General features: G+C 30.8%; 4 protein-coding genes, 1 long non-coding RNA gene and 2 pseudogenes across 9 annotated transcripts; 5 read left to right on the top strand and 2 right to left on the bottom strand.

The window, feature by feature from the left end:
• Positions 1-3,171: 3,171 nt before the first annotated feature.
• On the bottom strand, positions 3,172-5,188 carry LOC150028020 (uncharacterized). The gene is made up of 4 exons (XM_090301010.1): positions 4,673-5,188; positions 4,361-4,586; positions 4,099-4,271; positions 3,172-3,315 (listed from the first exon to the last, which is right to left on the bottom strand). Exons 1-4 carry the CDS (start codon positions 5,186-5,188, stop codon positions 3,172-3,174), a joined length of 1,059 nt encoding a protein of 352 aa, XP_090157136.1.
• A 2,986-nt stretch (positions 5,189-8,174) lies between these two features.
• LOC137838713 (uncharacterized) lies at positions 8,175-9,340 on the top strand. Its single transcript, XR_016520596.1, has 3 exons — positions 8,175-8,613; positions 8,682-8,806; positions 8,886-9,340. It is a non-coding gene; the product is annotated as an uncharacterized LOC137838713 (long non-coding RNA).
• A 6,747-nt stretch (positions 9,341-16,087) lies between these two features.
• Positions 16,088-22,668, top strand: LOC137836483 (cyanogenic beta-glucosidase). Of its 2 annotated transcripts, XM_090301658.1 has the most exons (14): positions 16,088-16,124; positions 19,868-20,004; positions 20,086-20,155; positions 20,267-20,325; positions 20,432-20,507; positions 20,614-20,691; positions 20,799-20,886; positions 21,002-21,257; positions 21,385-21,500; positions 21,634-21,845; positions 21,944-21,975; positions 22,062-22,164; positions 22,284-22,395; positions 22,474-22,668. In XM_090301658.1, the coding sequence occupies exons 1-14, from the start codon at positions 16,088-16,090 to the stop codon at positions 22,643-22,645; spliced, it is 1,548 nt and encodes a 515-aa protein (XP_090157784.1). In that variant the 3' UTR covers positions 22,646-22,668. The 2 variants fall into 2 exon arrangements, with proteins under 2 accessions (XP_090157784.1, XP_068501274.2); XM_068645173.2 differs by lacking the exon at positions 16,088-16,124 and having other exon boundaries at positions 19,834-20,004; positions 20,799-20,876; positions 21,004-21,257.
• A 15,648-nt stretch (positions 22,669-38,316) lies between these two features.
• Positions 38,317-41,917, top strand: LOC137838712 (uncharacterized; annotated as a pseudogene).
• A 3,397-nt stretch (positions 41,918-45,314) lies between these two features.
• On the bottom strand, positions 45,315-46,700 carry LOC137838711 (uncharacterized). Its single transcript, XM_068647941.1, has one exon. The coding sequence runs from the start codon at positions 46,698-46,700 to the stop codon at positions 45,315-45,317; it is 1,386 nt and encodes a 461-aa protein (XP_068504042.1).
• A 5,984-nt stretch (positions 46,701-52,684) lies between these two features.
• Positions 52,685-55,151, top strand: LOC137837551 (uncharacterized). 4 transcript variants are annotated; one of them, XR_016520352.1, is made up of 6 exons: positions 52,686-52,909; positions 53,002-53,204; positions 53,351-53,703; positions 54,070-54,165; positions 54,253-54,321; positions 54,666-55,151. XR_016520352.1 is itself a non-coding variant. In XM_090301144.1 (6 exons), exons 1-4 carry the CDS (start codon positions 52,835-52,837, stop codon positions 54,137-54,139), a joined length of 531 nt encoding a protein of 176 aa, XP_090157270.1. In that variant the 5' UTR covers positions 52,688-52,834; the 3' UTR covers positions 54,140-54,165; positions 54,253-54,321; positions 54,666-55,151. The 4 variants fall into 4 exon arrangements, 1 of the variants encoding a protein (XP_090157270.1); XR_016520353.1 differs by having other exon boundaries at positions 52,688-52,909; positions 53,558-53,703; XM_090301144.1 differs by having other exon boundaries at positions 52,688-52,909; positions 53,521-53,703.
• A 3,986-nt stretch (positions 55,152-59,137) lies between these two features.
• LOC150028019 (uncharacterized) lies at positions 59,138-59,762 on the top strand (annotated as a pseudogene).
• The last annotated feature ends 12,327 nt before the right edge of the window (positions 59,763-72,089 follow it).

Genomic DNA, 72,089 nt, shown 5'->3' with positions numbered 1-72,089 from the left:
GGCAAGGAACGCATGAAGGTCCACATGTCATCTCCTTAATGGAGAAGATTCCCACCAATGCCAAAAGGACATTTGTCTTCATGGGAACGAAGAGGATTCTCTCCAATTAGAGGAGGACACTTGTCAACCTCTAATTTGAGAGGATTTGCTCCAATTAGAGAAAGTTACTTGTCCTTTTATGAGTGGAGAGTTTTTAGGGTTAAAGTTTGCACCTTGGCTGCCCATAACACTATAAAGACAAGTGTTAGCCCCCTTGTAAATTGGCATTGAATAGACTATTGAATTCCTGCCAAAGTTTCAACCTCAACTAGTCTCTTATGCTCTGTTTGGATTGAGGTGGGGATTTGTGGGGAGGGGAGGGAATGGATTAGAGAAGATTATAGGGGATGTGTGAGGTTGTTTGGATTGAGGGATGATAGAGTGGATTTGTGAGGATTGTTTATTTAAATTTGTGAGTGATGTGATAGTTAGGAGATAATTTAGAAATTATTTTAAAGGTGTAAAACATAAATTTACAAATTTATCCTTGTCATTAAAAAATATTTTAACAATGAGTTATAGTATTTTATTTTTTTTGTAAGTTTGAGTTAATTATTTTTTGTAATATATAATATTCATAATTACTCTTATTTTGTAATAAAAAAATAATTTTGTGTTAAATTCAAATAAATTTATTAAATATATTAAAATTTATCAAAATAATATTTACTATTATATATATTTTTTATTTTATATAATTATATGAGTTTTGTTGATATTATCATTTTATTTTATTATTTTTATTATTTATAATTAGATGTTGTTATTAATAGTATAATTAAATATATTTGAAATTATTAAATATATTTATGTAATATTTAAATTTGTATATTGTATATTGTAAGTATATAATTATAATAGTAATAAAATCAATAATATTATTAATATTTTGAATAATTATATATTTTTAAAATAATGTACAATTTAAACATACTAGCACGATAAAACTCACATATTTTCATAAATATTATGAAATATTGACTAACATGAAAAAATGATATTTTATTTTTGATGTATAATTTTTTCTTTCAATTTTTATCGAATAAAATAAAAATAAAATAAAATAACAACTTTCGCTTATCATTAATAAACATTAGATGAACATGAAATAGTCGGTGATTACAATAAATAAATGAAGTCATTAAATTAGAATCCTAAATGATGTTGTGTGATGGGAATTTTAAAAAATTACAAACATAATAATGTCCAATAACGCTTTAAATTTAACTGACAGACAAAATAAATTCAACATAAAAAATAATAATAACAAAATAAAAATACAATTAATGTTCTTCATTGAGTTGAAGCTGGTGAAGTGTATCTTTGATTCGATCCAAATGTGTGTGGACAGTGTTGATATTTTCTTGTATATTTTGAATTCCCACCCAAATTTGTGTTAACATCGCCGAATCATGAGGGATTTCGAGTTGAGGATGACTGCGTGCAACATGTTCTTGAGGTAATGGAATGTCTTTGTGTTCTTGTTCATGTTCGTCGTCAAGCCTTTCAAGTTGCCACACGCCATTGACCTCAAAGATATTCATTTTCTTCATGGTTTTTTTCCCGAAGAAGTTATTCCACCCTAACGTGATTAATGACTCTCCCATCAAGTTCATGCCATATAGCAACATGAGGTGTGTGATTAAACAGCCATATGGAAGAGGCATATCATTGTCACGACATTTTATCATATGTTGCATGATATAATGAGGCCAATTAATCATTACATTAACTTTTAGGCACCATAACATGAAAACATCTTCATGAACCAACTGCGAGAAGTTGTTCCCCCGAGGACACAACATGTGCACCCATGTGTAATGAAGTAGTTTGTCATTCATAGTCAAACTACCTACATTTCTTATATTTTGACCGTGCACCTTTTCTCTTGTCATGGTTAATAGGTTTTGTTGACGATCAAAATGCATGTCCTCAAGGATGGTACCAGGGGTTAACAAGAGACCATCATATTTCAGATTCACCACATTCATCCAATCCCTATGTCTAATTATAATCTTGTGTGTGCCGATCTGAGTAGCAAGGTAACCTTGTGTTGTTAGATGGAGATTTGAATAAAAAACACTAACCATATCCTCATAATATGGTAGTCTTATACTAAGAAAGTGATGCAATCCTTGGAAGTTCAAATATTCTTGAAACTGAAAACTAGATGTGGCAAAAAATGGGAAATCTAAGACTTTTGGAGGTATGACTAGTCTTCCATGAAATTTTTCCTCAAATGCAACCATCTAACGTTTTGTTTGGAAATAACGGGAATAATCTAAAACACCCTCCCTCCTTTGTAGTGGGATCATAGGAACTTCATCATCATTTCGTCCGCTTTTACCCTTACCCTTAGGCATTTTTTGTCTCTTCGTTGATGAAGATGCTATCGATAGAGAAACTAAAACCTAAGATGAAAATGTTATGAAATAATGACAAAATAATAGTATATTAGAAAATATCCTCACACATAAATTTCAAATGAAAAACAGTTCAACAATAATAATATTAGAAGTCAAATAAGAAGTACAAGGTTTGTCTTGAATTAAAAGTAGATGCAATTAAATTACAAATTGAACAACATAAAAATATAATTAAACATAATTTATTGACGTTGAGTCATGATGTTAAACAATTTTTCCATTCTTCACTCTTTCGGCATATCAAATACTCACATCGCAATGGCTGGATTTTCATAGAGAAAGTCGTAACATTAGTTCATGTCTGCTTCATCCTGAATATTTAGATCAAATAGAATGGACCAAATATCTGAAGGCGAGTATTGATACGAACTCTTACCATGATCATTTTGTACGTGTTCACCATAATAGTCATTCCGTTGTTTGATTTCCGCAGCGATTTCTTGTGATGAAGTGGCTTGTACACGAGCAATGGCTAATACCTCATCAACGACATTGTTACCACGGTTCATGGAAGCGACACAATTTTGCAGGTTCATATTCAACATATTGAACTAATTCTCAATTACATCCACCATGGTCCCTTTTCTCTTTGATCCCCTAGATGGCGATGTCCCACCGGATGGTTGAGAGGGTGCAAATGGAGTATTACATGGACTGTCAATTGATTGAACATGCGCTACAGGTATGTAGTTCATGTTATGATCGCCTAGCTCCACACGTGCACCTCTCTAGATGTCAATCGGGTTGTCCTTTGACCACTTCCAGTGGCCCTGTCGTTTGACCACAACTCCTCCATAAGATCGTATTGCCGAATGGCTTTGGCACACCAGTTATTAGCATATGGTTTCACCTACAAAAAGTAAGGTGTTATTATAATAACAAATTATGGGATATTGTCATCTTTAATTATGGGGTATTGCCATCTTTAATTACTTTACCTGAATCAAGTTTTCCCAGACTTCATCCTCAACCTCAAAACATTTTGTGGCTCCGTTCCAACCAAAACCACTAAGACCACTAAATAGTTTCTAGACCTCCCTCCACCTGTCCTTCAAACATTTTTGTTAGTTCTTGACATTATTTTTCGTAATGGTAGGGAGTCCGGCTTCGTGTAATGCAAGTACAATGTTATTATATCCTTGATTCGTCCAACTACCATCGATTCTCAACCCTCGTCGTGTGTCATCTACCATGGCATTAAGCAGAATAAAACCCATATTCGTGGTCCACTTTGTTGTCTATGTCAACCTAGTGGATGAACTTAGCCGAACACTTTTACTGCAATCCATTTAAACAAGCACTATAAAAGTTAGGACCAAATAGAGTAAACATAATATAAAACAATATTTATTACAATATCAATTGTTTACATAAACTTGCCACATTTCGTTCTCTATAGTGTCCCTAATGTGTGAACCTAGTCTATGATCATCATTACGAACTTGAGAAGCTGAAACTTGTATATCTTGTTGCAACAATTCACGATCCACTTGTTATATAAAAGAGTCATCATTGTCCACCCCGCGAAGAAAGTTATGCAAAATACAACAAGTTAAAATAATATTTGTCATAGTATGCAAATCGTAATGTGGTTCGATCCCACTAGCTATAATTGGGAAAAAAATTTCATGACACCAAATGTCCTTTCAATTACATTTCTAAGTGACGAATGACAATGATTAAACAATTCTCTCACATCCTGTGGTCTTCTTTGATAATACTCTTTCAAGTGGTATCTAACCCCACAATAAGGTGTTAATATTTGTAGTTTTAACATAAAACCTGCATCGCCAAGATAGTATTTTCCTACAAATATTCCTAGGAAACATCCATTAGTTATGTATATTATGACCTTCGTATCTATTGTTATGAATTCTCAAACACCTTAAACTTACCTTCCGGAATAACCAAAGGATCCTCTCCTATGAAAGCCTTCTTCAATATCCTCGAATCTGAGGTTATTCTTTCCCACCTGGCTAGAACATACGTGAATTTCATATCCAAATCACAAGTTGCGAATACGTTTTGAGTTGACCAATCTTTTCTTCCTCGAAAACGAGGTGCATCAGCACGTGGGACCTTCACACGTACATGAATGCCATCAATGGCCCCTAAACAATCCTAATGGTAACCAAAATTTCAAGTCTTAAAAATACAAATACAAAAGACATTATGACAATTGTAAAGGAAATTTGTAATAAACAAACCTTAAAGTATGGGAAAAATCGGTTGTTCTGTAAGATTTGGGGTTGGACATCAATACCATCTGCTTGTTTTATGAACTGTCCTTCCAACATCAAAATTGCAGTTAATACATTGTGAAGGTGACAAGAAACTATTTCTCCAGACCGATGGAAAAAAAATGAAACACTTCGATTCTTGATGTTATGTCTAATAATATGAAGAAATTTAGCAACTTGTTCTTCAACTGTTGAACGATATGCATCCTTAACAACTTCGGTTGCCCTAATCTGTTCACATAATTGAATGAATGTTTTTGGTCTCATGCGAATAATGTCACGAGAACGTTTGGTGTGCACCAAATACTCCATTAATTCTTGTCTGTGACGCTTTTTTCTTGGTTCAAACTCAGTAATAGAGTTCGTTGTATCACTTAACATACGCAACAAATTCAAACCAAAAGCAATGATGCAAAGGATCATCACTGATGCAAGTTGAGTATTTCTTTTCAATTGTTCTTGTATTTTTGAAAGTAGATTCATGTTCGCATGACCAAGATCATTATAAATTACAATTGTATCCTCAAATTCTTGCATGTCTTCGTCGTCCCAAAGTAGTTTCTAATTGTTCTTGTTATCCATGTAATCTTGACCTTGTCATTGACAACCATAAAATAGTTTATGGATACACGTGAAATAGTTTATGTTACAAATAACTCTAACCACTTTAAGTTGAAGTTACTGGAATAGCATTAGGATTAGGCTAAGGATTATGATTATGGTTATTTGACGATACTAGTAGGGATAAGATGTACTTTAATCCTTATAATTAAATCTATACATAATTAATACCATTATTACTAAACAATTTATTTTATAACTAATTCTAAATTAATTTAAAATCATAATGATGTGAATTTAATTATAATACATAGTAACACTGCGTATTTAACAAAATTAAAATCAAATTAAAAACTTAGTTATAGTTCTAAATAAATTTATAAGAATTCAAAACAGTAAACACATAATAATAAAAAATATAAAAATAGTAAACACATAATAATAATAAATTATAAAAACAGTAAACACATAATAAAAAAAATTTAAAAAAGTAAACATATAATAATAAAAAAATATAAAAACAGTAAACACAACAAACACATAATAAAAAAATATAAATATATTTGTAAAAATTAAAAACAGTAAATACATAAAATAAATAATTAAACAGTAAAGACAAAATAATAAAAAATATAAAAATATTAAACAAATAATAAAAAATGTAAAAAAAGTAAACACATAATATAAAAAATATAAATACATTTATAAAAATAAAAAAATTGTAAAAACATAATAAAAAAATTTAAATACATTTATAAAAGTTAAAAACAGTAAACACATAATAAAAAAATAAAAAAAATTAAATACATTTATAAAAATTAAAAACAACTGTCACGTAAAAAAAGTAAACAAAACAGTACAAACTTAAGAAAAAAAAAATTAAATACAATTAAAAAACAAATAAAAGTCTAAATATATTTATGAAAATTAAAAACAGTACTTACGTAAAAAAAATAAACAACACAGTAAAAATCTAAAAAAGAATGCAAATACAATTATTAAGATAAAAAACAGTAAACATATAAAAAAAAATTAAACAGTATCTTGTTAATAAAAATAAATAAAAACAATAAAGATATTATAACAAAGTATATATATATATATATAAATATTTATAAAAATTAAAAACAATAAAAATATAGAATAAAAAACTAAACAGTAGATACAAAATAATAAAAAATATAAAAACAGTAAACAAATAAGAAGAACATATAAATAAATTTATAAAAAATAAAAACAATAAACACATCAAGAAATTTAAATTCATTTATAACAATTAAAAATGATAAACACATAAAAAATAAACAAGTAAATACCTAAAAAAATTTGTAAACACCAATTATTAAAATTAAAAATAATAAACAAAAAAAAACACATAATAACAAATAATAATAATAAATTTAAAAACATTAAACACATAATAATATAAAAAATAAAAACAGTCAAATCATAAAATAAAAAACTACTCAATAAACATAATAATAAAAATGGTAAAACCAATAAACACATAATAATAATAATAATAATAAAGAAAAATAAATACATTCAGAAAAATCAAAAACCATAAACACAATACTAAAGAAAATAACTACATTCATTAAAAACCGTAAACAAAAATAAACTAAACAATAAACATATATAAAAGAATATAAATATATGTATTAAATATAAAAATAGTAAATATATAGAAAAAAAAATGTAAATACATTTTTAAAAATTAAAAAAGCACATAATAAAAAAAAACTCTAAATTTATTTAGAAAACAAAAATTGAAAACTTACTTGAAGGGTAAAGAAAGAAGAAGCACCAAAAAGAAGAAGAAGAAACCGTGTGATGAATAGAAGCAAAGAAGCACATCCAAGATGATTCAAGAGACCCAAGATTTAATATGGAAAAATAAAAAAAACATAATAGAATCAAACATTTTTCTCACATAAAGGAGAATCTATTATCCTTCTACCTTTAAAAGCCACATAATCGGTTCTCCTAAATCACTTCTATTGAAAATCGATTTTGCATCATTTGAAAATGTAAAATCGATTATGCACCATGTACAAAAATAGGAAAATCGATTCTGGAAAATTCGAAAAAATGAAGACAAATCAGTGCGCTCTCCTTCCTCAAATCAATGAGTTTTCTCTTGCTCAAACCACTTCTCTCTCGTTCGTTCTGGGCACAAGAGCATAACAAACATAACTATCAAACATAATTTCATTTATGACAAACACAAGTTCTCTTTCACATTCACGAGGTCTACAGTTTTTTTGTCAAAATAAGTTTTTGGTCAAGATTCTTCTGCAATTGATAACACCGAACAATGTAATAAAGAAGAAAAGTCATTGGCTCATGCAGAACTGCACCAGTGTAACACAACGTAAACTCATTCACATGTGCCGAGAGTGTTTAAAGGGTACGAAAGTAAAATGTTATTTGTGTCCTCTTTGCCACATCTAATCCTCCCAAATCTTCTCAATTTTGTGAAGAGGAAAAAAACTTTCCACCTTGCTCTCTCATCCGCACCCACACCTTCAAATACACGAATCCAAACCGGAACTCTACCCGCTCGCCCCTCCCTTTTCCTTGATCACACCCGGAAACAAACAGTGTCTTAGCTCACTCTTTACTAGTCTTATTTCTAAATGTTTTAGCAAAGAATCTCTTAGGAATTGGTCTAACCTCTCTTAAGCTTCACTATCATTCTCAATACACTAAAAAAAAATTGTATATAATAGCAATTATAATATGACGATTATTAAAAACATGTCCAATTAACTATATAATACGATAACTTCGTAAATGCCTTAATTTTCCTTAGAAATGTGGCATATAGAACAACCATTATTTTTATTAAAATAAAAATTTTCCCGCGTTTTGTTCACTATGTAACTTTCTTCTTTCCCTAAAGTTTTTTTTTATTTCCCTTTTTTGAAAATATACAACCTTCCCCCATTACGTATTGTCTTCTGATGACCGCTTCTCACCGCAACCCTGCCCTTCACATCCGTTCAAAGTCTCATCTCAAACCCTTCTTCTTACTCTCACCGAAAACCCCTCTTCTCGTTGGCATTCTCACTCTTATTGTTTCAGTTCTCTCAGACTTTTAGTTTCCCGTACTCCTCCCCTAAAGCCACTTGTTGACTTTCGTTTCCCAAACCCTCCCATCTCCCAATCGGAAGAGAAACAACTAAAAGGGGAAAGGACTTTGATTTATGAGAGTACAGTTTTTCGGCTTGGCGCGTTGTCATCGAAAGTAATGGAAGATGCCAGGAAACCCCTGAAGACTGGCAACCTGTTATGTAAGGTGGTTGATTTGGCTGCGGGAGAGGCACGCAATCTCATTCTTACTGGTGAGTAACCCAATTCATTTTTTTGTGAACGGAAATTGAAATCTCAAATTTCATTTTTTGGTGTGAAGTGTTGAGTTTAGGGTTTTCCGCACAGAAACAAGGTTCCGAATGAGCCTCCAAAACCCTCCGTTATGCAGATGCAACGCATAGTCGGGGCTGGAAGCTTCAGAGACACCGAACCCCTTCCTCTACCGTAGGTTTCTCTCTTCTCTCAATCTTGGCCGAATAGTGTTTGACTTGCTGTTGAAAACGTGGTTGATTTTGATGAACAGAGGTTCCAACATGCAACGGTGATGGACTTGTTTCGGGGGCAAGCCATGCAAGGGAGAGTGCAGAAGAAAATGAGGGAGACGGGAGAGTGGGTGGCCGCTAATGCCGAGGCCAAAATCACTTCTTCCAGTACCTTCTCCTTTCACCAACTCCAATCTCATTTCTAGTTTAACGCTAATAATCTTAACGTCACGCTTCCAATTTCGATAACATTGTTCCTGATAGCTTCTGGAGCCAACAAATTACCATTCACCAACGCCTTTCTTGACCATCTCGTCCTGTGAGCATACATCAATTTTAAAATTGTGGTGTAAGGTTCTGGTCAGAAATAGAAGAAATAAATTCCAAAATTGAATTTTGTTCAAGAATATAATTTTATTACAATTGTACAGTTCACCCTTTAGAAGCATGTGACATCTATTTGATGAAGTATGATGAATTGAGATGTACTTTATAATTTGTTGGTGTGTTTATGTGTCTATTTTTGACATTTATTTATTAATTATTATAGTTTAGAAGTGTACTTTGGTTCAACCAAACCCAATTCTCCATCAGTTGTTGGTTTCTGAGGAGAGTGGTTGATGCAATGGCTTATGCAGTCTTGTATTAATAATGCTTCAATCAAAGGATTATGTAATACATGGCCCTAAGATGAATTTATTATATGACTTTACACACGTGTACTTTATTATACGCTTCAATCAAATTTGAAATTTTACCATAGGTTTCAAACCTCCGGAAAATAAAAATCCAAGCACACATCAACCAGGATTCGGACCCAAGTCCTTCTAGTAAGGAGGAAAGGGTTAACCACTAGACCACAGAAGTTCTTTGGTCATATTATCACTTTTATTTTACTTATTATTATTAACATAATTTATACATATTAATATTATATTCACATTATTATTAATATTATTATTATAATTAATATTATATTCATATTATTAATATTATTCATATTATTAATATTTATTAATATTATTCATATTATTAATATTATTACTATTATTATTATTAATATTATTATTAATATTATTATTAATATTATTATAAATATTATTATAAATATTATTATAAATATTTTTATTAATATTATTATAAATATTATTATAAATATTATTATTAATATTATTATAATGAATAGTTTCCCGTGTCTGATTCTTCAAAATTTGATACTGCAAATGTAACCAAAAAATAAATTATAATGATGTATATATGTGATAAGTTAATGTCACTTCACAAACAACTTATTTTTACTTATTGAAATTCATAAAAACAATCTTTAAGAATTGAATAATAATTTCAATTAATGAAGTGCCTTCTAACTTCAATTAATGAATCAACCTCTAAGACCTAAGTTCAAAGCATATTTAAATATATATACCAGTTTAGGCTAAACTCACTAAAAAATTTAATTATATCTATTTATTAAAAATTGAGAAAATATAAAATATTTTATTGATGTTTTACAATAAACTTTTGACACTTAAAAAAAATTAAAAAACTTTATTATTTTGATGAGATTTTAGAATAAATATTTAGAATTTAACGAAGGTTTTAAAATAAACCTTTGGAAATTAACGAAGGTTAAAAAAATCTTTGTTATTTTATGGAGGTTTTAAAATAAACCTTTGTAAATTAACAAAGGTTAAAAAAACCTTCGTTATTTTGTGGAGGTTTTAAAATAAACCTTTGGAAATTAACGAAGGTTAAAAAAACCTTCGTTATTTTGCGGAGGTTTTATAATAAACCTTTGGAAATTAATAAAGGTTAAAAAAACCTCTGTTATTTTACTGAGGTTTTAGAATAAACCTTTGGAATTTAGCTAAGGTTAAAAAACCTCCGTTATTTTGTTGAGATTTTAGAAAAAACCTCCATTAATTAAATCAATTCCTAAGGTTATATTAACCTCCACTAAATAACCTCTATTAAAACCTTTTTTTCTTTTAGTGATATTCTGTCTTTATTATTGTATTGTTTTCATTTATTTTTAAAAAATTAAAAATTATTTTTAAATATATTTTTATTTATTTCAGACACAATGTGACTTGTAATATGTTCAAATATGAAATAATTGATATTTTTGATAATTTAATGTTATCATTTTAATTAATTACTTGTAGAATAATTGATATTTTTGATAATTTAATGTTATCATTTTAATTAATTACTTGTAGTTTTGATTACTTTGATATTATCAATTTTGTTCTCTCAATAAATGAATGAAGTTATTTTTTGATTATAGATATGTTTCTATTATTTAATTATTAATATTTATCAATTTTAATTATATAATGAAATTAATTTGTGTTATGATTTAATTATATTATAAAGTTTTAATTATATTATGAAATTAAATTGTGTTATGAAATTTATTTATAATATAAAGTTTAATTATATTATGAAACTAAATTATATTATGAAATTCAATTATAAAAATAGAATTGAATAAATTATTAAAAATATTAAAAATAAAATTAAATATTTAATACTGGGATTATGACCATTGTAATGGTTATTAGAAATGTCATATTATACCGTATTAAGTGGTGTTTAAAATTGTCGTTATTTACACTGAAATTGGTTTACTTAGTTTCAAAATTATGACATTTATAATTGACATAATTACACGCTTAAAATCGTCACTTTATACAATGTATTATATTGCGTCGGTTACAATGATTCTCAATTGACAGTCACATTATATTTTGTGGCGGTCAGATCTGTGGTGGTACACGGTACTGTCACCACATATATGTTTTTTTGTAGTGTTACACCAATACTTTACAATTTCTTTCACTCATTTTAGCTACCCAATCCCACCAAATTCTGCACCCCAAAATACAAAAAAGAAAACTCAACAATGCAAACTATGATTGCATCACTATTTTTTTTTTGTCCTTATAATATTTATATTGTCATTTTATTTTTAAAGTTTGAATCTTTATTCATGATTTTAATCCTTAGATTTGACTGGAAAGTACTTCTAAGTATCTGACCTAAATGATAATGCTTAACATATTTGAATACTATGAATATATTTAAAATGTTAATTGTTTTATATAACATCTATTCGTAATGATAATAACGTTTTATAAATATTTGAGGAATTGATATTTAGGAAACAATCTTAATAATTTTATATGCGAGGAATCGATATGAATAACTTTTACATATGTATCAATGTCAATCAAGTTGGAATGGTATATGTTTTTATTCATTGAAAATACAAACGAGTGAGAATGATTTCTATCCTAATTTTCTCAATTGAATTATCTTAATCATTTACTTTGTTTTATTTAATTTCTTACATAAATTTATGACACCAACAACTTTATAAACAAATTTTTGCACATCTTTTAATATTTAGTGAATATTATACCTTGCGATTTTAGAATTGTTCTTTATGGATTCGATATCAGACTGTAGGGATAATTTATCTGAAATAAATCATCATATATTCAAAAAATATTATGATTGTTGTGTTTATCATAAGAAATTTTCGGACAAATCTTATATTTACTTATTTATGTTTATGACATGCTAACACTAGTACCAAATAATCTTTTTACATCAATTATTTGGGTCAAATTACATTATTGTGAGAACCGATGTAGATATAACTAACATAAAAAAGAACCTATTTTATGTTGGTTAATCACATGGCATTATAATTGTTTTACATCAATCTAGATCATTAATAGATGTAAAATGAGGTAGTCCATCTGAGATCTTGTCCAAATACTTCGTAACAAAATGGGAGTGACGAAACGAAAGAACGGTTACCTATTGGAGGTGGTCCAAGTTGCACTGATTAGAGTTCATAGGCTAGTAAATATTGGGAAGATAACAAAAACAGAAAGCGAAAGCAAAAACTCAGATGAATTCTTCCATGTATAAATAATATTAGGTTATGGAAAAATATCAAGAACTAAAAAAAGAATAATATTCAAAACAATTTTAATATGAGAAAACTGATGAAGGAAAAACCCAAAATTTCTACTAGTAATGATTAATGAGTATACAACAAGTCCTCTTAGAGCCTCTAAGGATCAATACAAAATCTTTTCTTCATCAACAATGTGGATAACACAACATAAAAAAACTTCAATAGATATCTAGCTAGACAATGGATAAAACAAAATACATGAGATAATGGATATCTTCTCCATGCTAGTTTTTCTACACAGTTATTGTTGAGATGTGGATATTTAATTAACTAAATTATAAATTTGTATAAAATATTGTATAATCAGATCTTCTTTAATTTAATTATGATTTATAAATTTGTATGAGTAAAATATTCTAAAAACAATATATATATATATATATATATATATAAATTATATGAATAAAAATAATAATGTAAATTCTTTATCAATTGATCCGTACAAAACAACATATAAGTTATTTTTATCTTATTTTTCTCTTGGTTTTTTTATTTATTTTCTCACACATACTCTATGTGTTTCAAAATTTATGTTTTTTTTTATCTGGCTCAACCTTATATAATACCTAAGTGATAATCCAGAAGAAAGTAAACATGTATGATCCTATGCTTCTTTGACACACCTCACTGCTTTTTACAACATGTTTATGCAGCAACAGTGCAGAATCTCTTTGGCACACCCTCACTTCTTCTAATAGTGTAAATATGCAACACTACTGCATAAATTCCAGCTCATATAAAGTTTAAACTACAAGGCCATTACATCACCACAAACTTGTGCATTTCCTTGCTTTTGCACTCCCAAAACCCGTCCCTAAAGACCTCTATATATTGATGCTTAGAAATCCCTTCAAAACAACTAAACTTCTGCATAACCTTCATCAGTGGCAGCACATTTGTTCTCCCTCTGCCCTAGGAGTTGCTACGGTCCATGAGTGATTTACTACTCTCCAGAGAGGAAGGCACATTGGAAAGAACTTTGAGAGGTGAGGCTCCATCTACTGTTGCACATCCATACTCACTAGGGACATCCAGCATCTGTTGCATTTCTTTGCGGAACCCGCAACTGCACCTCACCAGCTTGCCTCTGCTCCTTTCAATAACCCTGCAAACATCAAACATACCAATCCCAGCCGTGTACAACACATACAATGTGTAAGGCATAGATAAAGATTAGGGGACTTACTGCACTGAGGTGACAGCTAACCACAATCTTGAAAGTGACTTGGTAACGCTTTTCAACTCTCGTAGGTACGAGTCTAAGGCTACTTGCTACTTTGCATCCCTGTTTTTATTACGAGTTCCGATATATTGACTATATCTGCACATGACACACATTTGATGTTATGGACGTGACAATGACGTGATAAAATGAGATTGCGCATGAATGAGCAAAGCGGACTTCAAAATAGGATAAAAGAATATATTACATCGGTTCTTAAAAACAATCGATGTAATATACTTTTTCTTACTCAGAATGACTCATATTACATCGATTAAGTCATCTAACCGATGTAATATATGATCCATATTAAAAAAAATTGATTTTTTTTTATAAAGAGTGGGTGGGTCATAAACGTTACATGGATAACCACTTACAGACACACAGGTAACCATGTTTGCGTGTGCCAAAACCTGTGGGTAACCAGCTCTGGTAGGATTATTACATCGGTTAAACTATCTAACCGATGTAATATATGATTTTTACATCGGTTAAGTCATCTAACTGATGTAATATATGTTTTTTATTAAAAAAAATTTATTTTTTCCATGAAGAGTGGGTGACCATAAATGTCACATAGGTAACCACTTACAGACACATAGGTAACCAGTTTTGCGTGAGCCAGTATATGTGGAGGAACTTGTGGCTAGATAGTTCTAGTAGGGTTATTACACCGGTTAAGTCATCTAACCGATGTAATATATGGTTCTTATTAAAAAAATGATTTTTTTTTCTTGAAGAGTAGGTGGCCGTAAACGTCACATAAGTAACCACTTACAGACACACGAGTAACCAGTTTTGCGTGTGCTACGGGTCATATATTATAATATAGAGTCAATGTCACATCCTCACCAAATGTCTCGTCTGCAATGTCTATTAATGTCACGCAAACGGTGTCAAATCTGTGTTAGTGACAGAGGGTGTTAATAAAACATTTTTCTTTTATTACACTAATGAGACCAACATTACTTTTTCCAGCAGACAGCAGGAGTACTTTGTTGGTGCTTCTCTTTCTGCATCACTTGACTTATTTCCAGCCATCACAACCCCAAGAACAACCTTTCCCCTATTCCTGCTCTACTGCACATTGAACACACCGTTACACAATACCCGTCTAAACAAGCATATATGCTAGCTTAAAGTGTGTAGGTAGTTTAATGAATATAACACCCAGTCAGAAAGTGAAGAAGTAAAATTTGTTACCTTCCTCCTCATCTATGTCCATGTTTATAGTTGGACTTGGACTAGACTAAATATTTCTCCGACATCCACCTTCATTTCTTTAAAACCCAAACCATTCCTTTAGTTACAAATGCTCCATAACAAGCTACCCATGCTCCAATCCAATGCCATATGTATTTCATAGTCCATGTCTTTCTATGTATCCTTCTAAAATTTGATATGCAAAATGAATTATTTTTTAAGCTATATAGTACAAAAAAAAAAAAAAAACACCAAGTGATCCACATCAAAATTAATAAAAAAAAAGCGTACAAAATGTTTTAGAGAAAAAATTTGTTTACTAATTCTTTATGATATTTAATATAAAATAACATGCTTCATCCACTATATTTGAGAAACGTAATCTGAATATATCACAACTTGTATTTTTATAATCATTTATGATAACTTTATGTTGCTTTTAATCTAATAATGAATAAACATTTCTTAAAAAATGTATATAAGAATAATATTATGCAAAATAATTAATTTTATGGGCTAAATTACTTGTACAATACAATGCCTACATTCTAAAGTGAAAAAACAATAGCGGGCAAGTTACCCTACTATAAACTTAGAACTTTAATCAGAATATATAATTTTTCTTTATTTAAAATATCAACTTTATTTATATTTAATTATATGCTTAAGCTTAGCACATTGCATAAGTATCAAAATACTTGTGGTTTTATTAACTTACGTTTCATATATAACTTATGAGTCGAAAAGAGGATTGCTCACTTTTTTCTCTCATTCAAAATCGTGCATGAGACTTGTATTCCGCACGACTCCTAAGAGATAAAAGAAAGATGATGAGTTTTTCTTTCTATTTTGATTACTTTCCACGTGTATGTATAAGACCAGATTTTTTCTATTTTGAATTTTTAAAATAATTATTAATCTTTAACTTTTCGAGGAATCATTCATCAGTGATTGTGAATGATCTATTTTTCTCAATCTCTATAACTTGTTCTTACAAAAGCGAGATCGAAAACATTAAGAATAAGAAATAGAATCATCTGATTTGATTCGTTCTCAATAGCTACGAGATCATCATCTTATGATAATCCTTTTGTTGACAGATTTTTCTATTATTTCAATCAAGTTTATTCTTAGTATTCTTAATTAATAGGTATAAATTATTTAAGTATCATTTTCTTGGATTTTTTCTTATGGATTTTGATCTAGACCTCCCATTACTTGTAACTTTTATTTATTTATGTGATTAATCTGGTTGATATGTCAAATTTTATAATAATACAATAAAAATTTACTTTCAAATAAGATAAAAATATAAAGACGCTAACGTGTCTATTCTATCACCATCGGTCGAGTTCAAATTCACATAAAAGAAAAAGAAAAAAAAAATTTGAGCTTAGCACATAAAGAATACAACAGCATTTCACATATCTTCAGTGAATATAGAAAAAAAAAATGACTAACACGAGAAAAGCACAATTGTACTGTTCTTATTTTTAGTATATGTTTAATTCATTTATACAAGAAATTAAACAAAAACAGAACTTCAAGTAATTTGTTAAAATATTAAACATGTACAATAAAATTAAAAAATAAATTAAAAAATAAATCAAATTTTATATAAATAAAAAATATTATTTTTTAATATTAAAAATCATGTAATAATGAAAAATAAAAAAATACCATAACAACAAAGGTATAATGTAATCAACAATAAAAAAAATTATAATAAATTATTATCAAATAAATTATAACTCATAAACATAATAATTATACACAAAAATATATTGATATAAACACAACAACAAATTAAATAAAAACAGAAAATAAAGTAATTTTTTAAAATATTAAATATATATTATAAAATTGAAAAATAAAATCATATTTTATATAAATAGAAAAATACAATTTTTTATATTAAAAAACCTTACACTAAATCAAAATAAAAAATACTATAAATAATAAAATAAAATAAATAAGAGTAAATTAAAAAATAACATTGCATGAAAAATATTTATAAAGATTCAAATACGTAACAATTACCTTTCTAGTGGTGATGAATATGAATTTACATTCAATTTTTACGTGAAATAACAAAAATATTCTTAAATAAAAGAGGGTATGAATCAAAATATATTTTGTATTTCTTTAGAAGCATTTTTTTAGATTTGGATTTTCAGATAATTTTTCTAATTTTTACACATTTCTAGATTTTGTTTTTTTTATTGTTTTTTCTAAAATATATATTTTGTATTTTATAGATATCTTTTCTATAATAAAATTTTGATTTTCTAATTTTATTCTATTCCATTTCAGAACATAAAATTCTATTTTAAATTTATTTTTCAGAATAAAGAACAATTTTAAAAATTTTAAAATATATCGATTGGAGGAAACAATTTACAAGTTAGGAAAAATTTGCCCAAATATTCCGTTACCTTACCGTGTTAGAAATAATTAGTTGCGAGTAATCTTCAAGTAATGTCTTCTTCTACTTTCTCAATACAAATAAAATCATCATTGTGTATTAAATGTTATTTAATATATCTATAATTATCTTTTAACTTGTAAAATAAAATATGTGTAATAAATGAAATTTATTTATTTATTTCATAAATGTATTAGTCTGGCACAACATGTAGAGATGTTTCATCTCTGGTAAGATCTGGATATTGCTTTCAAACTTATTTATATATTTCTATTAAAATAAAATTCTTAATAAATTTTAATATAATCGTTAAGACAATGATTTAACGGTCAGATTGTAAATCATTGATTGAGTCTATCTACCATTAAAAATAATAATTATAATACATGTTTAATATAATTTGATATTTAATTTTTTTTATTATAATAAGATATTGATATACAAACTAAGAAATATAGTTTATGCTAATGTGATTCCATAATTTAAATTTCAAAACGTGAGAGTGAGAAATGTTTTATTATAAAATAGGATAAAGATTTATAATAATAGTAAAATTAAAATATTTATTTTAAAATGTATTATTTTAAAAAAAAACTTTAAATATTCACACAAAAAAAAAAAAATCTCTTAAGAATTTCATTTATTTTATTTTAAAATATCTTAATAATCATATAAATTTTTTATACTATGATTAACTCGTGACCCATTATAACATGTTAAATTTATTTTAAACTTACTTATTTTAATTTATAATTTACAAAATAAATATGATTCATGCGTGGTGTTTTAGAAGAATCATTATGTGATTTAATTTCTAAAATAGTTATAAAGAAATTATTAATTATTAATTTGTGTGGAAAAATAAATTACATATGTTGAGTTAATCAATAAGAGAAAGACGATTTCAAGAATTTTTATTAATTAGTTAAAAAAAATAAAAATGAATAATAGTTAGACTTATATACAAGTTTGCACAAATGATACAAAAATCGTCAATTTAAAAAAAAAAGATCATTAAAATTATTGAATCTGTAAATATCTTCTTAAAAAAAATTAAATATTTACAACACAAAAGTAAAATCTTAAAAGATGTCAACTATTTCATTCTAAATTTTTTAATTATTATATAATTTTTTTCGAAATTATGATTAATTTATCATCATTATTATCATATTTGTGGTTAATTCCATACAATCGAAAAACTTGAACACACAGTATAGATATTTTTCAATATAATATATTTCATATTTAAAATAATATTGTCTGAAAAATAATAAATTATTTAGTTAAGAAACAGAAACCACTATTATTTGTGTTTTTTTTTATCATAAAAGAATGAATTCAATTAAAAGCTTCAAAGCCGTATAAAAAAAAGTTAGACTAAAAGCCTCCAAATAAAACCGAAAAAACACACACACACAAAATCCACATTAATTCCATCAATATATATCATATATAGAAATACTGGCAATTTCTTTGTATTTTACATACATTACCCTTGAACTGTTTTATTTAAAATTAAGAACATTTATAATAGTTGCTTACTAAAAAATGTAATGTTTTCAAGATATGATTATAATTCAATATAGTTAATAAAATGATACTTATCTAATATCTGAATATATATAAATAAAATATCAGAAACAATATTCAGTTACAAGTAAATATCTTTTGTTATTTCGGGACTTAAAAAGTTTATAAATACACATTAATTTATAATTTAAGTATTCATTCAATTTTATCATTTAATACTCATATAGTTAAAAATATATTCCAAAACTTCCAAAATACCAATTTTCAAGATATGATTACAATTCAATATTGTTAATAAAATTATACTTATCTAATATCTGCACATATGTAAATAAATATAAAAAATAATATATAAAGTTACAACACAAAAAAACTTCCAACTATTGTATCTTATTTACACCAAAAACCAATGAAGCATATCAAATATAAATATAGTTACAACTAAATATCTTTTTTTTATCTAAATCTTTATCTTAGGAATTACGAAGGTTATAAATACACATTAATCTCTCATCTAAGCATTCATTCAATTTTCTCATATATTAATACATTCAAGAATTGTAAAGGGTGAATATTTCATCATCAATCTCTCTCAACGGGCTTGGTGTGTACATCATGAAGATGACACGTGATAGGTTTATTCTCTTAGTGTTCTTCACTCTTATTACCACATTTTCATCAATTAGTGTTGCACAACAACAATCATCTGTTGTCGAAGTTCTTTCTCTCAATCGAAACAGTTTTCCTAAAGGCTTCGTTTTCGGTACTGCATCTGCGGCTTACCAGGTAAATGCTTTTCTTATTCTCATCACAAAATCCTACACACTTCACCATTTTCTTATGTTTCTTCATCACATGTACAAATAGTATGAAGGTGCGACAAACGAAGGTGGAAGAAAACCAAGTATATGGGATGCATACACCCACAAATATCCAGGTTTAGTTTTCTGTGTTTCAATCTCTCATAATATCATATAAATTATCTTATACTTTCTAAACTTAAAAATAGTTCACAATAGTCTGATTATAAATGTGTAATAACTTGCAGAGAGGATAAACAATGGAAGTAATGGAGATGTAGCAGTGGACCAATATCATCGCTACAAGGTAATAAAATCAAAATTCTTAGTGATAAATAATGAAGAGACCAATTATCTCTCTCCCTCAATGTAATTAATTATTTTTTGGATGTTGTTTTCAATTTACATAACAGGAAGATATTCAAATAATGAAGAATATGAATCTGGATGCATACAGATTCTCCATCTCTTGGTCTAGAATCCTACCAAGTGAGATAAAAGTTTATGAATAATTATTGTTGTTGTAATAATTGTACTTGGATTTTCCACCTTAACTATTTCAATCTTTTTCTAAAACAAACTTGTTCATATATAGATGGAAAGCGTAGTGGAGGCATAAACTCAGAAGGAATAAGATATTACAACAACCTCATCGATAATTTGCTAGCCAACGGTCAATACTTTTTTTTTTAATTAAAGTTTACATTTTTTTTAATTAAATTTTACGTCTTATAGTAAGTGACAATAACAATAGTTATGTGTGAAATATTAATATTGCAGGTCTAACCCCATATGTCACACTTTTTCACTGGGATCTTCCCCAAGCGTTGGAAGAAGAATATGGATGTTTCTTAAGTCGTCACATTGTGTAAGTTATACAAAATCAGTAGTAACATGATTACAAATATATGTTATACATAATTCTTATCTTTTTAACACATGACATCACCCAACTAATGATTTTGTTGAATCTTGATTTTCTGAGGTGATTTTCGAAATTACGCAGAAGTTTGTTTCAAATACTTTGGAGACAGAGTGAAACATTGGATTACTCTAAATGAGCCATTGACCTACAGTAGTACTGGTTATGCAGTTGGAAGTTTTGCACCAGGTCGATGTTCTAAATGGCTAGATTCAACTTGTCTTGGTGGTGACTCAGGAACAGAACCTTATATAGTTTCACATTACCAACTACTTGCTCATGCCGCTGCTGTAGATGTGTACAAGAAAAAGTTTAAGGTTTTTTTTATCCTGCATGAGAACTTTTTAAGTCTTCACATTCTATTAGATTTCCATATTGTTGTAAGGGTTCAAGTACTCTAGTATAACTCTTTTGCTTATTTAACATTCAAAACACTTTATGCAGAATACTCAAAAAGGAATAATTGGCATAACACTTAATTCTAATTGGTTTGAACCATATTCAAATAGCCAAGCAGATAAAGAAGCTTCTGAACGTGCACTTGACTTCGCGTTTGGATGGTAAGTACTTAAATCTATACGAGACTATCGTCTTGAGCACACACATTATTGTAGAGAATATATGCATTTGTTTTTATGTCTTTTTTTCAACCATTTTGAAATTTTAAATTTTCATATGTAACAATAATTATAGGTACATGGAACCATTGACATCAGGAAAGTATCCAAAGAGCATGCGTTCCCTAGTTGGTAAACGATTGCCAAAGTTCTCTAAAAAAGAAACAAAACTTCTTACTGGTTCAATGGATTTTCTTGGACTAAACTATTACACCACTAACTATGCTGCCAATGCATCCAAAGCAAACAAACCAAGTTATACTACAGATTCAAATGTCAAACAATTAAGTGAGGAAACCTTTTCTATATCAATTATTTAATTATTTATATTATAATAAATGTTGAATTTGTGAAAATTATATTTTTCTTTTGTTTCCATTGGCTAGCTGTTCGCGACGGGATTCCTATTGGTCCACATGTATATATTTGGTTATGTCAAACTATAGATACATGTCGTTATTAGTTATTGGTTTTTCTATAACTAACTTGTAATTACACTTGCAGTTCAGTCCAAGTTGGTTATTTATCTACCCCAAAGGAATTAGAAAATTGTTGCTTTATATCAATACAAAGTACAACAATCCTTTGATCTACATAACAGAAAATGGTAATTACACCAAGTTTCTCTTTTATCATCTTCAAAATATAGAATTTTAATGTCAAGTTTGTACCTTTATTTGTAATTTTTCTTCTAACATATTAATGTATATTACTTTTTGTTTATAGGCATGGGTGATATTAGCGTTGATCCAACATTATCCGTAAAAGAAATGCTTCAAGATACTTATAGAATTGACTATCATTATCGTCATCTTTATTATATACTCTCAGCAATAAGGTAATGTATTATTTTTCACACATTAATATTTATTTGCTTTTTAAATCTAATATAAATTTATTTTGCTGACTTTATAAGGGATGGTGCACGAGTAAAGGGATATTTTGCATGGTCATTGTTGGACAATTTTGAATGGAAAGATGGTTATAATGTGCGGTTTGGACTAAACTTTGTGGATTACAAAAATGGTTTGAAGCGACATGCTAAACAATCTGCAAAATGGTTCAAAGCTTTTCTTCAAAAATATTAGACTTGTGGGAGTCTAGCATCATTTTCCCTATTACACATTATTATTATTAGATGTTAGAAAGTCTCTGTAATGGAACTTATTTAATAATCTTCAATAAAGTATGTGTTTGTTATTTTTTTTATTAATTTAATGCTTATTTAGTATTTTCTCTTTCACGTTAACTGTGGTAAAATAATATTAGTTACATTTTTATTATTTATACTCTTATTTTTCACCTAATTTTTAATTAGATTAAATACATGCATTTACTTTAATATACAAATAAAAAAGGTAAAATAGAAAACCGCATAATCTTTTTTATTAAAGTCAAGAAATTATATTGCATGATTTTTCTAAATGAAACTCAAACTATATAGTTTTTGGTATATTATAACACACAAACTACATATTATTTATTTAGTCTCATATTTAATATATATTTATACTACATAACCAACTATATACATAACATAAAAACCCAGAAAAAGAAAAATATAAAATGACACTATTAATGTTGTACTGGACCAGAGCTCTCATAGCTCAGTGCTCGCTGGTCGGAGCTCAGCATCTGCGTCAAACAAGTCAGCTTGACTTTTGGGCCAAGTTTATGGGTTGTGTCTAGACTTCGGATATGTGTGTTAACTCTTTTTTTGTATACTTAACATAACCCGTAGTGTGCAAGGCCTAGGCAGTCAGCAAGGGGTAGTAATGGACCTAGGGGTGCGTTTAGTATATATGGGTCTAGTACAAGTAATCTTTAAACCTAAGCCCATGTGTGTTAGGGCACGATAAGCTAGGTTGCATGTATGGTGCGTATTGGCACGCTGAGTGTGCCTACGTGAAACAGGTTGGACCACTGATGCTGATACATGAGTTGGTACCCTGATGGTTATTCTGTTAAGATTTGATGCACTCCAATGAGAAAAAATTATGTTCAGTTGCGACACTATGAGAGTGCGCCCTTGAACAAAATATTTTCCTATTGAGTACATTTTCAGTTGAGATAAGATTCTCGTGATAGAAAGCTATTACAAGAGGTAAGCTATAAAAGGGACTTGAGATCCCAGGTAAAAGACACGCTATTTCTAAGACTGAAACTAGTTACTTCTTGTTTCTTATATGCCATGTACTGATTTGATCGTCGGAGTGCAATCAACAGGTAGGACACTGTCTCAACGGAGCCGTGTTCAAACGTGACAAAGGGAAGAACAAATTCCAACAGAGTTAGTCGAAGTCAGAGCTTGTCTTCGAAATCAACCGGTGACCAGATCAACCGGTAAGAACAAAGATAAACTCTAGAAGCCTTTTTAAAATCATATGTTTTCCTTATCGTTACCATTACCGTGTTTAGAAATAATTAGTTACGAGTAATCTTCCCGTAATGTCTTCTACTTGCTCTATATAAATAAAATCTAACATTCTGTATTAAATGTTATTTAATATATCTATAATTATCTTTTAACTTGTAAAATTAATTAATGTGTATAATAAAAAATATATTTATTTATTTATTTCATAATTATAATAGTCTAGCACAACATGTAGAGATGTTTCATCTCTGATATTGCTTTGAAACTTATTTATATATTTTTATTAAAATAATTTTTTTATTACATTTTTAATATAGTAGTTAAGACAATGATTTAACGGTCAGATTGTAACTCATTGATTGGGTCTATCTACCATTAAAAAAATAATTATAATACATGTTTAATATAATTTGATAAAAAGTGAGGAATTAAAAAATAATATTTTTTTCCTGATAAAAAAAATAATGCTTTTAATTTTTTTATAAAAGATATGAAAATATTTTCAGTTTTTATGCTAATATATACCTATATACAAAGAGATTCCCGTTCTAAAAAAAATTTCTATTTTATCCATAGATTAATCTTTGATTTTATTTCAGTATTTTGGGTATTGCGTCATTTCTTATTTTTTTAAAAATACTTGAAATAAATGGAGTAACCGTTTTGAATTGAAAGAGATAATTTATTTTGAAAATTAATTGCATAATGAGAGAGTGTGTTTGTTTTTTGAGAGAAAAAATTTGAAAAATATTTGAAATAAATGCAGCAACCGTTTTGAATTGAAAGAGATAATTTATTTTTAAAATTAATTGCATAATGAGAGGGAGTGTCTGCTTTATGAGAGAGAAATAAATTTTAAAAATATTTGAAATAAATGGAGCACGTTGTTTTGAATTGAAAGAGATAATTTATTTTTGAAAATTAATTGCATAATGAGAGGGAGTGTCTGTTTTATGAGAGAGAAATAAATATTAGGAAACTGAGTGTGGCCGAGCAATTTTGAAAATTCTCGAATACATTGTCATTTTGTTTATTATTGAGCATGAGCGGTTACATCCACTTTCTTACGAAGGAGTAGTTTTCACTAATTACATCTACTTCCGTATAAGGAGTAGTTTTCACATTTTACATAAGAAAAAAAATGCTCATAAATTTTGACACATCTTGAACCATCTTCCTTCACGCTCCATGTTCTTCTCCTACTCTCACCCGTCTTAGTCCCTCTTCAATCACCACTGTACAACAGCAACAACAACCACCATTGCTTCCTCCTTCTCACACTTCCCAAATCGTTCGAAGTGGAGACGCATCTCATTTTACAAGGCAACTAAGAGGAGAGGAAGCCAATGAGAGATCCAGGACGCAAGGAGGCACCGTGAGTTCGACATGGAAGCAATCAAATTGAAACCACAAATACTCACCAAAGAGTTCGGCAGTGTCCCTCACAGTTAGAGAACACCTAAAGTTAAGGATAAAGGAGAACCCAAAGAGAGGAACTACCGGAACAAATGTTTGCAAGTGCGAGAGAAAGAAAAAGGATATGAGCAAGTTATGCCCTTTTTTTTGTTTATATTTGGTTACTTTTTAATTTTTATTATTTAAAAGTAATTATATTTAATAAAAGGTTGTTTCAAATACTATGTCGTTTTAAAGTTCTGGTTCTTCACTGGCAATAGACGCTGAAGCCACATCGCTTAGGTGGAGATTACGATGCGGAAGCCAACCGTTAGGGGATAAAATCAGTGAAATGTTTCAATGGCTCTCGGTGTCGTTTTGAAGTTTTGAAAGGTTCTTTGCAGTAGTCGCCGAAGCCACGTCGCTTAGGTGGAGATTATGATGCGGAAGCCATCGGTGAAATGTTTCAATGGCTCTTGAGGTTTGAGATGTAAATGAACGGGACAATTAGTACAAATTCAGAGTTTTATAAAAGGAAGTTCCAAAGTTTCATTTCATTCATTGTCATAGGATTTGAACATTTTTGTTTCTAGTGCTTTCTTAATTTTTTTTATATTTTTGTATGAAAATGTTTATTCAAGGCAGATTTGAGTTTTTATTTACCATTCAATTCTCTCTCAATTTTGGTTTAATTTTGAGTTTTTTTTTCTTTTATATGAAATTTTTGGATCCTGAATTATTTTTGGCAAGTTATTTTGTTTTCATGTCAAATTTATGTATTTAGTAGTGTTCTTGGAAATCTTAGTGATCAATCAAGCCGCCAAAGATATTGTAAAAAAATTAATAATGGATAATTTGGTGAATAATACTTTTTAAATAAGATGTTAAATTTAGTGAATCCTAAGCCCAGTTTGCGGGCAAAACTTTTATGCCTACTGATGCTTTGATCTATTAGATATTACATAAGTTGGAAGTTTGGTAATTTGTATTTAGTTTATTATTTTATTTTTTTCAACTTCTTTGCCATGGAAGACATGGATTCAATTGATATGGTGATAAATTCTACAACTTCCAATATACAACCCTTGCATAAGGCATTTGATGAACATGAAAGTTACTCTAAACTTGGAACGAGAAGATCTTGTATTAAGGAAATAATAATTATCAAATTATATACAATTATGGTATGCAATATTGTACGATATTGTATCCAATTATATGCAATTAATTTAATAATGATAGATTAGTATCCTACCTAATTAAATTGTAATTTGGAGAGATAAACTCCCTATATATTTCCTATACATGAAATGATGTAACCATATACATAAGAGAATAAGAAACTCTCTTCTTTTTATCATTTTTTTTATCATTTTCTTATATGGTATCAGAGCACCGATCTTGGTGTCCTGACAGCCTTCCCATTTTTACCCCTAAATAAAAGATCATGTCTGGCAAAGAAGGTATCAATTGCGAGTCCGATAGAAAACTCGTACAAGACTTCAGTGCCGAGCAAATTCAGTAATTGGCAAATGCTATTTACTCGCTCAACAATAACGGTAAAAGTGACATGTTTGTTAGCTCTGCAGGTCTGCTTGCCCATAACTCCTCTTCTAATTCTGCTTTTACGAAACCATGGATTTTGGATAGCGGAGCAACCGATCACATTGCATCTGATTCACAATTTTTCACACACACTTCATCATCATTTATTCCAAATGTTAATCTACCCACAGGTTCAATTGCGCCCATCTCATCTACGGGCACAATTAAATTCAATGACAAAATCACTCTCAAAGATGTTCTTGGTGTTCCTTCTTTTAATTTAAATCTCATGTCCATTAGTAAGATAATCAGTTCACTAAATTGTTGTGTCGTTTTTACTCCACATGGTTACGTTGTGCAGGACTTGGCTACGGGGAGGATGATTGGCTCGGGTAAACAACACGCAGGCTTATACTACATGTCTCATCTTCCAAGCCAAGCCCACGCATCTCAAATATCGACCGACCCTGATTTATGGCACAAATGCCTCGAACATCCTTCTCCGGCGTGTCTACAATTAGTATCTTCCTTACTACCTATCCATATCAGTAAAAATCTTATTCTCATTCATAATAGTTGTAGTATTTGTCCCAAAGTTAAACAAACAAGGCTACCCTTTCCTTTAAGCACAATAAAATCCCATTCTCCATTGCATTGTGACATTTGGGGTCCTCATAAAACCCCAACTCACTTTGAAAAACGTTTTTTTCTCACTATAGTTGATGACTATACTAGATGTACTTGTTTATTTCTTATGAATCACAAGTCTGAAACCCAACATCTCTTAGAATCATTCATTACTTTTGCACAAAATCAAATTCAGGCATCTATTAAAACCATCCGCGTTGACAATGGATTGGAATTTATTTCTATGCGTAATTTTTTTCTCAAAAAAGGTAGATGAAGTTGTTTTAATATCTATAATATTTTTTTACAGAAATGCATAATTAAATATAATTATCAATGATTATTCATAAAAATATTATTTATTTTTGGGACTAATTAATTTTTTATCAAATTATTTTTGTTGTGTTTACTATGCTCAAAGTTAGATTTTAGAATTGGAAAACGTATGATGTTTACCTTCAACTTCTTCTTTCAGGTTTTATTATTCTTTGTGCCTATATGTTGATTAGTTTATTTATGTTTTATAAAATATTTCCTAAAATATTTATCCATAATTGAAAAGAAAAATTAGAGGAAAAGTTAATAAAATCACAATGAGATTATTAATAATTTTGTTCTTAAAAATGTAGGTTCTAGTGAAAACTTAGATGAATCAAATGAAAATTTGAAGAATAAAAATGACGAAATTAATGATTTAATTGAACATTGCGATTTGCCAAATGCATCTAATCTAATGATGGAAATTTTGATATTGATGATGAAAATTGTTTTACCATTTACACATTAGCAAAACTTAAACAATATTATGATGTACGCGTAGCCATTATAGAAAATAGAGAAAGGTATTATTTATGAATATAAAATTGTGTAAGGTTACAGAAAGACAAAGAATATATATAAGTATATCCATGTAAAACCAGAAAGCAGTTTACAATGCAATTACATAACTGCTTGCCTAACACGCTCCCTTAAAGTCATGGTTGGATTGGGGACAACCTTGAGTTTATGACGTACATGAAGAAAGGTAGAACCAGAGACGGGCTTGGTGAGAGGATCGACCACTTGAAAATGACTAGGAATATGAACAAGTTGAACCACATGGTTTTGTACATTATCTCTAACAAAATGAAGATCAAGCTCAAAATGCTTGGATTTGTAGTGCATGACTAGGTTTGCACTTAAGAGCACAACTCCAAGATTGTCAGAAAATATCTGAGGAGGTGGAGTTTGTATGTGAAGCTCATGAAGAAGAGATTTAAGCCATAGAATCTCAGTCATGATAACTACAATTGCTCTACATTCGGCCTCTATACTACTTCGTGAAACAGTTTTTTGTTTGTGTGTTGACCAGAAGATGAGATTTGAACCTAAATAGATGCAAAAACCAGAGGTGGACTTTCGATCATCAGGGTTTGCACCCCAATCAACATCAGAGAAGGCTTTTATGAAGGAAAAGGATTTTTTGTGTAAAACAAGACCATGATCAATTGTTCCAACTAAATATCGAAGAATACGCTTCACAAATTGCCAGGGATGAAGTTGAGGAGAGTGCATAAACTGAGCAACCTTATTGACGAAGTATGAAAGTTCAGGACAAGTTACAAGAAGATATTGAAGAGTACCCATGACGGAGCGATAAAGAGTTGGATCACTGAATATTTATGATGAATTCTGATGTAGGCGAGTGTTGGAAACCATAGCAGTGGGATAAGGTTTAGAAGCCAACATGTTTGTACGTTGTAAAAGGTCACATATGTATTGAGACTATGACAAATGCATGTTCCCACCTGATGTGTGAGTAATGTGAATGCCTAAAATATTATGTAGGGGACCCAAATCCTTCAAAGGAAAAAAAGAATGAAGTTTAGAAATAAGAGAGGAAATTTCAGTGTCAAAAGAACCAGTGATTAGAATATCATCAACATAAACTAATACAAAAATAGAAGAAGTAGGAGTATATTTAACAAAGAGATATGTATCACTCTTAGTGGGATTAAAATCAAGATGAAGGAGAGTAGTACTTAACTTAAGAAACCAGGATCGAGGCGTTTGTTTCAAATCATAAATGGCTTTGTTAAGTTGACAAACAAGATGAGTGCAACGGTGTTAAAACCTGGTGGTTGTTGCATGAAGACACAATCTTAAAGGTTACCATTTAGAAAGATATTATTGATTTCAATTTGTCGTATAGATCAATGAGAGGACACAACATGCGCTAGAACAAGCTGAATGGTGGTATGACGAGAGAGCCATCTGCAGTAAGCTTTGTTTTAAAAATTCATTTACAGCCAACAAGAGAAGCTTCTTGTGGTAGTGGAGATAAGGTCCTTGTCTTGTTTGAAAGAAGACTCTTCACACATGGCCAGACAGGGAAAGCAATAACCTCTTTAAGAGAAGTGGGAATAAGGGGAAGAGAAACAATTGAAGCATGATACACTTTTGGTTTGTGAGTACCTACCTTTGCATGGGTGACCATAGGATGTGTATTAGTTGGATGAGAAACCACAGGGATAGAAGAAGGGTCAGGTGTAGTGGTGGTGGAGGATTCAGAGGGCCCAAGAGGAAGGTTAGTGGAGGGTGCAAAGGACAAAAGAGAAGGAGTAGTGGAAGAGGCGTGAATGAAAGAAGGAGTATCAATTATCAGATAAAATATTATCAGTATGTGGAGAATGAATAGCAGTAAGAGTTGGAGCAATATTGGTGTGTACCTGAGCATTACCTGAGGAAACCACAAATTTACCAGCATGATCTTTGTAAGGAAAATATTTTTCATTGAACACAACATGACGTGAGACAATTGTATTTCCATCTTGAGTAAAACCAATGTAACCTGCATGAAGAATACTATATCCAAGAAACAAGCAACCAGTAGAACGAAAAGCAAATTTACATTGATTGTAAGGACGCAAGTTAGGATAACATGCGCAACCAAACACCTTGAATTTCTTGTAATTTGGTTGACGTTTAAACAACATATTATAAGGATTATCACCTTTAAGAACATCCGTAGGAAGAACATTTATGGTATGAACTGCAGCAACAAAGGCTTCCGCCCAAAACTTAAGTGGAAGAGAGATAGTGTTAAGCAAGGTGAGTCCTATATCAACAATATGTCGATGTTTCCTTTCTACTGATCCGTTTTGCTCATGAGTGTAAGGACATGAGAGACGGTCAGTGATTCCACATTCTTGAAGATAAGAGGTTAAAGAGAGATATTCTTTTGCATTGTCAGATTGTAAAGCATGAATCTTATATCAAGTTTGATTTTCAACAAGCTTTTAAAAAAATTTAAACACAGTTTTAACCCGAGACTTATGATGAATAAGATATATCCAAGTAAATTTTGAATACGCATCAACAAACGAGACATAATATCTAGCTCCATTGGAAGCCAAGACAGAAGCAGGTCCCACACATTAGTGTAAATTAATTCTAAGGGTTGAGAATAGGTATGCTCAGAACTATAAAAAGGAAGTTGGTGGCACTTACCACGCACACAGGAAGAACAAAACACAATATTATTTGAAACAGATATATCACAAGATGCCAAAATCTTTTTAAGAACGTTAAAACTACAATGTCCAAAGTGTTCGTGCCATTGATTTACAGAGATAGGTTCAACAATAAAATACATTGAATGAACAGAACAAGAGAACAAAGAATGAAAATCAAGGAAAATATACAAGTTGTCTTTAACATAAGCTTGTAGAAGAACACGTTTGGTTTCCTGATCAAGAACATAACAACTGTTATAATGGAATTCAAAAATAACATTGTTATCACGACAGAACTTTGAAATGCTAAGAAGATTCTTCGTAATTGTTGGAACATGAAGCAAATAAGATAAAAACATAGGTTTATTTGAAGTAGAGGAATGAAAATTCGCAGAATCTATGTGGATATTAACAAACCTTTTCCATTACCCATTTTGACAAGATAAGTGCCATCATATGGTTGCTTTTCAAAATAAATTGATGAATTTTTTGTTATGTGATGCGTAGCACCTCTGTCCGGATACCAGAGAGGGTCATCAACAGATGAAGGAGCACCCAAAAGAGAAGGAGTGCTTGACGCATTTTCAGAGATGGATAGTTGAGAGAAGTTGGCACTAGGAGATTGAGACGTTGATTGATCATACCTGTGCCAACAATGTTCGGCAGAGTGACTAGTCTTTTTGAAAATTTAGCAAGTAATAGGAGCAGTGGACCAAGTATTTGAGGATTGGGTTTGAGTGGGAGGAGATCGAAACGAAGAACGTGAACATGTGGAGTAAGTGGAACGAGAAAGACCGTGACCGCCACGAGAGGAAGAAAATCAGTGATTCAATTTTCCATTTCTGGCATGTGACGGATGCCAAGTAGCAACGGCGGCAGCAGGAGAATAGGAAAGCAGATCCACAAAGCGAGGCTTTGCCAGTCTTTCTTCTTGAGCCAACAGTAAGGCCTCGATTTCATTGATGGTGTAGGGTTCCAATCTTGACATAATGGAGGCAACAAAATGATCATAGTCCTCTGAAAGACCGTCAAGAATTGCTTCAACCTGGTCTTCAATGGACATAGGTGCACCAATAGCGGCAAGAGAATCAATGGTGGTCTTTATCTCCAAAAGATAGGCACTGATGGAGTGATCTTGTTTGGGAGTCTTGAGACGCAAACAAATTTTTTTGATCTGAGCACGCGTGTTAGAAGTAAAATGCGTATGAAGGGTGTGCCAGATCTGAGACGCCGATTGGAGGCCAACCATCTATGTCAAGAATGGATTTGACATGGATGCCAACATCCAGGAAACTATCAAATTATCTTGTTGCTGATAGAGAAGAAAATTTGGGTTAATTTGAGAAGAGGTACCTTCGGTGGGTGGGAGAAAAAGGGGAGGAAGTTGAGAATCATCCAGATATTTTGACAGCAGAAGACCATCAAGAGGGGGCAAGAACTTGTTGTTTTCATAGCAAAAAGTTTTCCTTCGCAAGCTTTAAGAAGGTAGGAGTGGAGAACTGATGCACGAAAGCAGTGGTTGCTACCATGGTGACTAAAGAAGCATGTGTAGAAAAAGAAGTACGAGTAAGGGATGTGACAAAAGACATGAGCGACAACAAACAAACCTTGCTCTTGATACCATATTATGATGTACGCGTAGCTATTATAAAAAACAAAGAAAAGTATTATTTATGAATATAATGTAAAGTTACATAAAGACAAAGGATATATACATATACAAATATATCTATGTAAAAGCACAAAGCAGTTTACAATGCAATTACATAACAAATTGTCTAACAAACAACATGAAAATATTTACCATAACAATAACATGAATACTTGCAAATGAGTTTCAAGCAGACTAAATATGAATAAAGAAATTGATAAAAACTTGCAAAAGCAGATTCTGAAAGTATGAGTTCGAGACAAGTTTTATTTAGAATATGTGTAGGTAGGAAATTTCTTGCAAAATATAATCTGACTTTTTGAGGATCAAATGAAAAAAATTATATTAAAATAATAATGATAATTTCTTGATATTAATTGAAATAGTAGCAGAATTTGATGTGAAATGCAAGATCAAATTAAAAATTGTCAAATTCATTATCATTATCTTGGGAATAAAATTCAAAATGATTTTATCTCCATTTTGGCCAACACTATTACAAGTTTCATCATAAAAAAATTATTAAAGAAGCAAAATATTTTTCTATAATGCTTTAGTGTACTTTTTATACTAGTCATAAAAACAAATGACTCTAATAATTCCGTGTTGAATATTAATTAATAAAATAAAAAAATTATAAATTACTTTTTAGAATTTTGAAAAGGGATGACACTTCTAGGTTAGGAGTTTTAATGAATTATAAGATGTGTTTAAGTCTCTTCTTAATCTTAATATTGATTATGGGTTAGGGTTATGAAAATAACTCTATAAAAGTAAACACCAAAGGAGTTCATAAGTGTTTTCTTCAAATAAATACTAGAGCTTTGTATACATGTGCTTGTCGTGCTCGTAATCTTACCTCTATTCTATTGGTATGAGCCATTCTTACATTAAAGTTGTTTCATATTTTTGAGGTAGTTCAAGCCATATTTCCAGTTCTATGAAGAAAAATAAAGTGGATAATTTTGCTCGATAATGTTTCACTACAACAAAATATGTTAAATTAGCTGCAAATAAATTGTGAAGGCTATGTAGTAACCGCTAATAGCGAGGGCCAAACCTTCAATAAATGAAAGAGAGAAAATAAATTAAAATAGCATGAATTTAGTTAACGTAAATCCTACACTAAGTTTTTCTAAAAAATAAAAAAATTAAAACTGGTGTGAGTCTATTAAACATAAAGTTCACGCTAGATATTTTAAAAAATAATAATAATAATGTATTACGTTTCGCTAAACAAGCACGCACAAACAATAAAAATAATAATAAAATATTAAGATTGTGAAGGTTTAGCCCACACTAATAGTCCACAGTATATATTTAAAACAAGCGTGGGTGTAATAAAGGAAGCTCACACTAAATTTTAAAAAAGAAAATTAATAAATGTCTACTCTAAATATAAATAATAATAATATATTAAGATTACGAGGTTTAACCCATTCTAACATTTTTTTTTAAAAAAACAATAAAATACCAAAACAAGCTTGGGTGTAATAAAGATAAAGCTCACACTAATTTTTTTTTTTTAAAAAAAAATATCTACGTTGAATACAGAAATACCAAAACAAGCGTGGGTTTAAAAACAAAATATCTACATTAAATACAAATAATAATAAAATATTAAGATTGTGAAGGTTTAACTTAAGTTAAATGTTAAATGTATTTTAAAATTAAATTTAAATCCATTATTTATTTTAGTTGTGTGTTTATTATTGGGAAAAAAAAGTATAAAACTAGGTGGAGGATAAAAAAATATAAAAATTTGATTTTTTTATTAGTGGGATATTTTATGAGACTAGTGTGTTTTTAAAAAATAATAACTTTTAAATTTTAATTTAATTTAATTTTTTATTATTATTTATATGTTTTTTGATTGGTGATGTGTCATATGAAATAGTATAATTAGAAACATGAATTTCATTAGTGAGAGAGATGTGCAATTTGACACAATTAGAGAAATATTTTTGAATATTAAAACATTTTATTGTATATTTATATTTGAATTATGTTAAAATAGTAATATATTAAAGAAAAATTTCACATAAAGTTGAAAGGTAACATAACTAATAATATTCTTGCATGAATAATATGATAAAATTAAAAATATTTATGAAATTTATTTGTCTTAAAAAAACCTAATTATTTATTTAATTTGATTCTTATGAGAATAATAAAAAACATAACCTTTTTATACTACATTATTATAAAAAAATGTGAAAAAGATACATCGTTATTTTATACTTAATTTATTATTGCTAATTTACAATTTATGCTATATAAATAAAATAGATTATATCAAATACTGATTATTATATTGGTCGGACTTGTTCAGGTCTTCGACCCGAGCACTTAAGCGTGGTAGTCCGATCAGACAAGCTCACTTGGGAAGTACCTAGCTCGACTTGGGATGAATAATAAGCCCAATAATGTGTCATAAGGTCGGACCAGATAATTGACAATCCATGCTAAAAAGATAACTCAAACAAAGTGATATAAAGAACAACAGAATTGGTTAAGCGTATGTATATTTTGATGTAAGTAAAAACTATTAGAGATAATGATGAATAAAAATCGTTGGAGATAATGTTGAATATACCCGCAAAATAAAAGTATATGTAATATTCTTGCTTGATGAAGCTGTTATGAAAACTATAAAAGGGCTTTAGACCCTGAGCAAAGGTAAGTTTCTCTGGTAATCCTACACTCAGAGATTTTATATAGATATTCATAGTTGAATGGTCTCACTGACTTGATCGTCAGAGTTTTGTCAACAGGTGGAGCCCCCTTGTTGCAGATTACTAGCATCTCAAAGCAACAGCAACAGGCAAAGGTGATTCAACTCGGAGCCCACTACCAAGGTTCGACCTTATTCAGCCAACAAGGACAATTATATGTACTTCATTCAATTATTTCTCATGAACGAAATCTTTCACTTATGTTATGTTTGTATTTATGGATATACTATTCTCAGAGACATTGGACGCATGACAACTTCATTCAATTATTTCTCATGAATAGAATCTTTCGCTATGTTGTGTTTGTATCTATGGATATACTATTCTCGAAAACAGATTTGTAGAATATTGTGTATTCTAATCTTAAACTATAGATAATATTGAGTATAAAATGTTAATATTAGGTGCGGTTATGATATAATTTAGTTTAGTCTTAATATTAATGGATGATAACTATTTATAGTTATGGAACAAATAATATATTATCTATATTTTATTTAAATAAATATAAATACATAATACACATAATAATAATTAAAATAAAAAATACAAACATTTAAGTAACAATGAACTTTAATATTTATTATGAAATTCCATTTTATGCATTTAGAAATTACCTTCTAATCTTAAAGAAAAGAATGAACACAAGAAAATATAATGAATTAGAATATAAATGTAAGTTTATAATAATAATATTATATATAAAATATATATATATATATATATATATATAAATCCAGTATTATTTGTTACTTAACTATAAATAGTTATCAATCATTAATATTATATTATGACAAGATTAAATTATATCATATCAGATTTACCACATATAATATTATTTATTGGATATAATATGTGAATATTACATTTACGGTTATGATCCTATAACAAATCATTGTATTATTATATTGAAATATACATGTAAATAATACTATTTTATTTTGTATATACAATACTATTTATTTTATTATATTTATTTACATGTATTTTAAATATATATATATATATATATATATAATTTAAATGACATAAAATGTAAAGTGAGTTTTGGATTGTGTTGAATGAGTCCAAAATTTGTAGCGCCCAAAAACTTAAATCTGCCAAATCCCAAAGTGTCAGTTTCTATTTTTTCGTAATATTTCCGTAGCCTCCAAAAACACTTTCAGAAGCACAAAGCTCTAGGTCAGTTTCTATTTTCCTAATCTTTTTCAATTTCTCAATCCCAAATCCTCTTTTTTCAATTTGCAGGAGCTCAAATTAAATCCTAGAAATTCCCTTCCAGTTAAAAGTTGTGTGGCTGAAGCTCGTTCCGGTATTGCTTTTCTACATTTTTATTTTTGTTTTGTCTTAGGTTCATGTTTTCACTATAATATTTGAATTTTGAAGGTTCAATTCTAACGGGTATTTAAGGAGGTGTTTTTTCATTTTGGTATTTGAAAAATACACTTTGAGGTATTTTTCTGAATTTTATGAAAAGTTATTATTTTTTAGTTGTTTTGTAAAATAAGAGAAGAGGAATCTATGATTGAGCATGAAACTAAAGAAAAGAGAAACTAAAGAAAAGAGAGAAGACATTCAAATGAGTATATTAAAAGCATTACGAAAGAAAATTAATTATAAGAATTAAAGTATTATAAGAAAAAATTAATTAAAGTATTGCACGAAGCCAAAAAGACAAAGTCCAAGTTGAAAATTACTATGACACCAATTTTCACATGCCTATATTTTTATATCAGGTGCCAAATCTTCACAGTATCTTTGAAGCATTTCAAATACAATTTTTTTAGCAACTTCTGGTCTTTTTAATGTCTTATTATTGATATTCTGTTTTGAAGTTGAAAGAATTGTAAGTATTATTGAAGTGTATGTTTTGGTGGAATTAAATTGAAAGAGGTGTTAATGAGGAGCTGTGGTGATTCAACATTTTAAAAGTAGTTTGGACTTTGGAGATGATTCAATATCCATCTCTTTGTTTTGTAGATATGTAATTTTGTTCACATCTGCTGCAAACAGTATATTCTCAAAAGATTGACAATGAATGGTTATACAGTCTTATATTTTAAGAGTTAAATCCAGACAAATATAATGTCATACTAATTCAAATCCTTTTACTTTTCTTTAATTATTTACATCCAAGTCTCTCCAAGCAACATTCCATCCTAATCTTTTTCAATTTCTCAATCCCAAATCCTCTTTTTTTTCAATTTGCAGAGCCCAAATTGAATCCTATAAGTTCCCTTCCACTTAAAAGTTTAAGTTTTGTGGCTGAAGCTCATTCCGGTATTATAGGAGGTGTTTCTCATTTTAGGAAGGTTTTGTTTCACAGTTTGAGGTATTTTTCTGAATTTTATGAAAAGTTATTACTTTTTAGTTGTTTAGTAAAATAAGAGAAGAGAAATCTGTGATTGAGCATGAAACTAAAGAAAAGAGAGAAGACATTAAAATGGGTATATATTAAAAGCATTACGAGATAAAATTAATTATAAGAATCAAAGTATTATAAGAAAAAATTAATTAAAGCATTGTAAGATCGAGCTTAATTAATGTCCTCGTCTTTATTTTCATCATCGTTTTCGCTTGTGATGTGATACACCACAATGTTAACGTTAGCAGTCATTGGTTGCTTGATTGGCTAAGCATAAAGCCTCTCTATCATCATTGTTAGAACCAGTGTATAAAGTACAGGTTGGATGTCTTGCATATAAGTATTTGATCAAAAATGGAATTTAAAATTTGATTAACTGTTTAAAAAAGAAGCTAGAAGAAATTTTGAGCGAAGCCTTCTACTTAATCAACTACCTAATGAGATCATGTACATGTATACATGCTTTCAAATTAAGTTTCATTCCAATATATGAATGGAAATGCATGTACATCTAAGTACATGGAACCTAAATTTCTATGTTTCCTTACACTTTTAACATCAACATGTAGAATAATGGATCGAGACTGGATGTATGACATGGTTGATCCCTCAAGGAGACTTAAGTCACGATTCATCAACGAAGTTCGTGAATTTGTTTCAAAAGCAATGAACAAATTTCCTATACACAAGATGGAGGGGTAAGGTGTCCATGCATTAAATGTATTTGCGAGAAAATCCTTAAACCCTCTCTTGTTAGGGCTCATATGCTACAATATGGATTCAAACCCAACTATCGAATATGGGTTCATCATGGAGAACAGGGGTCAAATGAGGACAACTTATGTCATGCGTTGAGCAACTATGATGATATGAATTATGTTGATAAGTTTGGGTCAGTAAACGATATGTTATATGATGCATACATGCAAGTATCAGATATAAGACTTCGATATGAGAACTTGGACTATGACGATATTTTTGAAGAACAGTCTCCTAATGCATTCGCGCATAAGTTTTATGATATGTTAGCATCTGCAAATGAACCAATTTATGAAGGAGCAACAAAGTCAAAATTATCAATAGTCATTCGACTTTTAGCTACTAGAACCAATTGGCATGCTCTAGAGAAGTGTTTAGATTACGTCATAAAAATGTTAAATGATGTAGCTCCAAAACAAAATTGCATACCAAAGAACTACTACGAGGCCAAAAAAATTGTGTCAAGTCTAGGTTTGGAAGCAGAAAAAATCGATTGTTGTGAAGGTGGTTGCATGTTGTATTACAAGGATGACATTTATTTAACTGAATGCAAATTTTGTCATCTTCCTCGTTATTTTGAACCAAAGGGTGACAGGGGAAGATATAAAAATATTCCAAGGAAGAGAATGTTTTATTTGCCAATCATCCCAAGATTGCAAAGACTATATGCATCAATGGAATCTGCTAGTCAAATGAGATGGCATTTTGAAAACAAAAAAGATGATGGGTTGTTACGACATCCATGTGATGGGGAAGCTTGGAAGCACTTTGATAAGATATATCCAGATTTTGCATGTGACCCCCGACACGTGAGACTTGGTTTATGTTCGGATGGGTTTCACTCCTTACGTCCAAGCTTCAACATCCCCGTATTCTTGTTGGCCAGTATTCATTACTCCTTATAACTTACCTCCCGAAATGTGTATGACCAAACCATACATGTTTCTAACTTGTTTCATACCAGGGCCAAATAACCCAACTAAACAAATAGATGTCTACTCACAACCTCTTATTGATGACCTTAATAAATTGTGGAATGAAGGTGTATTCACATATGATATCTCCAAAAACGAAAACTTTGTCATGCGAGCTTGCTTGATGTGGACACATGTTACATCCTGGTACGTGGTGTCCGCCGCAAAGTTTGCGTTTAAATTAAATCAGTGTGGGTGTAGCCTACACTTCTTGGACACTAATTAAATTAAATTAAAAATAATTTAAAATGTTAGTGTGGGTTAGACCCATGCAAATTGTGAAATAAAATAAAAAATATTTAAAAATCAAATTTGAACTTTTTTTAAAAATTAATACCAGATTAAATTTGAATCAATTTTCAATGAATCTAAATTCAATTTATAAGAATGTAATACCTGTAAATGATTGTAATAAAGAAATAAATTTATAAACAACACCAAAATTACAAAAGACACCAATTTCCAAATTGAAATTGAATTATAACATGTGGTCACTAATTGAAATCCAAATCATAATAAATTAAGCACGATAACATGGATGTCCTGTAATTAAAATCCAAAGCATAACATGACATATGAAGAAAAAATTGAAACATAGATGCGTGGAAGATGAACTCAAGGCACTAGTTGATCATCAAATTTTTCATCATAGTACGGGTGGACTTGACTCGTGCCAGTTGATGTGTCAGGTTGATGTCGTTTCATCGTGGCTAATTTTTGCTCTAACATCTGTATTTTATCCATCAACATAGCTACATTTTGATTTGTTTGATTAGCTACTTGATTTGATTGATTAGCTACTTGATTTGCTTCCATAACCTTTCGACGGAGTTGTTCATTCTCAGTTATGTAGTCAATGGAAGAAGGTAATATGTTAGGTTGAGTCATTGATTGCACACCATGCCGAATGTTGGCAGACAAGTCTGCAGTGCCATAACATCGACCTCTGCTCTTACCTCCAACAACATCCTTCCAACATTGAAGTTTTGTTGTTGATTGGATGTTAGAGGTAGATCCTTCAGAGCTGTTGGTTTGGATGGCTTTCAGCCGCTCATGGTAGGTTTTCTAGTGCATTTTTAGGAGTTGTCAGGATGGGGGACTAAAGGAAAATAGCATGTCCTCATTGTATGGAGGACACAAAATCTTTTACGTTGAAATATGGTGGTTAAAGTAGTTGGTTTGACTGTCATCGACGATTCTTATCATTGGATCATCCCTTTAGAAAAAGTAAGAGGAGATTTATGAAAAACACAGTTGAATCGAATGGGGCTCCTTATTTCTTGAATGGAGAGCAATTATGGGAATTTATTCGAGACTTTCCAAAGATAACTGATGGTCCATTTGATACCTTACCAGGGTATGAACAATATCATAATTGGACAAAACGATCAATCTTTTGGGATCTGTCATATTGGAAACACAACTTGTTAAGGCACAACCTTGATGTCATGCACATAGAAAAAAACTTTTTTGATAATGTGTTCAATACTGTCATGGAGGTCAAAGGTAAAACAAAAGACAATCACAAGGCAAAAATGGATGTTGTTGAATTCTGTGTACGTGGAGACTTACAGTTGGTTCAGTTACAAAATGGAAAGTTAGCAAAGCCAAAGGGAAACTACACTTTCAACACAAATGATGCAAAATCAATTTATAAATGGATTACAGAGTTGAAGATGTTAGATGGTTATGCTTCTAACATTGCAAGGTGTGCAAATATTGATAAGGGAGTATGCATGGCATGAAAAGTCATGATTGTCTTGTTTTCATGGAGTGTTTACTACCAATTGCATTTCGTTCATTACCAGAATTTGTCTGGAATGCCATTGCTGAAATAAGTAAATTTTTTAGAGATTTTTGTTCTAACACTTTGAGGATGAATGATTTAATTCGAATGAAAACAAACATACCAATCATTATTTGTATACTAGAAAGAATCTTCCCACCTGGCTTCTTTGATTCAATGGAACACCTCATTATTCATCTTCCAAGGGAGGCAATAATTGGTGGTCCTGTTCAATACAGATGGATGTATCCTTTTGAAAGGTAACAACCTTATACTCAATTTCAATGTTCCTAAGCATTGTATAATGCTTAAAACCTATTTTTGTTTGTTGTAGGATGATGGGCGATGCAAAACGAGCAGTAGCTAATTTGGCAAGGGTAGAAGGATCGATATCTGCATTCTACTTACACTGTGAAATAACTTATTTTGTTCCCATTATTTCAAACATGCAAGTTTGTTGTCAAATACAAGTTTGAGAAATGATCTTCGAACTACGACAAATGAGGGAGTAGAATCATCATTCTCAATTTTTGCCAAAAGTGATCGCCCAACTGGATTCTGCAAACAATATTGGTTAACTGATGATGAATATCGTTATGCCCACGTACATATCCTCATCAATTGCAATGAGGTCAAATCGATACTTGAGTAAGTTAAATACCACATTAATTTTTACTCATTATGTTTGAATTACACCGGTGTGACTGATCACATATTTTTGTGAAGATTGTTCTTACAAGTTCACTCCAACAACGATGAAGAAGAATCAATTTGTATACATAAGTATTTTCCATAGTGGTTTAGGAACTATGTAAGTGTTATGTTATTATTGGTTGATTCTAAACCTTTAGGAACTACGTAAATTGTGTCTATGACTAATTCATAGGTTGTTGATGAGATAAATGGAGTGATCGACCTAAACATGAAGGCATTAGCTTGGGGACCTGATTCATCTGTAACATCGTGGAATAAGTACTTTGTTAATGGGTACAAGTTCCTCACAAAGACATGGAATACAGGTAAGAAAACCACAAACTATGGGGTTCATGCAAAAGGTGTGACGGAAGGAAGACAAAATGACTTCTTTGGCGTCATCGAACATATTTATGAAATACAATATCTTGGATTAAGTAAGAAGATTCCCCTTTTCTACTGTCAATGGTTTGATCCAACACAAGATATAGGGACCAAAGTTCATTCATAATATAACATTGTAGAAATCAAGATGTCTGGAAGATATATTCCGTATGATCCCTTCATCCTTCCACAAAATATAAGACAAGTTTACTATGTTCCTCATCCAAACATTTGTAGAAACTTACGTGGTTGGTGTGTGGCAATAACAACAAAACCCCGAGGTCATGTTGAAGTTGAGAACATAGAAGATGATTTGCCTTACCAACTTGATGAAATGCCTAATGTCTTACCAATCACAACAATTGAACAATTATAAGGCTTAGGTGACCCATTAGTTTTTGAATTGGTCAATGATAATCTTATTGAACCAATAAGTGACGATGATGATGACGATGACAATGACAATGATGATGATGACGACGATGACGATGATGACATCATTGAATCCAGTGAAGATGATGGAGAACATGATGATAACGACTGTGCCGATGGGGACTTTCATAACACTAACGACTAATGTATAGTAGTCTTGTAAATTATTTGACAACCTATATGACAATGTGTCCAATTTCATTGATCGTGTAATTTTATTTTTGTAGGAAAAATGCCTAAGAATAGAGGTAGGGGTGGTGCTATCATCAGACATTATAATGCTAGGCGTGGAGTTCCTACAAGTTTGCATGGACGTCTTGCCATAGAATTAGGATCCATCCCTTACTCTGGCCCGTCACCCTTATCTTGATTTTCTCAATCATCCACCCCTTCTTCCTCCACCCCCTCTTCGTCTAGACAATCTATAGCTTCTCAGTCTATTCATCATTCCACCCATACAATTCCTCATATTGGAGTTGGTGAACAAGTTGCGCACCGTCACAACTTCGTTCCTTCACTGTCTCCATTATCACACCTCCATGTATCTCCCTCATCTCCTTATACTGTCCTTGGTATACAAGTATCGTCTCCTATTGCTCCAGCAGTCCAATCTTTCTCTGATCCCATTTTCGCTCCCCAATCCACACATTCTCCCCCAGTGCAATTTTCCATTGCTCCATCAGTCCAGGTTCCTCCTCAACCAGTGCAGATGCCAGTGCAATTCTCCCCTACTGTGCTAGTGCAAACCTCTCCTACAGCGCAACCCACCCCGCCTCCTACGCACCATGATATCCAAGATGCAGAGGTCCATCGTGATGGTAGTGGGAGGGTAATCATACGACCAATGGGTAAAGGGTAAGTTTACTTTCATATTCAAATTTATTATTCTTCTTTTGTATGTTAATTGTTAACTTGTTGATTTCCAATCTTTAAAGGTGGACACCTAACCATTATGTTATTGAGGAAATTGGCCATGCAATAAAATCACAATTTAGGGGTCCCTATTATCACTACGACGAAGCACCTGAGGAAGTCCAACTTAAATGGTGGACTGAATTTAAGGTAACCTAAACTTTGCATTTTAATTATTTCTCATCCAACTATTTATGAATATCATAAAATATGTGTAATTGTATTGTTTGTTTTTATAGACTCAAGTCATTTGGGCCCCACATGATGATTGGCAAATCAAAAAAATCTACAAGTCAAAGGTTAGGAAACGCTTCTCTGATATGCTTGGGAAAGCTTAGGTTAAAGGGACTAGAGCTATTTGGATTGGTGAGGAGGCATGGATTGGTCTTTTGACCTATTGGAATTACGAAAAGTTCAAACAAAAATCAATTCAAAATAAATTAAATCGATCATGAACTCGAGGTGGGACATTGCATTCCACTAGTCATAAATCACATATGGACATTGCCTTGGGATTGGTAAGTACATTAATTATGAATATTTTGTTACATCTTATTCAATTTAGTACGGAATATCTAATATTGTTAACTATTTTCATTTATTTCAGGACTGTAAATATGGTCGACCTGTTGAGCCAGATGAATTATTCATGGCAACACACACTAAGAAGGATGGTGCTTGGGTAGATACTCGTGCCAAACAAATTTACGTAAGTTGTTGGTTTACTTTTGCTTACATATTTTATATTTATAACTTACTATTGTAACACTAAGAACTCCTAAAAACGCACTAGAAAACCTACCATGAGCGGCTGAAAGCCATCCAAATCAACAACTCTGAAGGATCTACCTCTAACATCCAATCAGCAACAAAACTTCAATGTTGGATGGATGTTGTTGGAGGTAAGAGCAGAGGTCGATGTTATGGCACTGCAGACTTGTCTGCCAACATTCGACATGGTGTGTCATCAATGACTCAACCTAACATATTACCTTCTTCCATTGACTACATAACTGAGAATGAACAACTCCGTCGAAAGGTCATGGAAGCAAATCAAGTAGTTAATCAATCAAATCAAGTAGCTAATCAAACAAATCAAAATGTAGCTATGTTGATGGATAAAATACAGATGTTAGAGCAAAAATTAGCCACGATGGAACGACATCAACCTGACACATCAACTGGCACGAGTCAAGTCCACCCGTACTATGATGAAAAATTTGATGATCAACCAGTGCCTTGAGTTCATCTTCCATGCATCTATGTTTCAAATTTTTCTTCATATGTCATGTTATGCTTTGGATTTTAATTACAGGACATTCGTGTTATCGTGCTTAATTTATTATGATTTGGATTTCAATTAGTGACCTTATGTTATAATTCAATTTCAATTTGGAAATTGGTGTCTTTTGTAATTTTGGTGTTGTTTATAAATTTATTTCTTTATTACAATCATTTACAGGTATTACATTCTTATAAATTGAATTTAGATTCATTGAAAATTGATTCAAATTTAATCTGGTATTAATTTTTAAAAAAAGTTCAAACTTTATTTTTAAATATATTTTTATTTCACAATTTGCGTGGGTCTAACCCACACTAACATTTTAAATTATTTTTAATTTAATTTAATTAGTGTCCAAGAAGTGTAGGCTACACCCACACTGATTTAATTTAAACGCAAACTTTGCGGCGGACACCACGTACCAGGATGTAACATGTGTCCACATCAAGCAAGCTCGCATGACAAAGTTTTCTTTTTTGGAGATATTATATGTGAATACACCTTCATTCCACAATTTATTAAGGTCATCAATAAGAGGTTGTGAGTAGACATCTATTTGTTTAGTTGGGTTATTTGGCACTGGTATGTGACAAGTTAGAAACATGTATGGTTTGGTCATACACATTTCAAGAGGTAAGTTATAAGGAGTAATGAATACTGACCAACAAGAATACGATGATGTTGAAGCTTGGACGTAAGGAGTGAACCCATCCGAACATAAACCAAGTCTCACGTGTCGGAGGTCACACGCAAAATCTGGATATATCTTATCAAAGTGCTTCCAAGCTTCCCCATCACATGGATGTCGTAACAACCCATCATTTTTTCTGTTTTCAAAATGCCATATCATTTGAGTAGCAGATTCCATTGATGCATATAGTCTTTGCAATCTTGGGATGATTGGCAAATAAAACATTCTCTTCCTTGGAATATTTTTATATCTTCCCCTGTCACCCTTTGGTTCAAAATAACGAGGAAGATGACAAAATTTGCATTCAGTTAAATAAATGTCATCCTTGTAATACAACATGCAACCACATTCACAACAATCAATTTTTTCTGCTTCCAAACTTAGACTTGACACAATTTTTTTGGCCTCGTAGTAGTTCTTTAGTATGAAATTTTGTTTTGGAGCTACATCATTTAACATTTTTATGACGTAATCTAAGCACTTCTCTGGAGCATGCCAATTGGTTCTAGTAGCTAAAAGTCGAATGACTATTGATAATTTTGACTTTGTTGCTCCTTCATAAATTGGTTCATTTGCAGATGCTAACATATCATAAAACTTATGCGCGAATGCATTAGGAGACTGTTCTTCAAAAATATCGTCATAGTCCAAGTTCTCATATCGAAGTCTTATATCTGATGCTTGCATGTATGCATCATATAACATATCGTTTACTGTCCCAAACTTATCAACATAATTCATATCATCATAGTTGCTCAACGCATGACATAAGTTGTCCTCATTTGACCCATGTTCTCCTTGATGAACCCATATTCGATAGTTGGGTTTGAATCCATATTGTAGCAGATGAGGTCTAACAAGACAGGGTTTAAGGATTTTCTCGCAAATACATTTAATGCATGGACACATCACCCCTCCATCTTGTGTATAGGAAATTTGTTTCATTGCCTTTGAAACAAATTCACGAACTCCGTTGATGAATCGTGACTTAAGTCTCCTTAAGGGATCAACCATGTCATACATCCAGTCTCGATCCATTATTCTACATACATCCAGTCTCGATCCATTATTCTACATGTTGATGTTAGAAGTGTAAGGCAACATAAAAATTTAGGTTTAGGTTGCATGTACTTAGGTGTACATGCATTTCCATTTTGGAATGGAACTTAGAAAGCATGTATACATGTACATAATCTCATTAGATAGTTCATTAAGTAGAAGGTTTCGCTCAAAATTTCTTCTAGCTTCTTTTTTAAATAGTTAATCAAATTTTAAATTCCATTTTTGACCAAATACTTATATGCAAGACATCCAACCTGTACTTTATACACTAGTTCTAACAATGATGATAGAGAGGCTTTATGCTTAGCCCATCAAGCAGCCAATGACCAATGACTGCTAACGTTAACATTGTGGTGTATCACATCACAAGCGAAAACAATAATGAAAATAAAGACGAGGACATTAATTATGCTTGATCTTATAATGTTTTAATTAATTTTTTCTTATAATACTTTAATTCTTATAATTAATTTTATCTAGTAATGCTTTTAATATATACCCATTTAAACGTCTTCTCTCTTTTCTTTAGTTTCATGCTCAATCACAGATTTCTCTTCTCTTATTTTACTAAACAACTAAAAAGTAATAACTTTTCATAAAATTCAGAAAAATACCTCAAAGTGTGAAACAAAAGCTTCCTAAAATGAGAAATACCTCCTTGAATACCCGTTAGAAATGAAGCTTCAAAATCCAAATATTATAATGAAAACATGAACCTAAAACAAAACAAAAATAAAAAAATAGAAAAGCAATACCGGAATGAGCTTCAGCCACAAAACTTTTAAGTGGAAGGGAACTTATAGGATTCAATTATGGCTCCTGCAAATTGAAAAAAAATGAGGATTTGGGATTGAGAAATTGAAAAAGATTAGGAAAATAGAAACTGACCTAGAGCTTTGTACTTTTGAAAGTGTTTTTGGAGGCTACGGAAATATTAGGAAAAAATAGAAACTGACACTTTGGGATTTGGCAGATTTAAGTTTTTGGGCGCAACAAATTTTGGACTCATTCAACACAATCCAAAATTCACTTTACAGTTTATGTCATTTAAATTATATATATATATATATATATATTTAAAATACATGTAAATAAATATAATAAAATAAATAGTATTATATATACAAAATAAAATAGTATTATTTGCATGTATATTTCAATATAATAATAATACAATGATTTGTTATAGGGATCATAACCGTAAATGTAATATTCACATATTATATCTAATAAATAATATTATATGTGAAAAATCTGAAATGATATAATTTAATCTTATCATAATATAATATTAATATTAATGGATGATAACTATTTATAGTTAAGTAACAAATAATACTGGATTTATATCTATACATATATATTGATATATCATATTATTATAAATAAATATATTATTATAAACTTACATTTATATTGTAATTCATTATATTTTCTTGTCTTCATTCTTTTGTTTAAGATTAGAAGGTAATTTTTATAAAATGGAATTTCATAATAAATATCCAAAATTCATTGTCAGTTAAATGTTTGCATTTTTAATTTTAATTATTATTATGTGTATTATGTATTTATATTTATTTAAATAAAATATAGATAATATATTATTTGTTCCATAACTATATAAATAGTTATCATCCATTAATATTAATACCAAACTAAATTATATCATAATCGTACATGTAATATTGACATTTTATACTCAATATATAGTTTAAGATTAGAATACACAATGTCATGCAAATCTGTCTTCGAGAATAGTATATTTATAGATACAAACACAACATAGCGAAAGATTCTATTCATGAGAAATAATTGAATGAAGTTGTCATTCGTCCAATGTCTCCGAGAATAGTATATCCATAAATACAAACATAACATAAGTGAAAGATTTCGTTCATGAGAAATAATTGAATGAAGTACATATAATTGTTCTCATCAGCTGAATGAGATCGAACCTTGGTAGTGGGCTCCGAGTTGAATCACCTTTGCCTACTGTTGTTGCTTTGAGATGCTAGTAATCTACAACGAGGGGGCTCCACCTGTTGACAAGACTCTGACGATCAAGTCAGTGAGATCATTCAACTATGAATATCTGTATAATATCTCTGAGTGTAGGGTTACCAGAAAAACTTACCTTTGCTCAGGGTCTAAAGCCCTTTTATAGTTTTCATAATAGCTTCATAAAGCAAGAATATTACATATACCTTTATTTTGTGGGTATATTCTGTTGAAGATGGTTGCTGCCCCTTCAAGATTGTGTTTGATGAAGACTTGTATGTAGTGTTTGATGAAGACATTTATGTACTTTCCATGTATTTGTGCTTTGCTTTAAGTATGTCTTAGTTAGTGCTTAGAGGTTGTCTAAGAGTAGCTTTTTGCTGAGTAACTCACCTCATAACCACTGGCCATGTGTTAAGAACAAGCATAAGTTTTCTAAAACTGTTTTTCACATGTTTTACACAAAAACACGTTTTACTGCATAAAAATAAATCTGTTCTTTTCTAAATAAACAGATTCATTTTCTTCACTGATGCCTTGGCTAAAGTCTTGTAAAAATTTGATTTTGCGCATCAGGTATTTTGACTATGTCTTCTTCTTTTCAAAACGACTGAGTTTCAAATAGTTAAACTTTCTCTGTTTTCGTTTTGAAAAAATAAATCTGTTCATCTGTAAATAAATAGATTCTTTTTCTCTCTGGTGCCATGACAAGCTTAAACGTTTTCAGTTTTATCTCTGCACCAGAATGGTTGACTAAGTCTCCTCACTTAACAGATTCTCTAACTGCTTTTGAAAATAAATCAGTTTATTTTATTTTCAATCTGTTCATTTTATAACAGCTTTAACTGTTTTTCAAAATTCTGTTATAAGCTGGCTTTCTATAAAATGCAAACTTGTTTTCTGAGTTTATTATCAATTCAACAGTTCATACATTTGCAAAAACGAGTTTTACAGCAGAGAATCAAAGGTTTACAAAGGATTAGCATTTGTTCTTCAAAGATTTCGAAAATCACAAAGTGCTTGTTCTTGGTTTGGTTCCAAAAGCTTGGTGTGAGGTGCAGCTACTGTTCTAGCAATCTTGCCTACTGGTTTAAGGCTGATCTTTGTTACCTCAATCAGGTGTAGTCGTTTCACTTCTTATTACTTGTAATAGTTTGGTTGATCCCTCTTCTTGATAGGTGTTCTTGGAGAGTGGGTGTGTGTGAGTGCTGAAATAGGTTTTTTCAGCAAGAGTACCTAAGTTCTTGTAGGTTTCAAGAATAGTGGGAAGTGTAATTGATTGTACTGTGTTTTAGTGATTTCCACCTGTTGTTGGTGAAGACTGGATGTAGCTCAGGTTGAGTGAACCAGTATAACTGCCTGTGTTCATTCTCTCTCACTCTCTGCAATTTCGTTTCTGCATAATTGATAAAACAGCAAAGAAATAAATCTGTTCAATTGAAAATAAATCTGTTCTTTCTGGGCACTGTGCATACTGTTCTTGATTTCTGAAAAAGCTGTTTTAATCTGATAAGAACATATAAAATCTGCTAAAAGCCACTGGAACAGATTGACTGTGATAGGCTGCTCAAGAAACTGTAAATGCTATTAATTGAACCTTAAACAAATTACTTAAAGTTGAAGCTTGCTGTTCTGTGATTCATTGTTCTTAATTTCTGGAAAATTGCTTGACATCAAGAAGAACACTCATAGTCTGTTAAAAGCCACTGGAACAGCTTGTTTGCAAAGGTCACTCAATTAATTAGCATGCTATCAATTGAACCTTAATCACTTGCTTGAAATTGAGGCTTGTTGTTTTGTGTTCCACTGTTTTTCAAATATGATATTTGTGTGTGTGCTGCTGGAAATTCTCACTGCATAATCTTGTGATTAACCTTGCTGAATTAAAAGCGTTTCAAACAAAAACAGTGCTGAAATAAATCTGTTCATTTTCACATAAATCGATTTATTTTCTGTAAAACTGTGTTAAACACTGTTTCTACGAGAAAGTTTTAAAAGGTCAATTCACCCCCCCTCTTGAACTTTGGCACTATTAAACCCAACATATTCAACATTATCTCCAACGATTTGTATTCATCATTATCTCTAATAGGTTTTATTTACATCAAAATATACATACGCTTAACCAATTCTGTTGTTCTTTATATCACTTTGTTTGAGTTATCTTTTTAGCATGGATTGTCAATTATCTGGCCCGACCTCATGACACATTATTGGGCTTATTATTCATCTCAAGACGAGCTAGGTACTTCCCAGGTGAGCTTGTCTGATCGGACTACCACGCTTAAGTGCTCGGATCAAGGACCTGAGCAAGTCCGACCAGTATAATAATCAATATTTGATATAATCTATTTTATTTATATAGCATAAATTGTAAATTAACAATAATAAATTAAGTATAAAATAACTATGTATCTTTTTCACATTTTTTATAATAATGTAGTATAAAAAGGTTATATTTTTTATTGTTCTCATAAGAATCAAATTAAATAAATAATTAGGTTTTTTAAGACAAATAAATTCCATAAATATTTTTAATTTTATCATATTATTCATGCAAGAATATTATTAGTTATGTTACCTTTCAACTTTATGTGAAATTTCTCTTTAATATATTACTATTTTAACATAATTCAAATATAAATATATAATAAAATGTTTTAATATTCAAAAATATTTCTCTAATTGTGTCAAATTGCACATCTCTCTCACTCATCAAATTCATGTTTCTAATTATACTATTTCATATAACACATCATCAATAAAAAAATATATAAATAATAATAAAAAATAAAATTTAATTAAATTTTAAAAGCTATTATTTTTCAAAAACACACTAGTCTCATAAAATATCCCACTAATAAAAAAATCAAATTTTTATATTTTTTTATCCTCCACCTTGTTTTATATTTTTTTCCCAATAATAAACACACAACTAAAATAAATAATGGATTTAAATTTAATTTTAAAATACATTTAACATGGGCTAAACCTTCAGAATCTTAATATTTTATTATTATTTGTATTTAACGTAGACATTTTGTTTTTAAACCCACGCTTGTTTTGGTATTTCTCTATTCAACGAAGATATTTTTTTATTTTTTTAAAAAAAATTCACTACAAGAAAAAAATGTTTTAATGGAGGTTATTTAGCGGAGGTTAATCTAACCTTAGGAATTGATTTAATTAATGGAGGTTTTTTTTTTCTAAAACCTCAACAAAATAACGGAGGTTCTTTAACTTTCGTTAATTTCAAAAGGTTTATTTTAAAACCTCTGCAAAATAGCTGAGGTTTTTTTAACCTTCGTTAATTTCCAAAGGTTTATTTAAAAACATCCACAAAATAACATAGGTTTCTTTGACCTTCGTTAATTTTCAAAGGTTTATTTTAAAACCTTAGCAGAATAACGAAGGTTTTTAACCTTCATTAAGTTCCAAGATTTATTCTAAAACTTCAACAAAATAATAGAAATTTTTTTAAGCTTTGATAAATTCCAAATGTTTACAGTAAAACCTCAATAAAATATTTTAGTTTTTTCCAAATCTCAATAAATAATTATATTAATTTTTTTATAAATAAATAATTAAATTATAATTTATTGTATTTGATAATTAAATATTATTAATTATATTTTAATATGTTTATAGAAATATTAAATCATAGTTTTCATGTAATAACTTTTTATTATATTAAAATAAATTTATTTATTAATGCTTAAGATAATTTTCAGAATAAATTTGATTAAGGAAAGTATTTTTAAACTCCATTAAATATTAAAGATTTATTTAAAAACCTTCGTAGTTGAGGTTTACTTAAAAGCCTCCCTTAAATGGTAGAGGTTCTTTTAAAAACCTCCGTTAAACAGTAGAGGTTTGTTGTAAAACCTCAGTAAACTACTCTAGTTTTATTTCAAATTCTTTTTGCTTTTGATTTTTTTTCTTATTTTTTTCCTTTCTCTTATTCGGTAGACCCTAAACCCGCCTCTCATTAACATCTTCTCTTATCTTCACTCTCATTTTTGTCCAACTCCCACCTCTTCCATCGCACACCACTGGACATTTGCTTCTAATGCTCCCCCACGGAACATGCTTCTACTATTCCAGCACGGAACATGGTTATGCTACTTCACTATGGAACTTGCTTCAACCTTCGCTCCACCACGCAACCGCTTGTCTGCAAAGCGCAGGTATGTTCCGCAATTGGTGATGTGGTGTTTGTTGTTTATTTGACGATCTTGGAACCCTAATTTTTTTTATCAGTTTTTTTTTTCGTCGTTAGTGCTTCGTTCTCGTCATTCTTTGTGGCTATGGTTTGTGGTGGAGGTTCGTGGTTGAGGTTGTGGTTCATGCTTCGTGCTTCGTCTTATACCTTCTTCTCATCGATTTGTGGTTCATGCTTCGTGCTTCGTCTTATACCTTCTTCTCATCGATTCGTGATTCATGGTTCATACTCAAGGTCGTGGTTCGTTCGATGTGGCAATGGTTTGTGCAGTTTGTGTTGATGTTTTCCTCTTGCTTGAAATATTCTTGCTTAAATGTTACGAGTTATTTTATGATAATAATAGTATAAAATCTTAAATGTGTATATATCCTTGGGCTAACTTTTATGGATTCATGATATGTTTCAGCACTTTCACTCATATGGATGCCTAAACTGCAAATTCTGAAGCATTCAAGTTGAATTATTTAAACACTTAAATAGATGCCTAAGCTGCTAATTTTGAAACATTTCAGTATTGAATTTTTAAAATTAGTGCTTTAAATGTGAATCTGGTGATGTTCTGTCTTGAAATGCAAGTGCATCTTCTGTTTGTCCTTGTGATGCTTTAAAAAAGGGAGGGAGGGATGAAGCCAATGCTTGGTATGCTGAGATTAAGATTAACAGCAGAAGAAGGAGTTATCAGATGATGCAGAGTTGTCAAGACAAAGCATCCTCAGTTGCTGTAGGAGTCCAAGCTGTACAGAATCCTGCAGGGAGGAAGTAAGGACCATTCTTACATTAATTGTTGTATCCTATTTTTTTGTTTGCATTTTCTACAAGGAGCATAGTACTGCCTCCCTCTGTAAAGTGAGATACTATATAATTTATATCTAGCTGTAATCCAAGTTTGGTTTTGGTAGCTAGAATCCCAAATGTGAGATGGTTTGGAGTCGAAGGGGATTATAATGTTTAGTGATGAATCTGCTTGGACCCAGTCTTGAAGATCTATTCAACTTCTGTAGTAAAAAGCTTTCACCAAAGACAGTTCTCATGCTTGCTGATCAAATGATAGGCTATGACTAATTTTGTAGACTTTTGTGTGCCTTTTTTTTTATAAATTTTAAAAAACTTTTTTTAATGATCCAGATCAACCATGTTGAGTTCATTCATTCTAAATTGTTTCTGCATCGAGATATCAAACCAGATAATTTTCTAATGGGATTAGGAAGGCATGCAAACCAGGTCAGTAGTCTTGTTAAAATGTGGACTTTGGATATCTTGTTTGTTCTCATATTTATTGAGGTATTTAATGCATTGATGTGCATTTAGGTTTATGATTGATTTTGGTTTGGCTAAGAAATACAGAGATAGCTCAACACATCAACATATTCCTTACAGGTACGAAGATTTATTGGCATGCATTAAATTTAGTACTTATCTAGAACGTAGTGTAAGGCCTTGATGGAATCATAAAATATCATATCTTAATTTCAATTACACTTACCCTGTGCTGTAGTTGTAACTTGTCAAGTTGTCATATACTGAGCAGCTGTCATATTAAGAAAATAAAATAAAAGAAGATTAGGGAGGGTATATGTTATTATGGGTTTTATTGAGAATATAATAGTTAATGTCAAATAACTATTATATTCTAAGCCAGTCTTGAGATTTTCTGTTGTCCGTACCTTGAACAAGGTAATAATTTCTCAAGTTTCACTGAAGTAATTTTTATGCTGCTGCAGGATTTATAATGGGATTTTTGAAATGCTACTCAAGTTTGAAACCTCCCTGCTCTTGTTCGTTTTCCTTTTATGATTTGGAGGAAGTGTTCGCTAAATATTCTAATGAGATTTGTGATGGTCAAACTGGACAAGGTTTAACCATGAAGTGTGACTTTGAAACTTTACAGATGGCAATGACGCATCCAATGTCAATGGTAGTGAGCCAGTTTCTGCAAGGAGAAAGGTGGATTCCGGCTACAGGGGTGTCATTCTCTTATGGAATATGAGTACATGATCTGTGATGGTGTTAATAATTAATATATGGCTAGCTTCACTGTGGCACAATTTGCAATGTATATCATATATGCTGGCTTTTAAAAATATCATGGTCCCAGATTCCAAAAGTTTGTTCCATCAAACTACTTTGTAATGGTATATTACTATATGCATATGTAAGAAAATATTATTATTATATTATTCAATAAAATTATCCATGGATTGGTCGTATATTGTTGTTATAAATTTTGTATAAATATTTTTAAGAAAAAATAAAAATGAATATATGAACTTAATCATAAGTTTTACTTCGATCGAGTAGAAGTTTAATTTCTTATGAAAAGTTTATAACTAAAAGAAAAAGCACATGAATGATAAAATGATGTTGAATGCTTAAATGATAAAATAGCAAAAAATAAAATGTTTTTAGTTTCAAAATCTATGATATTTTATGGAGGTTTCAAAAACCTATGATATTTTACGGAGGTTTCGAAATTTATGGTATTTTGTGGAGGTTTTGAAACCTATGACATTTTACGGAGGTTTTGAAACCTATGATATTTTATGGAGGTTTCAAAACCTAAGGTATTTTACGGAGGTTTTGAAACCCATGGTATTTTACGGAGATTTTGAAACCCATGGCATTTTACGGAGGTTTTGAAACTTATGGTATTTTACGGAGGTTCTTAAATCCATGATATTTAACGGAGGTTTTGAAAGGCTTTTCCTGAGGTTTAAAAAAACCCCAAGGAACACGTTACCCAGGGATGGTTTAGCGGAGGAAACTACAACCCTGGGTAAATGACTTAACGGAGGTTTTAACCCTTACTAATGTAAAAATAAACCCCCGTTAAAACCATTTTTTCTTGTAGTGATTAGTGTGAGCTTTACCTTTATTACACCCGCGATGGTTTTGGTATTTTATTGTTTTTTTTTTTTAAAATGTTAGCATGGGCTAAACCTCATAATCTTAATATTTTATTATTATTTATATTTAAAGTGGACATTTATGAATTTTCTTTTTTAAAATTTAGTGTGGGTTTTACCTTTATTACACTCACGCTTGTTTTGACATTTAATTTTTTTTAAAAATATTTAGTGTGAACTAAACCTTTACAATCTTAATTTTTTATTATTATTTTTATTGTTTGTACGTACTTGTTTAGCGTTACGCAATACATTATTATTATTATTATTATTATTATTATTATTATTATTATTATTATTATTTTAAAATATCTAGTGTGAGCTTTATGTTTAATAGACCCACACAAGTTTTAATTTTTTACTTATTTATTTTTTAGAAAAACTTAGTGTAGGATTTACGTTAACTAAACTCATGCTATTTTAATTTATTTTCTCTCTTCCATTTATTGAAGGTTTTGCCCTCACTATTAGCGGTTACTGCATAACCTTCAAAATTTATTTGCAGCTAATTTAACATTTTCTTGTAGCGTGAAGAAGTGAAGCAAGGAATTTAGTTATTATAATTGAGGAAGCTTTTAGCTTTTGTTTCAAAGTTGTGAAGAAGTGAAGCAAGGAATTTAGTTATTATAATTGAGGAAGCTTTTAGCTTTTGTTTCAAAGTTGTGAAGCAGGGAATTTAGTTATTGTAATTGGGAAGTTTTTAGCTTTTGTTTGGTATCCTTATTAAACAATGACATCTTATTTTTCATTAAGATGGTGAACAAGAAATTACAATTTAACTATATGTGCATTCAGAATAACATAAAACAAATAGAAAGTGTACATTTTTTTTAAAATGTATAGAAGTTAAGGTTTCACATTTATTCATTTATTCTTCACTTGTCAGGTAGCAAACTAAATTTAAAATATGTGTAACAATTAACTAGGGTTACACTATACGAAAATTATTAAATAAAAATTAATTTTAGAGACCAAAAATAATTAGTTATTATATTGACTAAATTAGAAACTATTTTATAAATTAAAAAATTATTGGTATCTAAAGTAATTTCTATTATTAATAAAAATTTATAAAATAGTTTTTACATTGTATCTAACCATTAGCTACCAAGATTTTAGCTACTAACTACTTTATATTCTAATTAATAGTCTTTTGGAATATTGGGTTGGGAATGAGGCTGAAAGTGATGATCTATGTGTGGGTGAGGGTGAGGTGGAAAAGGGGAATGATTTTGGGAATGGTGATGTGGCTGAGGCTGAGGTGGAGAAGAGGAACGAGGGAGGGGTTTAGAGTGAAATTGAAAGTGGTAATGTGGATGAGGCTGAGGTAGAGAGGGAAAAAAAAAGGGAAGGATTCAGAGTGGGGATGACTGTGATATTGAGGATGAGGAGGTTGAGGGTGAATTTGAGAGGATTATTATGGAGGATTATGATAATGAGGATGTGGATAAAGTTCATACTAAGTCAAAAGATTCTTCATGGTTAAGGGACCCAAATGAAGAACTTATGGATGTGGAAGTTCATATTGAGTTTTATAAATATTGATGAAGATGTATGTGGTAGTTGTAATTCTCAAATAAAGAGGAAAAGAACTAGAAGGGCAACAAAAACACCCGTGGAAGATTATGAATCACATTGTCAGGATGATTTAATATCATTGGGTGATGGTGATAACCCAATTGACATGCGTGTCAAGGATAGAGGATTGTTAGATATTGAGTGGGAGTGAGAAAATTTGGAGAGTAGGAATGAAAGGGAGGAAAATGATGATGGCCCACAAAGTAATGGTAAGTTTGCTACTTTTAAAAGGCCTAAAAATATCACTAATCTCAAGTGGGAATTAGGGATGTGATTCAACTGCAAAGAATAGTTTAAAGATTCAATAAGAACATATGTTGTACATTATATAAGAAATCTGAAAATGTTGAAGAGTGGTAATAGGAGAGTTAGGGTAAAATGTAATGGATACCAAGGGAATTGTAAGTGTTTTGCATATTGTGGCCACTTACAATGAACCAATTAAAAATTATTAAAATAAAAATAATAATAAGTTTGCATCTAGAATGTGAACACAAAGTAGATGCAATAAAAAAATAAGTTGTAGAATGATATTGCGTCGAGAATGGGGACACAAAGTGGATGCAAGTTAATATTTTATTAAATTTAGCGTAGGTCTAGGCGACGCTAATATTTGTTTCTCAGGTAATGTCCCTGATGACGACATTTTACTCACATTTGCTTTCTCACATAGTGTCCCCAATAGTGAGGCTAAGTTTTATTGTTGTTGGAGATCCCACATCGACTAGAGATTAGAACATTTCATAGTATATAAGTGGATGCAAACGTCGCCTTATAAACTAGTTTTATGAGGTTGAGTTAGGCTTAAAGTCCACTTCTTAATAGGCTATCATAGTCATTTCGAGCCTATCCTAGTGATTGTTTGTTGGACTTATCAGGCCACGTGCTATCGGTCCAGACCACCATATATAGTTCCATGCACGAGTTGGTAGCCTCGGCGTGAGGGGAGTGTGTTGGAGATCCCACATTAACTAGAGATTATGACATTTCATAGTATATAAGTGGATGCAAAACCTCACCTTATAAGTCTATTTTATGAGGTTGAGTTAAACTTAAATCCACTTCTTAATAATTATTTAATTTTATATCCATTTTAGTGTCCCCAAACCTACGCTATAGTTAAATAATATATTTTTCTTTATGTAGGCTTAGCCAACACTACCTTGTAAACTTATGTCCATTGGAGATCGTCTTTAATGCATAGCCACCAAAAGATTAGCTTCCATTTCTATTGGGACACTGAGCCCACACTAGCTCCATGTAGCGTCTCGTTTTTGCTCTTTGCGTCGCTCTTTTGGGGACTCTACCATCATTATCTCTTGTAGTGATTTGTGATTATTGTGTATATCATTTGAAACTGGACAGTTCAGATAGAATCAAATTTTTGATTGTTAATTAGATACAAAGTTAGAAACTAATTTATGAATTTTATTAATAATAGAAATTACTTCAGATACCAATATTTTTTTTAGTCTCTAAAATAATATATAATTTAGTCAATATAGTAACTAATTATTTTGTGTCTCTAAAATTGGTTTCTATTTAATGATTTTCTTGTAGTGTTAGTACTAAATGATTAAGTGGGAAGTTGGAGTCTTGTATTAGAAAAAATCCAAATTTGAAAAGTACTAATATCCATAATAAAGTTGTCAAGAAATGGAACACAAATATTTCAAGGTCAAAGGCGGTCAAAGGCACAAAGGGTAATGTTAATGGCATCAAAGCATGTGGAGGGTTCATGTCAGGAGCAACACACAAGGATTTATGATTATGCGCATGAGCTATTGAGAGCAAACTCTGGATCCACAATGAAGGTGAAAGTTGAAAAAATGAATGGTGTTTCAATGTTCAAGAGGTCTTATGTTTATTTAAAAGCCTACAAGGATGGCTTTTTGGCATGTAGGCCCGTCATTGATCTAGATGGATGTTTTTTAAAAGGATATTATGAAGGTGAACTATTAACAATAGTTAGAAAGGATCCTAATGACCAAATGTTACCAGAGACATATACTCTAGTTGAGGTTGAGAACAAAGACTCATGGTTATGGTTTTTGGAACTACTAATTGATACTGAAAGGTGCAACAATATGTGCACCAAACAAATCCATCTCTTACTAACAAAAGGTATGTACTTCATTTGACATGTTTATGTTTCTCTATATATCACGAAGTTGACTTCTATATATAACCAATTGTGAGGGGTTTGTTGCCAGCCTTACAAGTACTTTTACCTGAAGTTGATCAACGATTTTGTGTTAGACATCTATATTCCAACTTTAGAAAAGCTCTCTAGGAAAAAAATTGAAAACTCTAATGTGGAAGGTAGCAACAAATTGACAGTCTGGAGGTTGGAAGGGATAAAATGAAGGTAAATATGTTACAATACGCCGACAACACTTTATTCTTTTGTAAAGCTAATACAAAAAGTGTCTTCAATATGAAGGCAATCTTACTCTGCTTTGAGCTTGCTTCTGAGCTTAAGGTCAATTTTGTGAAGAGTACTATCGGTGGGTTGGGGTTGAATCAGAGCTTGCTTCAGAGTTTTGCGGCTATTCTAAATTGTAAAGTGATGGTAACTCCTTTTGTTTATTTAGGGTTGCCGATAGGAGGGTGTCACAAACGGGGTGCATTTTGGAGCAGGGTGATAGAGAGAGTTTAGGGTAAATTGTCAAGATGGAGAGGCAGGTGTCTGTCGTTGGCTGGGAGGATTTGCTTGTTAAAATCAGTTATCTCCTCAATCTCGTTATTTTTTATGTCACTGTTTAAGTTACCTTCTGTGGTGGTAGAGAAGTTAGTTTGAATACAAAGGAATTTCCTTTGGGGATGGGGTTCAGATGGTAGGAAGATCGCTTGGGCCTCTTGGAAAAAGGTTTGTGAGTCTCGTGACTATGGGGGTCTAGGTATTATTGACCTAAGGTTGTTTAATTTGGCTCTATTAGGTAAGTGGATCTGGAGGTTGGGTACGGATAAGGGTGGTCTGTGGAAAGAGATCCTCGTTTCTAAGTACGGTGGGTGGAGAAGCTTGAGAGAGGAAGGTAAAGTTGGTAGGGACTCTTTTTGGTGGAAAGATTTGAAGGAGGTGTGGGCTTCAGAGGGTTGGGGAAGAAGTTTTGAAGATGGGTTTGAGTGGGAAGTTGGTGAGGGGAGGACTATCCTTTTTTGGGAGGACAGTTGGTTGAGTTGTGGAGCGTTGAAGAGTGTTTTCCCGAGAATTTTCTCTCTTAGTGTGACAAAAGGTGCAAAGGTGGCTGAACTAAGGAATTGGATTGATGGTGTTTGGGTGTGGCACTTTGAATGGCGTAGACCCTTTTTTGAATGGGAGAAACCTCTGGTAGAGCAATTCTTTCAGTTACTGCAAGGGGCGAAGTTGGAATCGGGGAAGGCAGATTGCTGGATTTGGAAGGCAGGGGGTTTCATACTTTTACGGTTAACTCAACCTATTTTCAGGTTAGGAAGGATAGAGTTGGGGAGGTTTCTCCAGTTTACAGTAAGTTGTGGAGGTGCAAAAGCATTGCCTTCCGCTTTGGTCACTACTTGGAGGGTGATGGAGAATAAGATTGCTACTAGGGTAAATTTGGAAAGGTGAGGGGTGGTGGTAGAGAATCTGGTGTGTGGTTTGTGTGGGAAGGTGGAAGAGTCGTCCAGTCATCTGTTTTCCGTCTACGAGTTTACCTGGTGGGTGTGGTGTCTTTGTTTTGAGTGGCTTGGAGTGTCGTTTGTTATTCACAAGGACCCTTTGGTAAACTTCCAACAATTCAGGTTGTGTTCGGCTTCTGATGTGGTTAATGATGTTTGGAGGGCGATTTGGGTTGGTGTTGTGAGTGGAATTTGGAGACATAGGAACTCGGTGACTCATGACTTTTTACGGTAGGTGCACCGCGTTTGTCAGAAGTAATAATTGTCTCTAAGGACGGATATCGATCCCACAAGGAACAGTGAATTATCGAGTACAATATTCGCTAAATATAACAACAGAACAATAAAAAGAGTTTGAAGTGATGATGTTGGCACTGATTAATAAGAAAACAAACAAAGAATTAGTTGTTTCAATTGGAAAAATAGGATTAGGTTTCATCTCTTTCACTCTCATGTATTTTGATTAGCATGTTAATAATAAGCTCTTTGATTGAAATTGATGCCCGTAGAAAATTCATTTATATCGATCTCTCGCATATAAAATTCTTAAGAATGTTTCCTAAATATCGACCTCTCGCATACTTATAAAAACAACTTAGAAATCACACTCAGACGTTAATGGCAATTAACATTTCAAGTCTATCTCTAGCACTCAAATATGCTAAGTATTGATGTTTAGGTCTGAACCCTAAAATACCTCTCGGTCAAATTTAAGATTCTCAATTTGTCACAGAAAGTTAAAAGTAAAACAACAATATCAATAATCAATCAAGAACCGAATATTAATATATAAAATATCACCTCAATACATAAGAGTTTGAGCAGATTACTCTCAATCCCAAAGGGTAGAATTAGCCACACATACTTCTAGCACCTTCCATTCTCCCAATTGGGTTACAATTCACTCTATGGTGTTTTCCTCTCAATCTTGCACACTAGGGTTGAGCCTCTAGCTCTCTATTTATCCTAGTTTTCTAGGGTTAGGTAGATTCCTGTGTCGCGCTTAAAACATAAAAAAAAGCCCAACCTTTCTTTGTATCTTTTTCCAGTCTGGGACCTTCCATCTTTATCTTTTTTGCTCAAATCATTCATCTTTAATCCAAATCTCCAATCTTCCTTAGAAATCTGCAATTAACACCAAATTTGGGAATAAAATACACTTATTCAAATAAAGATCATAAAAAATATAAAAATGTAAAAATTCATAAACTATGAATTATTTTATATGTAAATTAGCAATAAATCCTCATAAGTGCCTATATTTTAATATGAAATATTACTAAAACTAGACACTTATCACTCTCCCCAACTTAGAATCTTGCTTGTCATCAAGCAAAGTAAATGAATATATTTGAATTTAAATATCAAACAGCTTAATTCACTGAACAACAGATAAAATTAGAAACTTATGATGCTTCCAAATTCAAATATAGAAAAATATAGACACAATCAACTTCCAGGATCAAATCAAAACAAACAAATGACAATTCATCAAGGAATATCTTCTCATATGCCTCACAGGTAAGTGTTTGTCTCTATTTTCACTCATTCATAACAAATCACGGTTGTTTTTCATTTCCTCTTCAAATCACAAACATATTAGAAACATGAATCTTGAGGTTTTTTCCAGGGTTGTAATGAGGTTGGGCTTCCAAAAAATATTGGTTTTTCTTAGATAACAAAATGCACATCTTAAAGAAGAAGAATATACCTACAATTCAATTATAGAGAACATATATGTTATCTAATTACCACTTTCTTTCTATGTCACCTTTTTCCTCATTTTCTTTCTTTTCATGATTTTCATGAAACTTTTTCTATCTTTCTTTTCTATTTCTTTTTCTTCTTCTGTTTCTCTTTCTTTCTTTCTTTTTTGTTTTTTTTTTCAATAATAGAAAAGATTCTTCCTATTTTCAACTTTTTGAACTTTCAAAATCAGAGCCAACCATTCCCTTTTCTATATGTATTGCATCTATGTTCTTCGTCCTTAGACATGCTAAAGGGTAGGAAATTATATCAATAAAGGTTAAGGTGCAATATTAACAAAAAATTTCTTGGCCCAAAGGGGATATAAAAAATGGAATTCTAATATAAAGGTTGGCTTTTTGGCCCTGGCTCCTAATTAACACAAACAAATGCCTCAATCATCTTCATGCTCTTTTATGATGCAACAAAAATAAAAATTAAGCAACCACAACTGTCAATTCATCAGTAAAACTCTCAAAACTGTTTAAGGTTCACACACTCACTTGGTTTAAATGGTCTCATTCCTTTTTGTCTTGTCATTATTTGTCCTAATCAATCATCCTGTTAAATTTTCATGTATCATAATTTTAACTACATTTGAATAGGGATTCAATCATATTTTCTTTTCTAACCTTTGTCTAATTCATCTCACTACTTAATATTTAAACACAAATTCTTTTTTCCACAATTCAAAATTAATATTCTAGTTCTTTTTTATTTGAAAAAAAATAAAAATAAAAAATAACTAGAAAACAAACAGACTAAAACTGAAATTTATTCAAGAAAGATAATTCAAGACTTAAAACTAACAAACTAACAAAACAGGAAATTTATTCAAAATAAGCAATAAAAACAAACTAAACAAATAAGCAAATACACAGAAAAATAAATAACCGAAAAATAAAATAAATAAAATAAGACAAAATTCAAATAACTGAAAAGAAAAGATAATTAGAAAGATAAAACCATATTTTTGCTCAATCTTCTCTTCTTAAGAAGTCATCCAGCATTTTGATAAATTTTTTATCTACAGTCTTGCTTCATTTGCTGGATCTACCCCTGAATAATAGAACTTGTCCCCAGGTCAAAATACATAACATAGGTTGGGTATCCCTTGAAATTCTCCATGGTTTACCAATTGGACTTATTTGATAGGAGTGATTGACTAGACAGAATTTCCTAGCCACTTCATTATTAAAATCATATGTTCTCTCTCAACTGGTGATAGGTACAGTTATCATCATCTCTCAGTTTTTTCTAACTTCTCCTTACTTCTCTTTTCTTTATTTTTAACTTCTATTCTTCCCGTTGTCTTCTCAATTGCTCAATCTATAAAAACTTGTTTTCTTAATATCATAAGAACACTCAAGCAAAGATTAGTATAACAAGCAAATAGTTTTTTTTTATAAAATGAAATAAAGAAAAACAGAAAATTTAAAATAACAAAAGAAAGAAAAATAAATAGTAAATGAAAAACAGAACAAAAAAAAAAAATAAAAGAAACAAAAACTTACTTAACTAAAAAGTAAATAAAATAAAAAAACTATAATTTTTAACAAAGAGAAAAATAAAATAAAATAAAAAGAATAATATATTAAAACTAAAAAATAAAACAAATAAAAAAAGCTTAAATAACTAACTAACTGCTAAGAAAACTAAAACAGAATATATATATAAAAAAAAAACTTGCGTAAAATAAAAACTATGAATGAAATCGAAGAAAATAATAAAATTAAAAATAAAAATAAAATAAAATAAAATAAATAACTAAATAAAATAAATAAATAAAATAAAAATGAAACAAAAATAAAACAGAAACTAATAGTAATAAATAATAAATAAATACGTAGTACGTAAACTCTAAATAAACAACTTAAGCTAAGCGTAAAAATAAAATATGATAAAACAAAATCCAAATGAAAATAAAATAAAAATAAGAATAAAAACAATAATAAAATAAAATAATTACAGTAAAAAAAACTACGTAAACAATATAAAAACAAAAAAGTAAAGAATAAAATAAAATATAACAAAACAAAATCAAAATAAAATAAATAAAGTAAACAACTAAAAAAAATAAAAGAAAAAATATTAACATAAAAATAACAGTTTTACAAGAAAAACAAACATATTCACATCTAAGAAAAAAAACTTTTTACATATTCAAAACTAGAAAAAAGAACAAAATCTCTACAAAAAAAAAATAATAAAAAATATACAGATTAAAAAACAAAAAAAGAAAACAAAATTATTCACATTTAAAAAGAAAAACAAAATCTTTACAAAAATATTCAAATCTAAAAAACAATAAAAACTAAAAAATTTATTTACATAAAAAAAATAGTTAGTATATTCACAATATTTAAGAAATTATACTCAACAAATCAAACTTGTTCCCCAGCAACGGTGTCAAAAACTTGATGACTTTTTACGGCAAGTGCACGCGTTTGTCAGAAGTAATAATTGTCCCTAAGGACGGATATCGATCACACAAGGAACAGTGAATTATCGAGTACAATATTCGCTAAATATAACAACAGAACAATAAAAAGAGTTTGAAGTGATGATGTTGACACTGATCAATAAGAAAACAAACAAAGAATTAGTTGTTTCAATTGGAAAAATAGGATTAGGTTTCATCTCTTTCACTCTCATGTATTTTGATTAGCATGTTAATAATAAACTCTTTGATTGAAATTGATACCCGTAGAAAATTCATTTATATCGATCTCTCGCATATAAAATTCTTAAGAATGTTTGCTAAATATCGATATCTCGCATACATATAAAAACAACTTAGAAATCACACTCAGATGTTAATGGCAATTAACATTTCAAGTCTATCTCTAGCACTCAAATATGCTTAGTATTGATGTTTAGGTCTGAATCCTAAAAATACCTCTCGGTCAGATTTAAGATTCTCAATTTGTCACAGAAAGTTAAAAGTAAACCAACAATACCAATAATCAATCAAGAACCGAATATTAATATATAAAATATCACCTCAATACATAAGAGTTTGAGCATATTACTCTTAATCCCAAAGGGTAGAATTAGCCACACATACTTCTAGCACCTTCCATTCTCCCAATTGGGTTACAATTCACTCTATGGTGTTTTCCTCTCAATCTGGCACACTAGGGTTGAGTCTCTAGCCCTCTATTTATCCTAGTTTTCTAGGGTTATGTAGATTCTTGTGTCACGCTAATGGGCTAAATGATAAAACATAAAAAGGCCCAATCTTTCTTTGCATCTTTTTCCAGTCTGGGACCTTCCATCTTTATCTCTTTTGCTCAAATCATTCATCTTTAATCCAAATCTCCAATCTTCCTTAGAAATCTACAATTAACACCAAATTTGGGAATAAAATACTCTTATTCAAATAAAGATCATAAAAAATATTAAAATGTATAAATTCATAAATTATGGATTATTTTATATGTAAATTAGCAATAAATCCTCATAAGTGCTTATCTTTTAATATGAAATATTACTGAAATTAGACACTTATTAGTGACCTTCGACAGGGGCGTGGTAGATGCGCTCGAGGTATTTGCACTGGTAGGTAAATGTTTGGTCTTGGATTTTTGCAAAGTCCTATTGTAATTCCTTTACGTACCCCAACTTGCTTTTGAACCCAGTGGATTGTATGAGGCTGATTGTTTAATGCTTTCTTGAGTTTGGTTTGGTTGTTTCTTATTTAAGTTGGAAGGTGTTCCTTGGTTGAAGGTTGGTAAGACACTAGCTCTTTATGTATAAGGGTTGGACCACCCTTGAAGTGGTTCCCATTTATTTATTTTTTATTGATGATAAAAAAAAAAGTACCCCAAACAAAGGAGAGGGAGATAAAGGAGATTAAAGAAGTTAATATTGATGTTTTCAAGCACCTCATTGCAATATCCCCAAGGCAAGACTTCCTAACTAAAAAGGTTTATGTTTATTTATGCCAACTATTACTAATGTATCATTGTTTTTTATTTAGATTATGGAAGTTCAAGGTTTACCGCTAATGCTATGTGTGACACTTGTCAACAACATGAGCGAGGCATTTAATAATGTCATTGTTACTACAAGGTCTAAACCTATCATCAATATGCTAGAGAATATTATAACTTATATCATGGAGAGATGGGCTAATAACATATTACATATTGCTTCATTTGAATGATCCATTTGCTCAAAAATTGCAAGCAGACTAGAGAGAAATTAGATCAATCTCAATTTTTTTATACCAAGGTTTACAACAACTTTGACCCGCCTTTTTTTTATTCTTATTTGTATAATGACTAATATGTGACTTTTATGTGTACAATTTTTCTGCAGACCCCTTGTTTGAGGTCAGATATGTCTCTATCATTGGAGAGAAATTTGTTGTGAATTTGGACAAAATGGAGTGCAGGTGCAAAAAGTGGATGGCCACAGGCATCCCTTGTTGTCATTCATTGGTTGCAATGAAAATTATGAATTTGAATGGATTTGACTTCATCCTAAATTGCTACAAGAAGAGGACCTATGAAACAACCTATGACCCAATTGTGTATGCAGTTAATGGTCAACATGTGTGGGAGAAAACTCAATGGCCTAGTGTAATCCCATCACTTAAGAAGAGATTGCCTAAAGGACCAAAAATAATAGAAGGTTGAAATCATGGGGGTTTAAGAAGAATAGTACTGAATTAGGCCAAGTAGGTATATCCAAAAATGTTTTCTATTTGTCAGCAGATTTACTACAATAGGAAGTCATGTCCAGAAGTCCCAACTCAACCACCTCAATCATCCCTGAATTATCAACCTCAACCTTTCCAACTCAACCACCTCAATCATCCCAACTTTTACAATCATCAACCTCAACCACCTCAACCATCCCAACCTTCTTAATCATCAACCTCAACCATTCCAAGTGAACCACCTCAATCATCCCAACCATCTCAACTAAGCCATGCACCACCCATTCACAACATTCAAAGGACAATAAGAACAACCTTTTCCAAACCCAACACCAAGCCAGAATTGCAGAATAGGAAAGGGGTTATTTGGGAGCCATGATTATGTTTAATTTTATACGCATTTAAGATGTATTTTGGAGTACGATTAAGTTTTAAGAAATATATTTTTTAGTACATTTATGTTTGAACATGTATTTTGAAGTACAACAACTCTATTATTTCTATAATGTTACTTATGTGAATGTATTTTGATGTACACAATATTGTAATTGACATATTTTGCTTTTAGTTACATGTATTTCCACCACAATTTATTAAGTAGCTTTGCTTCTTTTCACATCATAAACCCACCTTTTCATTTATTCCCTTCATAATATATTAAATACAAATATGTTAACAACCTCACATACTCATTGCTTGAACTGAACATTACATAAAGTTATTTAACATTATAATATCAAAAGATACAAAACTTCAGTACACTTAATACAAACATATTTTATGGGAATTTTAACAACACTGACAACATAATAATGTTAATTACAACAGGTAAACACACCACCACTAACAATAACTAAATCCATTTTTTGGATCCCTTGACAAATTTCTCTACATTATCTATCTTATTGTCTTATCTCATAATAATTGAATCTCTTTCATCGCTAACTTTTTGAATGTACTATTTGAAGAAATTGAAACCTAGCCTTATGTCACCACTACTCTATTTTTCAAGAAAACCATAAAACCAAACAAATCAAGAAATTAGAAAGAAGATGTGTAGGTTTAACAAAGCAAAGTTTCATAACTCTAACCTTGTACTCTGGACAACCCCACATTTTTTCCCATAATTCTTAACAATTGTTGTTATTGTCAATATAGCAAAATCTCAACAATGGCAAATGGGTGTAGTAAAGGAACTCTTACACCCACCACTTACATTGGTTTTGAAAATCCCATCTATTACAATTAAAAGATGATTAATGACAAGTTTCATAATTCAGTAATATTTCATGAAAAAAGATAGACACTTATGGACTTTAATTGATAATAGAGTTATAATTTAACCTCTAATTTAGGAATTTGAACCTTTTTAAATATTTTTGGATTATGAGATGAATAAAAACAATTTATTCCCTAATTTATGTTAATTTCAAGAATTTAGGGGAAGATGGAGATAAAAGGGCTAAAGGAGAACGAATAATCTAAGATGAAGACAAAGTTGGACTTTTATCGTGAAACTCGTTTAAGCAAGCAATCTTTTGATTAAGCGAGATGTCACTTAACCCAAGCTCAATTATGTTAAATAGAAGGCATGGGGCAAAATCCTAGACATCATTGGAAGGATAATGAAAGATAGAAAACCCTATAGGAGGCAACCGTCAAGGAGAAACATCCTGGATCTTCTTTTCTTATTTTCTTGCTTGTAATGGCCAATATGAGGAATGACTAAGTAATTTGTTCAAACTCTTATATAAAAACTTGGAGTTTTTCAAAACATTCCTAATACATGATTAGGATTTATAGAAATACAAATATTTATAAATCCATAGCTCAAAATAAAACTCTGAAAGCTCTAAGGCTCTCCTGCACCTGTATGGTCATCTACTTGTGTACATAGTACAGTCATCGTAGTTCAAACACAATACGAAAAGCAAAGGTAAGCTAGTGAAAATAGAATTTTATAATATACACACTTAAATCCAAAGAGAAAACCAAATTACATGATCAATTTATCAAATTATTCAATTTTCTTCAAATCTCAACAATAACACAGTCACATATCACATGGATCTACACATCCAGAATATTCAACAAACAACATCTTCCGGAAGACCTGTATTAAGTAAGTCCTACCAGAGACTAACACCTAATCCAAAGATTACCAGCGAATCCAACAAAAAGGATCAGGGTAAGTTCAATACAACCCAAGCCGTGCATCTCATATGTCACGGTGTGCATGAACTCCCCCATCAGCTTCTCACCACCTGATATCTTAGTCTATGTGACTTAGATCATCAGTGAAGCTCAGAGATCTCTCTTACCATATAGGCATCAATACTTAATACACAACAAACATCAGTCCATACATTATCCCAAATGTATGAATTCAATTACATACCATTCCGTCATACAATATCATTCAAAAAGTGATCCACAATATTCAAAAGTCTATTTGACATAAAAAAAATAACACTTTAATACTAAATCATCAAAACCTAATATTTCCACAAATTTAAATAATATATAAACAAACAACCCAATATATATAAACACACAACATCCCTGCAAGAGAAATTGAATATTGGGACCACGTCCCTTCCACATTCAGATCTTCTAGCCTAGGGTTCTATTAAAAATTAAATTTAACTTCCCTTACCTCAATTGCTTGCTTTCCAAGCAACTTTTAGAATTTTATTCCCACCGTTTGGATAAGCTTCAAGATTTACGAGCCTAATGCAAGTTATCCAAACAGAACAAAAATTCAGTATATAGTAGAATAAGTTGAGAGGATTAAACTTCTCAACTGACCCCACCAAGATTGATGACTAAATCCTAAGGAAAAACAGAGAACAAAGGATAGTTAAAGAAAAAATGAACTTACTCTGTTTGAAAATATGATCGGGTAGAACACCTTTATGAACCCAAACAGAGTCATGCTTCCTCAAAGTACGTGGTAAGTAGGTAACAAGATCCATTGAGATACTGTCCCACTTCCACATTGGAATGTCTAACTGAGTTAACATGCCTCCAGGTCGTTGATGTTCAATCTTTGATTTCTGACAGGTCAAGCAAGCAACTACAAACTTAGCTACATCATTCTTCATGCCATGCCACCAATAAGACTTCTTGAGATCTTGATACATCTTGGTCATTCCTGGATGTAAACTGAGTTTGCTTTTATGACTTTCAGATAACACTGTTTGCTTTAGTTCATTATCCTCTGGTATGCATATTCTATTTTTAAATCTCAAAATACCATCCACTCCTAAAGAGAAGTTTTTAGCATTGTCAGTATTTAATAAGCCCATGAAGTTCTTCAATTTTGAATCTTCTAACTACTTCTCCTTCACCTTCTCCAGAAATTCATTAGTTATAACAAGTGTATTACAACTAATGCAATTTGAAGACATGGAAACCTCCAAATTCATACTCCTGAAATCTTCAATCATTGCTAGCTCTCTAATTATAAGCGACGACATTTGTATCTTTTTACGACTCAACGCATCTGCAACAACATTTGCCTTCCCAGGATGTTATATTAGCTGGAAATCATAGTCCTTTAAAAATTCAATCCACCTCCTCTGCCTCATATTAAACTCCTTCTGATCAAACAAATACCTCAAGCTTTTATGATCACTAAACACATCAAAACTAACTCCATAAAGAAGATGTCTCCATATTTTTAAAGCAAAGACAACTACTGCCAACTCTAGATCATGAGTTGGATAATTTCTTTCATGCACCTTTAACTGAAAAGAAGCATAGGCAACAACTTTCTTATTCTGCATCAAAACACAACCCAATCCCTGATAGGAAGCATCACAGAAAACTTCAAAAGACTGATTGGTATCAGGGATTGTCAATACAGGAGCATTAATCAACCTTCTTTTCAACTCTTCAAAACTTCTCTCACATTGTTCAGTCCATGCAAAAGGATGATCCTTTCTAGTCAATTGGGTCAAAGGAGCCACTATTTTAGAAAAGCCTTCTATAAATCTCCTGTAATATCCTGCTAACTCGCAAAGCTTCTAATTTTTGTAACTGTTTTAGGACGTTCCCACTGAAGTACAACCTCCACTTTAGAAGGATCTACTGATATTCCCTGTGCAGAGATCACATGTCCTAAAATTGTATTTTTGACATCCAGAAGTCACATTTTGAAAGTTTAGCATATAACTGTTTTTCTCTCAAAATGTTCAGGACAGTTCTAAGATGTTTTGCATGTTCTTCCCTTGTACGAGAATAGATTAAGATATCATCTATGAACACTACCACAAACTTATCAAGAAAAGGTTTGAATATCCGATTCATATAATCCATGAAAATAGCTGGAGTATTGGTCACACCAAATGGCATGACCAAAAATTCATAGTGACCGTACCTTGATCTAAAAGCAGTCTTCTGAACATCTTCCACTTTCACTGAAATTTGGTGATAACCTGAGCGCAGATCTATCTTAGAAAAGACAATTGCCTCATGCAACTGATCCATCAGGTCATCAATTCTAGGAAGAGGATATTTATTCTTTATTGTTAACTTGTTTAATTGTCTATAATTTATGCATAGACGTGACGAACCTTCCTTCTTCTTCACTAATAGCACTGGAAATCCCCATG

This window comes from Phaseolus vulgaris, chromosome 4 (assembly GCF_051622355.1).
Source record: "Phaseolus vulgaris cultivar YP4 chromosome 4, ASM5162235v1, whole genome shotgun sequence".
Classification (NCBI taxonomy): domain Eukaryota; kingdom Viridiplantae; phylum Streptophyta; class Magnoliopsida; order Fabales; family Fabaceae; genus Phaseolus; species Phaseolus vulgaris.
The sequence above is the reverse complement of the archived record's forward strand: the minus strand, read 5'-3'. Positions and strand labels throughout refer to the sequence as shown.

What these genes read in the sequence shown, in the direction of transcription:
- LOC137838711 (XM_068647941.1), bottom strand. Translation starts at nt 46,700, where the DNA reads ATGGATCGAGACTGGATGTATGACATGGTTGATCCCTTAAGGAGACTT.
- LOC150028020 (XM_090301010.1), bottom strand. Translation starts at nt 5,188, where the DNA reads ATGAATCTACTTTCAAAAATACAAGAACAATTGAAAAGAAATACTCAA. An exon ending in TCCTTTGGTTATTCCGGAAG is followed by an intron (nt 4,272 to 4,360) that starts GTAAGTTTAAGG and finishes GAATATTTGTAG; the next exon opens with GAAAATACTATCTTGGCGAT. An exon ending in TAATTGAAAGGACATTTGGT is followed by an intron (nt 3,316 to 4,098) that starts GTCATGAAATTT and finishes TACTTTTTGTAG; the next exon opens with GTGAAACCATATGCTAATAA.
- LOC137836483 (XM_090301658.1), top strand. Translation starts at nt 16,088, where the DNA reads ATGATGAGTTTTTCTTTCTATTTTGATTACTTTCCAC. An exon ending in ATACACCCACAAATATCCAG is followed by an intron (nt 20,156 to 20,266) that starts GTTTAGTTTTCT and finishes AATAACTTGCAG; the next exon opens with AGAGGATAAACAATGGAAGT. An exon ending in TTCTTAAGTCGTCACATTGT is followed by an intron (nt 20,887 to 21,001) that starts GTAAGTTATACA and finishes CTTGATTTTCTG; the next exon opens with AGGTGATTTTCGAAATTACG.
- LOC137837551 (XM_090301144.1), top strand. Translation starts at nt 52,835, where the DNA reads ATGGTTATGCTACTTCACTATGGAACTTGCTTCAACCTTCGCTCCACC. An exon ending in CGCTTGTCTGCAAAGCGCAG is followed by an intron (nt 52,910 to 53,001) that starts GTATGTTCCGCA and finishes TTTCGTCGTTAG; the next exon opens with TGCTTCGTTCTCGTCATTCT. An exon ending in CAGAATCCTGCAGGGAGGAA is followed by an intron (nt 53,704 to 54,069) that starts GTAAGGACCATT and finishes TTAATGATCCAG; the next exon opens with ATCAACCATGTTGAGTTCAT.